The sequence below is a fragment of the Cinclus cinclus genome, chromosome 7 (genome assembly GCF_963662255.1).
Source record: "Cinclus cinclus chromosome 7, bCinCin1.1, whole genome shotgun sequence".
NCBI classification, from domain to species: domain Eukaryota; kingdom Metazoa; phylum Chordata; class Aves; order Passeriformes; family Cinclidae; genus Cinclus; species Cinclus cinclus.
In genome coordinates, this window is record NC_085052.1 from 36,522,730 (window position 1) to 36,594,818 (window position 72,089).

Here is a 72,089-nt window from a genome sequence, read left to right on the forward strand (position 1 = left end):
TCTTGGCCTTCATGGTGTCATAATGGTTCCTTGCTTCTATAGGTCCCTATGCTGTCACAGTTCATCCGTGGTCCTTTTGCGCCCCCTGGTGTCTATAGGGATTCTTAGATTAATAGCCTCCATTCTGTCACAATGGTTCCGTAGTTTCCTTAACCCCTGTGGTGTCACAATGCATTCCATGCCCTTTTAGGCCACTTGATGTCACAATGAATCATTTGATTCTTGGCCTTCATGGTGTCATAATGGTTCCTTGCTTCTATTGGGCCCCATGCTGTCACAGTTCATCCCTGGTCCTTTTGCTCCCCCTGGTGTCAAAAGGGATTCTTAGATTGTTAGCCTGCATTGGGTCACAATGGTTCCTTAGTTTCCTTAACCCCTGAGGCGTCACAATGCATCCCATGCCCTTTTAGGCCACTTGATGTCACAATGAATCATTTGATTCTGGGCCACATGGTGTCATAATGTTTCCATGTTTTTCTTGGGTCCCATGCTGTAACAATCCATCCCTGGAACTTTTACAACCCCTGGTATCACAAGGGATCATTAGATTGTTAGCCTGCTTTGGGTCACAATGGTTCCTTGCTTCTCTTAACCTCTGTGGTGTCACAATGCATCCCATGCCCTTTTAGGCCACTTCATGTCACAATGCATCATTTGATTCTTGGCCTTCATGGTGTCATAATATTTCCTTGTTTCTATTGGGCCCCATGGTGTCACTATTCGTTCCTGGCCATTTTAGGCCCATTGGTGTCACAAGGGATCATTAGATTGTTAGCCTGCATTGGGTCACAATGGTTCCTTTCTTCTCTTAACCTCTGTGCTGTCACAATGCATCCCATGCCCTTTTAGGCTACTTGATGTCACAATGAATCATTTGATTCTTGGCCTTCATGGTGTCATAATGGTTCCTTGCTTACATAGGTCCCTATGCTGTCACAGTTCATCCGTGGACCTTTTGCGCCCCCTGGTGTCAATAGGGATTCTTAGATTAATAGCCTCCATTCTCTCACAATGGTTCCTTAGTTTCCTTAACCCGTGAGGCGTCACAATGCATCCCATGCCCTTTTAGGCCACTTGATGTCACAATGAATCATTTGATTCTTTGCCTCCATGGTGTCATAATGGTTCCTTGCTTCTATTAGGCCCCATGCTGTCACAGTTCATCCCTGGCCCTATTGCGCCCCCTGGTGTCAAAAGGGATTCTTAGATTGTTAGCCTGCATTGGGTCACAATGGTTCCTTGCTTCTCTTGACCTCGGTGGTGTCACAATGCATCCCATGGCCTTTTAGGCCACTTCATGTCACAATGAATCATTTGATTCTTGGCCTTCATGGTGTCATAATATTTCCTTGTTTCTATTGGGCCCCATGCTGTCACTATTCGTTCCTGGCCATTTTAGGCCCATTAGGTGTCACAAGGGATCATTAGATTGTTAGCCTGCATTGGGTCACAATGGTTCCTTTCTTCTCTTAACCTCTGTGCTGTCACAATGCATCCCATGCCCTTTTAGGCCACTTGATGTCACAATGAATCATTTGATTCTTGCCCTCCATGGTGTCATAATAGATCCTTGATTCTATTGGTCCCCGTGCTGTAACAATCCATCCCGGGCCCTTTTAGGCCCCCTGGTGACACAAGGGATCATTAGATTGTTAGCCTCCTTTGGGTCACAATGGTTCCTTGCTTCTCTTAACCCCTGTGGTGTCACAATGCATCCCATTCACTTTTAGGCCATTTGATGTCACAATGAATCATTTGATTCTTGGCCTCCATGGTGTCATAATGGTTCCTTGCTTCTATTGGGCCCCATGCTGTCACAGTTCATCCCTGGTCCTTTTGCGCCCCCTGGTGTCAAAAGGGATTCTTAGATTGTTAGCCTGCATTGGGTCACAATGGTTCCTTGCTTCTCTTAACCTCTGTGGTGTCACAATGCATCCTATGCCCTTTTAGGCCACTTGGTGTTACAATGAATCATTTGATTCTTGTTCTCTATGGTGTCACAATGTTTCCATGTTTTTCTTGGGCCCCATGCTGTAACAATCCATCCCTGGCCCTTTTACAACCCCTGGTATCACAAGGGATCATTAGATTGTTACCTTCCCTTGGGGCACAATGCTTCCTTGCTTCTCTTAACCTCTGTGGTGTCACAATGCATCCCATGCCCTTTTAGGCCACTTCATGTCACAATGCATCATTTGATTCTTGGCCTTCATGGTGTCATAATATTTCCTTGTTTCTATTGGGCCCCATGGTGTCACTATTCGTTCCTGGCCATTTTAGGCCCATTGGTGTCACAAGGGATCCTTAGATTGTTAGCCTCCTTTGGGTCACAATGGTTCCTTGCTTCTCTTAACCCCTGTGGTGTCACAATGCATCCCATGCCCTTTTAGGCCATTTGATGTCACAATGAATCATTTGATTCTTGGCCTCCATGGTGTCATAATGGTTCCTTCCGTCTATTGGGCCCCATGCTGTCACAGTTCATCCCTGGTCCTTTTGCGCCCCCTGGTGTCAAAAGGGATTCTTAGATTGTTAGCCTGCATTGGGTCACAATGGTTCCTTGCTTCTCTTAACCTCTGTGGTGTCACAATGCATCCTAAGCCCTTTTAGGCTACTTGGTGTTACAATGAATCATTTGATTCTTGGTCTCTATGGTGTCATAATGTTTCCATGTTTTTCTTGGACCCCATGCTGTAACAATCCATCCCTGGTCCTTTTACAACCCCTGGTGTCACAATGGATCATTAGATTGTTAGCTTCCCTTGGGTCACAATGGTTCCTTGCTTCTCTTAACCTCTGTGCTGTCACAATGCATTCCATGCCCTTTTAGGCCACTTGGGGTTACAATGAATCATTTGAATCTTGGCCTTCATGGTGTCATAATGGTTCCTTGCTTCTACAGGTCCCTATGCTGTCACAGTTCATCCGTGGTCCTTTTGCGCCCCCTGGTGTCAAAAGGGATTCTTAGATTGTTAGCCTGCATTGGGTCACAATGGTTCCTTTCTTCTCTTAACCTCTGTGTTGTCACAATGCTTCCCATGCCATTTTAGGCCACTTGGTGTTACAATGAATCATTTGATTCTTGGTCTCTATGGTGTAATAATGTTTCCATGTTTTTCTTGGGCCCCATGCTGTAACAATCCATCCCTGGAACTTTTACAACCCCTGGTGTCACAATGGATCATTAGATTGTTAGCTTCCCTTGGGGCACAATGGTTCCTTGCTTCTCTTAACCTCTGTGGTGTCACAATGCATCCCATGCCCTTTTAGGCCACTTGGTGTTACAATGAATCATTTGATCCTTGGCCTCCATGGTGTCATAATAGTTCCTCGCTTCTATTGGGCCCCATGCTTTCACAAATCATCCCTGGCCCTTTTACAACCCCTGGTGTCACAAGGGATCATTAGATTGTTAGCCTGCATTGGGTCACAATGGTTCCTTGCTTCTCTTAACCTCTGTGGTGTCACAATGCATCCCATGCCCTTTTAGGCCACTTCATGTCACAATGCATCATTTGATTCTTGGCCTTCATGGTGTCATAATATTTCCTTGTTTCTATTGGGCCCCATGGTGTCACTATTCGTTCCTGGCCATTTTAGGCCCATTGGTGTCACAAGGGATCATTAGAATGTTAGCCTGCATTGGGTCACAATGGTTCCTTGCTTCTCTTAACCTCTGTGCTGTCACAATGCATCCCATGCCCTTTTAGGCTACTTGATGTCACAATGAATCATTTGATTCTTGGCCTTCATGGTGTCATAATGGTTCCTTGCTTACATAGGTCCCTATGCTGTCACAGTTCATCCGTGGTCCTTTTGCGCCCCCTGGTGTCAATAGGGATTCGTAGATTAATAGCCTCCATTCTGTCACAATGGTTCCTTCGTTTCCTTAACCCCTGTGGTGTCACAATGCATCCCATGCCCTTTTAGGCCACTTGGTGTTACAATGAATCATTTGATTCTTGGTCTCTATGGTGTCATAATGTTTCCATGTTTTTCTTGGGCCCCATGCTGTAACAATCCATCCCTGGCCCTTTTACAACCCCTGGTGTCACAATGGATCATTAGATTGTTACCTTCCCTTGGGGCACAATGGTTCCTTGCTTCTCTTAACCTCTGTGGTGTCACAATGCATTCCATGCCCTTTTAGGCCACTTTGTGTCACAATGAATCATTTGATTCTTGGCCTCCATGGTGTCATAATGGTTCCTTGCTTCTATTGGGCCCCATGCTGTCACAGTTCATCCCTAGGTCCTTTTGCGCCCCCTGGTGTCAAAAGGGATTCTTAGATTGTTAGCCTGCATTGGGTCACAATGGTTCCTTGCTTCTCTTTACCTCTGTGGTGTCACAATGCATCCTATGCCCTTTTAGGCCACTTGGTGTTACAATGAATCATTTGATTCTTGTTCTCTATGGTGTCACAATGTTTCCATGTTTTTCTTGGGCCCCATGCTGTAACAATCCATCCCTGGCCCTTTTACAACCCCTGGTATCACAAGGGATCATTAGATTGTTACCTTCTCTTGGGGCACAATGCTTCCTTGCTTCTCTTAACCTCTGTGGTGTCACAATGCATCCCATGCCCTTTTAGGCCACTTCATGTCACAATGCATCATTTGATTCTTGGCCTTCATGGTGTCATAATATTTCCTTGTTTCTATTGGGCCCCATGGTGTCACTATTCGTTCCTGGCCATTTTAGGCCCATTGGTGTCACAAGGGATCCTTAGATTGTTAGCCTCCTTTGGGTCACAATGGTTCCTTGCTTCTCTTAACCTCTGAGGTGTCACAATGCATCCCATGCCCTTTTAGGCCATTTGATGTCACAATGAATCATTTGATTCTTGGCCTCCATGGTGTCATAATGGTTCCTTGCTTCTATTGGGCCCCATGCTGTCACAGTTCATCCCTAGGTCCTTTTGCGCCCGCTGTTGTCAAAATGGATTCTTAGATTGTGAGCCTGCATTGGGTCACAATGGTTCCTTGCTTCTCTTAACCTCTGTGGTGTCACAATGCATCCTATGCCCTTTTAGGCCACTTGGTGTTACAATGAATCATTTGATTCTTGGTCTCTATGGTGTCATAATGTTTCCATGTTTTTCTTGGGCCCCATGCTGTAACAATCCATCCCTGGACCTTTTACAACCCCTGGTGTCACTAGGGATCATTAGATTGTTAGCTTCCCTTGGGGCACAATGGTTCCTTGCTTCTCTTAACCTCTGTGGTGTCACAATGCATCCCATGCCCTTTTAGGCCACTTCATGTCACAATGAATCATTTGATTCTTGGCCCCCATGGTGTCATAATAGTTCCTCGCTTCTATTGGGCCCCATGCTTTCACAAATCATCCCTGGCCCTTTTACAACCCCTGGTGTCACAAGGGATCATTAGATTGTTAGCCTGCATTGGGTCACAATGGTTCCTTGCTTCTCTTAACCTCTGTGGTGTCACAATGCATCCCATGCCCTTTTAGGCCACTTGATGTCACAATGAATCATTTGATTCTGGGCCACATGGTGTCATAATGTTTCCATGCTTTTCTTGGGCCCCATGCTGTAACAATCCATCCCTGGACCTTTTACAACCCCTGGTGACACAAGGGATCATTAGATTGTTAGCCTGCATTGGGTCACAATGGTTCCTTGCTTCTCTTAACCTCTGTGGTGTCACAATGCATCCCATGCCCTTTTAGGCCACTTGATGTCACAATGAATCATTTGATTCTTGGCCTTCATGATGTCATAATATTTCCTTGTTTCTATTGGGCCCCATGGTGTCACTATTCGTTCCTGGCCATTTTAGGCCCATTGGTGTCACAAGGGATCATCAGATTGTTAGACTACATTGGGTCACATTGGTTCCTTTCTTCTCTTAACCTCTGTGGTGTCACAATGCATCCCATGCCCTTTTAGGTCACTTGATGTCACAATGAATCATTTGATTCTTGGCCTCCATGGTGTCATAATAGATCCTTGATTCTATTGTTCCCCGTGCTGTAACAATCCATCCCTGGCCCTTTTAGGCCCCCTGGTGACACAAGGGATCATTAGAATGTTAGCCTCCTTTGGGTCACAATGGTTCCTTGCTTCTCTTAACCCCTGTGGTGTCACAATGCATCCCATTCAATTTTAGGCCATTTGATGTCACAATGAATCATTTGATTCTTGGCCTCCATGGTGTCATAATGGTTCCTTCCGTCTATTGGGCCCCATGCTGTCACAGTTCATCCCTGGTCCTTTTGCGCCCCCTGGTGTCAAAAGGGATTCTTAGATTGTTAGCCTGCATTGGGTCACAATGGTTCCTTGCTTCTCTTAACCTCTGTGGTGTCACAATGCATCCTATGCCCTTTTAGGCTACTTGGTGTTACAATGAATCATTTGATTCTTGGTCTCTATGGTGTCATAATGTTTCCATGTTTTTCTTGGGCCCCATGCTGTGACAATCCATCCCTGGTCCTTTTACAACCCCTGGTGTCACAATGGATCATTAGATTGTTAGCCTGCATTGGGTAACAATGGTTCCTTGCTTCTCTTAACCTCTGTGCTGTCACAATGCATTCCATGCCCTTTTAGGCCACTTGGGGTTACAATGAATCATTTGAATCTTGGCCTTCATGGTGTCATAATGGTTCCTTGCTTCTACAGGTCCCTATGCTGTCACAGTTCATCCGTGGTCCTTTTGCGCCCCCTGGTGTCAAAAGGGATTCTTAGATTGTTAGCCTGCATTGGGTCACAATGGTTCCTTTCTTCTCTTAACCTCTGTGTTGTCACAATGCTTCCCATGCCATTTTAGGCCACTTGGTGTTACAATGAATCATTTGATTCTTGGTCTCTATGGTGTAATAATGTTTCCATGTTTTTCTTGGGCCCCATGCTGTAACAATCCATCCCTGGACCTTTTACAACCCCTGGTGTCACAATGGATCATTAGATTGTTAGCTTCCCTTGGGGCACAATGGTTCCTTGCTTCTCTTAACCTCTGTGGTGTCACAATGCATCCCATGCCCTTTTAGGCCACTTGGTGTTACAATGAATCATTTGATTCTTGGCCTCCATGGTGTCATAATAGTTCCTCGCTTCTATTGGGCCCCATGCTTTCACAAATCATCCCTGGCCCTTTTACAACCCCTGGTGTCACAAGGGATCATTAGATTGTTAGCCTGCATTGGGTCACAATGGTTCCTTGCTTCTCTTAACCTCTGTGGTGTCACAATGCATCCCATGCCCTTTTAGGCCACTTCATGTCACAATGCATCATTTGATTCTTGGCCTTCATGGTGTCATAATATTTCCTTGTTTCTCTTGGGCCCCTTTGTGTCACTATTCGTTCCTGGCCATTTTAGGCCCATTGGTGTCACAAGGGATCATTAGAATGTTAGCCTGCATTGGGTCACAATGGTTCCTTTCTTCTCTTAACCTCTGTGCTGTCACAATGCATCCCATGCCCTTTTAGGCTACTTGATGTCACAATGAATCATTTGATTCTTGGCCTTCATGGTGTCATAATGGTTCCTTGCTTACATAGATCCCTATGCTGTCACAGTTCATCCGTGGTCCTTTTACGCCCCCTGGTGTCAATAGGGATTCGTAGATTAATGGCCTCCATTCTGTCACAATGGTTCCTTCGTTTCCTTAACCCCTGTGGTGTCACAATGCATCCCATGCCCTTTTAGGCCACTTGATGTCACAATGAATCATTTGATTCTTGGCCTTCATGGTGTCCTAATAGTTCCTCGCTTCTATTGGGCCCCATGCTTTCACAATTCATCCCTGGCCCTTTTACAAACCCTGGTGTCACAAGGGATCATTAGATTGTTTGCCTGCATTGGGTCACAATGGTTCCTTGCTTCTCTTAACCTCTGTGGTGTCACAATGCATCCCATGCCCTTTTAGGCCTCTTGGTGTTACAATGAATCATTTGATTCTTGGTCTCTATGGTGTCATAATGTTTCCATGTTTTTCTTGGGCCCCATGCTGTAACAATCCATCCCTGGCCCTTTTACAACCCCTGGTGTCGCAATGGATCATTAGATTGGTAGCTTCCCTTGGGGCACAATGGTTCCTTGCTTCTCTTAACCTCTGTGGTGTCACAATGCATTCCATGCCCTTTTAGGCCACTTTGTGTTACAATGAATCATTTGATTCTTGGCCTTCATGGTGTCATAATGGTTCCTTGCTTCTATAGGTCCCTATGCTGTCACAGTTCATCCGGGGTCCTTTTGCGCCCCCTGGTGTCAATAGGGATTCTTAGATTAATAGCCTCCATTCTTTCACAATGGTTCCTTAGTTTCCTTAACCCCTGTGGTGTCACAATGCATCCCATGCCCTTTTAGGCCACTTGATGTCACAATGAATCATTTGATTCTTGGCCTCCATGGTGTCATAATGGTTCCTTGTTTCTATTAGCCCCCATGCTTTCACAATTCATCCCTGGTCCTTTTGCGCCCCCTGGTGTCAAAAGGGATTCTTAGATTGTTAGCCTGCATTCGGTCACAATGGTTCCTTAGTTTCCTTAACCCCTGAGGCGTCACAATGCTTTCCAAGCCCTTTTAGGCCACTTGATGTCACAATGAATCATTTGATTCTGGGCCACATGGTGTCATAATGTTTCCATGTTTTTATTGGGCCCCATGCTGTAACAATCCATCCCTGGACCTTTTACAACCCCTGGTGACACAAGGGATCATTAGATTGTTAGCCTGCATTGGGTCACAATGGTTCCTTGCTTCTCTTAACCTCGGTGGTGTCACAATGCATCCCATGGCCTTTTAGGCCACTTCATGTCACAATGAATCATTTGATTCTTGGCCTTCATGGTGTCATAATATTTCCTTGTTTCTATTGGGCCCCATGCTGTCACTATTCGTTCCTGGCCATTTTAGGCCCATTAGGTGTCACAAGGGATCATTAGATTGTTAGCCTGCATTGGGTCACAATGGTTCCTTTCTTCTCTTAACCTCTGTGCTGTCACAATGCATCCCATGCCCTTTTAGGCTACTTGATGTCACAATGAATCATTTGATTCTTGGCCTCCATGGTGTCATAATAGATCCTTGATTCTATTGGTCCCCGTGCTGTAACAATCCATCCCGGGCCCTTTTAGGCCCCCTGGTGACACAAGGGATTCTTAGATTGTTAGCCTCCTTTGGGTCACAATGGTTCCTTGCTTCTCTTAACCCCTGTGGTGTCACAATGCATCCCATTCACTTTTAGGCCATTTGATGTCACAATGAATCATTTGATTCTTGGCCTCCATGGTGTCATAATGGTTCCTTGCTTCTATTGGGCCCCATGCTGTCACAGTTCATCCCTGGTCCTTTTGCGCCCCCTGGTGTCAAAAGGGATTCTTAGATTGTTAGCCTGCATTGGGTCACAATGGTTCCTTGCTTCTCTTAACCTCTGTGGTGTCACAATGCATCCTATGCCCTTTTAGGCCACTTGGTGTTACAATGAATCATTTGATTCTTGTTCTCTATGGTGTCACAATGTTTCCATGTTTTTCTTGGGCCCCATGCTGTAACAATCCATCCCTGGCCCTTTTACAACCCCTGGTGTCACAATGGATCATTAGATTGTTACCTTCCCTTGGGGCACAATGCTTCCTTGCTTCTCTTAACCTCTGTGGTGTCACAATGCATCCCATGCCCTTTTAGGCCACTTCATGTCACAATGCATCATTTGATTCTTGGCCTTCATGGTGTCATAATATTTCCTTGTTTCTATTGGGCCCCATGGTGTCACTATTCGTTCCTGGCCATTTTACGCCCATTGGTGTCACAAGGGATCATTAGATTGTTAGCCTCCTTTGGGTCACAATGGTTCCTTGCTTCTCTTAACCCCTGTGGTGTCACAATGCATCCCATGCCCTTTTAGGCCATTTGATGTCACAATGAATCATTTGATTCTTGGCCTCCATGGTGTCATAATGGTTCCTTGCTTCTATTGGGCCGCATGCTGTCACAGTTCATCCCTAGGTCCTTTTGCGCCCGCTGTTGTCAAAATGGATTCTTAGATTGTGAGCCTGCATTGGGTCACAATGGTTCCTTGCTTCTCTTAACCTCTGTGGTGTCACAATGCATCCTATGCCCTTTTAGGCCACTTCATGACACAATGAATCATTTGATTCTTGGTCTCTATGGTGTCATAATGTTTCCATGTTTTTCTTGGGCCCCATGCTGTAACAATCCATCCCTGGACCTTTTACAACCCCTGGTGTCACTAGGGATCATTAGATTGTTAGCTTCCCTTGGGGCACAATGGTTCCTTGCTTCTCTTAACCTCTGTGGTGTCACAATGCATCCCATGCCCTTTTAGGCCACTTCATGTCACAATGAATCATTTGATTCTTGGCCCCCATGGTGTCATAATAGTTCCTCGCTTCTATTGGGCCCCATGCTTTCACAAATCATCCCTGGCCCTTTTACAACCCCTGGTGTCACAAGGGATCATTAGATTGTTAGCCTGCATTGGGTCACAATGGTTCCTTGCTTCTCTTAACCTCTGTGGTGTCACAATGCATCCCATGCCCTTTTAGGCCACTTGATGTCACAATGAATCATTTGATTCTGGGCCACATTGTGTCATAATATTTCCATGCTTTTCTTGGGCCCCATGCTGTAACAATCCATCCCTGGACCTTTTACAACCCCTGGTGACACAAGGGATCATTAGATTGTTAGCCTGCATTGGGTCACAATGGTTCCTTGGTTCTCTTAACCTCTGTGGTGTCACAATGCATCCCATGCCCTTTTAGGCCACTTGATGTCACAATGAATCATTTGATTCTTGGCCTTCATGATGTCATAATATTTCCTTGTTTCTATTGGGCCCCATGGTGTCACTATTCGTTCCTGGCCATTTTAGGCCCATTGGTGTCACAAGGGATCATTAGATTGTTAGACTACATTGGGTCACATTGGTTCCTTTCTTCTCTTAACCTCTGTGGTGTCACAATGCATCCCATGCCCTTTTAGGCCACTTGATGTCACAATGAATCATTTGATTCTTGCCCTCCATGGTGTCATAATAGATCCTTGATTCTATTGGTCCCCGTGCTGTAACAATCCATCCCGGGCCCTTTTAGGCCCCCTGGTGACACAAGGGATCATTAGAATGTTAGCCTCCTTTGGGTCACAATGGTTCCTTGCTTCTCTTAACCCCTGTGGTGTCACAATGCATCCCATTCAATTTTAGGCCGTTTGATGTCACAATGAATCATTTGATTCTTGGCCTCCATGGTGTCATAATGGTTCCTTGCTTCTATTGGGCCCCATGCTGTCACAGTTCATCCCTGGTCCTTTTGCGCCCCCTGGTGTCAAAAGGGATTCTTAGATTGTTAGCCTGCATTGGGTCACAATGGTTCCTTGCTTCTCTTAACCTCTGTGGTGTCACAATGCATCCTATGCCCTTTTAGTCTACTTGGTGTTACAATGAATCATTTGATTCTTGGTCTCTATGGTGTCATAATGTTTCCATGTTTTTCTTGGGCCCCATGCTGTAACAATCCATCCCTGGACCTTTTACAACCCCTGGTGTCACAATGGATCATTAGATTGTTAGCCTGCATTGGGTCACAATGGTTCCTTGCTTCTCTTAACCTCTGTGGTGTCACAATGCATCCCATGCCCTTTTAGGCCACTTGGTGTTACTATGAATCATTTGATTCTTGGCCTCCATGGTGTCATAATAGTTCCTCGCTTCTATTGGGCCCCATGCTTTCACAAATCATCCCTGGCCCTTTTACAACCCCTGGTGTCACAAGGGATCATTAGATTGTTAGCCTGCATTGGGTCACAATGGTTCCTTGCTTCTCTTAACCTCTGTGGTGTCACAATGCATCCCATGCCCTTTTAGGCCACTTCATGTCACAATGCATCATTTGATTCTTGGCCTTCATGGTGTCATAATATTTCCTTGTTTCTATTGGGCCCCATGGTGTCACTATTCGTTCCTGGCCATTTTAGGCCCATTGGTGTCACAAGGGATCATTAGAATGTTAGCCTGCATTGGGTCACAATGGTTCCTTTCTTCTCTTAACCTCTGTGCTGTCACAATGCATCCCATGCCCTTTTAGGCTACTTGATGTCACAATGAATCATTTGATTCTTGGCCTTCATGGTGTCATAATGGTTCCTTGCTTACATAGGTCCCTATGCTGTCACAGTTCATCCGTGGTCCTTTTGCGCCCCCTGGTGTCAATAGGGATTCGTAGATTAATAGCCTCCATTCTGTCACAATGGTTCCTTCGTTTCCTTAACCCCTGTGGTGTCACAATGCATCCCATGCCCTTTTAGGCCACATGATGTCACAATGAATCATTTGATTCTTGGCCTTCATGGTGTCCTAATAGTTCCTCGCTTCTATTGGGCCCCATGCTTTCACAATTCATCCCTGGCCCTTTTACAAACCCTGGTGTCACAAGGGATCATTAGATTGTTTGCCTGCATTGGGTCACAATGGTTCCTTGCTTCTCTTAACCTCTGTGGTGTCACAATGCATCCCATGCCCTTTTAGGCCACTTGGTGTTACAATGAATCATTTGATTCTTGGTCTCTATGGTGTCATAATGTTTCCATGTTTTTCTTGGGCCCCATGCTGTAACAATCCATCCCTGGCCCTTTTACAACCCCTGGTGTCACAATGGATCATTAGATTGTTAGCTTCCCTTGGGGCACAATGGTTCCTTGCTTCTCTTAACCTCTGTGGTGTCACAATGCATTCCATGCCCTTTTAGGCCACTTTGTGTTACAATGAATCATTTGATTCTTGGCCTTCATGGTGTCATAATGGTTCCTTGCTTCTATAGGTCCCTATGCTGTCACAGTTCATCCGGGGTCCTTTTGCGCCCCCTGGTGTCAATAGGGATTCTTAGATTAATAGCCTGCATTCTTTCACAATGGTTCCTTAGTTTCCTTAACCCCTGTGGTGTCACAATGCATCCCATGCCCTTTTAGGCCACTTGATGTCACAATGAATCATTTGATTCTTGGCCTCCATGGTGTCATAATGGTTCCTTGCTTCTATTAGCCCCCATGCTTTCACAATTCATCCCTGGTCCTTTTGCGCCCCCTGGTGTCAAAAGGGATTCTTAGATTGTTAGCCTGCATTGGGTCACAATGGTTCCTTAGTTTCCTTAACCCCTGAGGCGTCACAATGCTTTCCAAGCCCTTTTAGGCCACTTGATGTCACAATGAATCATTTGATTCTGGGCCACATGGTGTCATAATGTTTCCATGTTTTTATTGGGCCCCATGCTGTAACAATCCATCCCTGGACCTTTTACAACCCCTGGTGACACAAGGGATCATTAGATTGTTAGCCTGCATTGGGTCACAATGGTTCCTTGCTTCTCTTAACCTCTGTGGTGTCACAATGCATCCCATGGCCTTTTAGGCCACTTCATGTCACAATGAATCATTTGATTCTTGGCCTTCATGGTGTCATAATATTTCCTTGTTTCTATTGGGCCCCATGCTGTCACTATTCGTTCCTGGCCATTTTAGGCCCATTAGGTGTCACAAGGGATCATTAGATTGTTAGCCTGCATTGGGTCACAATGGTTCCTTTCTTCTCTTAACCTCTGTGCTGTCACAATGCATCCCATGCCCTTTTAGGCTACTTGATGTCACAATGAATCATTTGATTCTTGGCCTCCATGGTGTCATAATAGATCCTTGATTCTATTGGTCCCCGTGCTGTAACAATCCATCCCGGGCCCTTTTAGGCCCCCTGGTGACACAAGGGATCATTAGATTGTTAGCCTCCTTTGGGTCACAATGGTTCCTTGCTTCTCTTAACCCCTGTGGTGTCACAATGCATCCCATTCACTTTTAGGCCATTTGATGTCACAATGAATCATTTGATTCTTGGCCTCCATGGTGTCATAATGGTTCCTTGCTTCTATTGGGCCCCATGCTGTCACAGTTCATCCCTGGTCCTTTTGCGCCCCCTGGTGTCAAAAGGGATTCTTAGATTGTTAGCCTGCATTGGGTCACAATGGTTCCTTGCTTCTCTTAACCTCTGTGGTGTCACAATGCATCCTATGCCCTTTTAGGCCACTTGGTGTTACAATGAATCATTTGATTCTTGTTCTCTATGGTGTCACAATGTTTCCATGTTTTTCTTGGGCCCCATGCTGTAACAATCCATCCCTGGCCCTTTTACAACCCCTGGTGTCACAATGGATCATTAGATTGTTACCTTCCCTTGGGGCACAATGCTTCCTTGCTTCTCTTAACCTCTGTGGTGTCACAATGCATCCCATGCCCTTTTAGGCCACTTCATGTCACAATGCATCATTTGATTCTTGGCCTTCATGGTGTCATAATATTTCCTTGTTTCTATTGGGCCCCATGGGGTCACTATTCGTTCCTGGCCATTTTAGGCCCATTGGTGTCACAAGGGATCATTAGATTGTTAGCCTCCTTTGGGTCACAATGGTTCCTTGCTTCTCTTAACCCCTGTGCTGTCACAATGCATCCCATGCCCTTTTAGGCCATTTGATGTCACAATGAATCATTTGATTCTTGGCCTCCATGGTGTCATAATGGTTCCTTGCTTCTATTGGGCCGCATGCTGTCACAGTTCATCCCTAGGTCCTTTTGCGCCCGCTGTTGTCAAAATGGATTCTTAGATTGTGAGCCTGCATTGGGTCACAATGGTTCCTTGCTTCTCTTAACCTCTGTGGTGTCACAATGCATCCTATGCCCTTTTAGGCCACTTGGTGTTACAATGAATCATTTGATTCTTGGTCTCTATGGTGTCATAATGTTTCCATGTTTTTCTTGGGCCCCATGCTGTAACAATCCATCCCTGGACCTTTTACAACCCCTGTTGTCACTAGGGATCATTAGATTGTTAGCTTCCCTTGGGGCACAATGGTTCCTTGCTTCTCTTAACCTCTGTGGTGTCACAATGCATCCCATGCCCTTTTAGGCCACTTCATGTCACAATGAATCATTTGATTCTTGGCCCCCATGGTGTCATAATAGTTCCTCGCTTCTATTGGGCCCCATGCTTTCACAAATCATCCCTGGCCCTTTTACAACCCCTGGTGTCACAAGGGATCATTAGATTGTTAGCCTGCATTGGGTCACAATGGTTCCTTTCTTCTCTTAACCTCTGTGCTGTCACAATGCATCCCATGCCCTTTTAGGCTACTTGATGTCACAATGAATCATTTGATTCTGGGCCACATGGTGTCATAATATTTCCATGCTTTTCTTGGGCCCCATGCTGTAACAATCCATCCCTGGACCTTTTACAACCCCTGGTGACACAAGGGATCATTAGATTGTTAGCCTGCATTGGGTCACAATGGTTCCTTGGTTCTCTTAACCTCTGTGGTGTCACAATGCATCCCATGCCCTTTTAGGCCACTTGATGTCACAATGAATCATTTGATTCTTGGCCTTCATGATGTCATAATATTTCCTTGTTTCTATTGGGCCCCATGGTGTCACTATTCGTTCCTGGCCATTTTAGGCCCATTGGTGTCACAAGGGATCATTAGATTGTTAGACTACATTGGGTCACATTGGTTCCTTTCTTCTCTTAACCTCTGTGGTGTCACAATGCATCCCATGCCCTTTTAGGCCACTTGATGTCACAATGAATCATTTGATTCTTGCCCTCCATGGTGTCATAATAGATCCTTGATTCTATTGGTCCCCGTGCTGTAACAATCCATCCCTGGCCCTTTTAGGCCCCCTGGTGACACAAGGGATCATTAGAATGTTAGCCTCCTTTGGGTCACAATGGTTCCTTGCTTCTCTTAACCCCTGTGCTGTCACAATGCATCCCATTCAATTTTAGGCCATTTGATGTCACAATGAATCATTTGATTCCTGGCCTCCATGGTGTCATAATGATTCCTTGCTTCTATTGGGCCCCATGCTGTCACAGTTCATCCCTGGTCCTTTTGCGCCCCCTGGTGTCAAAAGGGATTCTTAGATTGTTAGCCTGCATTGGGTCACAATGGTTCCTTTCTTCTCTTAACCTCTGTGTTGTCACAATGCTTCCCATGCCATTTTAGGCCACTTGGTGTTACAATGAATCATTTGATTCTTGGTCTCTATGGTGTAATAATGTTTCCATGTTTTTCTTGGGCCCCATGCTGTAACAATCCATCCCTGGACCTTTTACAACCCCTGGTGTCACAATGGATCATTAGATTGTTAGCTTCCCTTGGGGCACAATGGTTCCTTGCTTCTCTTAACCTCTGTGGTGTCACAATGCATCCCATGCCCTTTTAGGCCACTTGGTGTTACAATGAATCATTTGATTCTTGGCCTCCATGGTGTCATAATAGTTCCTCGCTTCTATTGGGCCCCATGCTTTCACAAATCATCCCTGGCCCTTTTACAACCCCTGGTGTCACAAGGGATCATTAGATTGTTAGCCTGCATTGGGTCACAATGGTTCCTTGCTTCTCTTAACCTCTGTGGTGTCACAATGCATCCCATGCCCTTTTAGGCCACTTCATGTCACAATGCATCATTTGATTCTTGGCCTTCATGGTGTCATAATATTTCCTTGTTTCTATTGGGCCCCATGGTGTCACTATTCGTTCCTGGCCATTTTAGGCCCATTGGTGTCACAAGGGATCATTAGAATGTTAGCCTGCATTGGGTCACAATGGTTCCTTTCTTCTCTTAACCTCTGTGCTGTCACAATGCATCCCATGCCCTTTTAGGCTACTTGATGTCACAATGAATCATTTGATTCTTGGCCTTCATGGTGTCATAATGGTTCCTTGCTTACATAGGTCCCTATGCTGTCACAGTTCATCCGTGGTCCTTTTGCGCCCCCTGGTGTCAATAGGGATTCGTAGATTAATAGCCTCCATTCTGTCACAATGGTTCCTTCGTTTCCTTAACCCCTGTGGTGTCACAATGCATCCCATGCCCTTTTAGGCTACTTGATGTCACAATGAATCATTTGATTCTTGGCCTTCATGGTGTCATAATGGTTCCTCGCTTCTATTGGGCCCCATGCTTTCACAATTCATCCCTGGCCCTTTTACAAACCCTGGTGTCACAAGGGATCATTAGATTGTTTGCCTGCATTGGGTCACAATGGTTCCTTGCTTCTCTTAACCTCTGTGGTGTCACAATGCATCCCATGCCCTTTTAGGCCACTTGGTGTTACAATGAATCATTTGATTCTTGGTCTCTATGGTGTCATAATGTTTCCATGTTTTTCTTGGGCCCCATGCTGTAACAATCCATCCCTGGCCCTTTTACAACCCCTGGTGTCACAATGGATCATTAGATTGTTAGCTTCCCTTGGGGCACAATGGTTCCTTGCTTCTCTTAACCTCTGTGGTGTCACAATGCATTCCATGCCCTTTTAGGCCACTTTGTGTTACAATGAATCATTTGATTCTTGGCCTTCATGGTGTCATAATGGTTCCTTGCTTCTATAGGTCCCTATGCTGTCACAGTTCATCCGGGGTCCTTTTGCGCCCCCTGGTGTCAATAGGGATTCTTAGATTAATAGCCTGCATTCTTTCACAATGGTTCCTTAGTTTCCTTAACCCCTGTGGTGTCACAATGCATCCCATGCCCTTTTAGGCCACTTGATGTCACAATGAATCATTTGATTCTTGGCCTCCATGGTGTCATAATGGTTCCTTGCTTCTATTAGCCCCCATGCTTTCACAGTTCATCCCTGGTCCTTTTGCGCCCCCTGGTGTCAAAAGGGATTCTTAGATTGTTAGCCTGCATTGGGTCACAATGGTTCCTTAGTTTCCTTAACCCCTGAGGCGTCACAATGCATCCCATGCCCTTTTAGGCCACTTGGTGTTACAATGAATCATTTGATTCTTGGCCTCCATGGTGTCATAAGAGTTCCTCGCTTCTATTGTGCCCCATGCTTTCACAATTCATCCTTGGCCCTTTTACAACCCCTGGTGTCACTAGGGATCATTAGATTGTTAGCCTCCATTCTGTCACAATGGTTCCTTAGTTTCCTTAACCCCTGTGGTGTCACAATGCATCCCATGCCCTTTTAGGCCACTTGATGTCACAATGAATCATTTGATTCTTGGCCTCCATGGTGTCATAATAGTTCCTCGCTTCTATTGGGCCCCATGCTTTCACAATTCATCCCTGGCCCTTTTACAACCCCTGGTGTCACAAGGGATCATTAGATTGTTAGCCTGCATTGGGTCACAATGGTTCCCTTCTTCTCTTTTCCTCTGTGGTATCACAATGCACTCCAAGCTCTTTTAGGCCACTTGATGTCACAATGAATCATTTGATCCTTGGCCTCCATGGTGTCATAATAGTTCCTCGCTTCTATTGGGCCCCATGCTGTAACAATTCATCCCTGGCCCTTTTACAACCCCTGGTGTCACAATGGATCATTAGATTGTTAGCTTCCCTTGGGGCACAATGGTTCCTTGCTTCTCTTAACCTCTGTGGTGTCACAATGCATTCCATGCCCTTTTAGGCCACTTGATGTCACAATGAATCATTTGATCCTTGGCCTCCATGGTGTCATAATAGTTCCTCGCTTCTATTGGGCCCCATGCTTTCACAAATCATCCCTGGCCCTTTTACAACCCCAGGTGTCACAAGGGATCATTAGATTGTTAGCCTGCATTGGGTCTCAATGGATCCTTGCTTCTCTTAACCTCTGTGCTGTCACAATGCATCCCATGCCCTTTTAGGCCACTTGATGTCACAATGAATCATTTCATTCTGGGCCACATGGTGTCATAATGTTTCCATGTTTTTCTTGGGCCCCATGCTGTAACAATCCATCCCTGGAACTTTTACAACCCCTGGTGACAATAGGGATCATTAGATTGTTAGCCTGCATTGGGTCACAATGGTTCCTTGGTTCTCTTAACCTCTGTGGTGTCACAATGCATCCCATGCCCTTTTAGGCCACTTCATGTCACAATGAATCATTTGATTCTTGGCCTTCATGGTGTCATAATATTTCCTTGTTTCTATTGGGCCCCATGGGGTCACTATTCGTTCCTGGCCATTTTAGGCCCATTGGTGTCACAAGGGATCATTAGATTGTTAGACTGCATTGGGTCACATTAGTTCCTTTCTTCTCTTAACCTCTGTGGTGTCACAATGCATAGCATGCCCTTTTAGGCTACTTGATGTCACAATGAATCATTTGATTCTTGGCCTCCATGGTGTCATAATAGATCCTTGATTCTATTGGTCCCCGTGCTGTAACAATCCATCCCTGGTCCTTTTACGCCCCCTGGTGACACAAGGGATCATTAGATTGTTAGCCTCCTTTGGGTCACAATGGATCCTTGCTTCTCTTAACCTCTGTGGTGTCACAATGCATCCTATGCCCTTTTAGGCCACTTGGTGTTACAATGAATCATTTGATTCTTGGTCTCTATGGTGTAATAATGTTTCCATGTTTTTCTTGGGCCCCATGCTGTAACAATCCATCCCTGGCCCTTTTACAACCCCTGGTGTCACTAGGGATCATTAGATTGTTAGCCTCCATTCTGTCACAATGGTTCCTTAATTTCCTTAACCCCTGTGGTGTCACAATGCATCCCATGCCCTTTTAGGCCACTTGATGTCACAATGAATCATTTGATTCTTGGCCTCCATGGTGTCATAATAGTTCCTCACTTCTATTGGGCCCCATGGTGTCACTATTCGTTCCTGGCCATTTTAGGCCCATTGGTGTCACAAGGGATCATTAGAGTGTTAGCCTGCATTGGGTCACAATGTTTCCTTTCTTCTCTTAACCTCTGTGCTGTAACGATGCATCACCTTCCCTTTTAGGCCACTTGATGTCACAATGAATCATTTGATTCTTGGCCTTCATGGTGTCATAATGGTTCCTTGCTTCTATAGGTCCCTATGCTGTCACAGTTCATCCGTGGTCCTTTTGCGCCCCCTGGTGTCAATAGGGATTCTTAGATTAATAGCGTCCATTCTGTCACAATGGTTCCTTCGTTTCCTTAACCCCTGTGGTGTCACAATGCATCCCATGCCCTTTTAGGCCACTTGGTGTCACAATGAATCATTTGATTCTTGGCCTCCATGGTGTCATAATGGTTCCTTGCTTCTATTAGGCCCCATGCTGTCACAGTTCATCCCTGGTCCTTTTGCGCCCCCTGGTGTCAAAAGGCATTCTTAGATTGTTAGCCTGCATTGGGTCACAATGCTTCCTTAGTTTCCTTAACCCCTGAGGCGTCACAATGCATCCCATGCCCTTTTAGGACACTTGGTGTTACAATGAATCATTTGATTCTTGGCCTCCATGGTGTTATAATAGTTCCTCGCTTCTATTGGGTCCCATGCTTTCACAATTCATCCCAGGGCCTTTTACAACCCCTGGTGTCACAAGGGATCATTAGATTGTTAGCCTCCATTCTGTCACAATGGTTCCTTAGTTTCCTTAACCCCTGTGGTGTCACAATGCATCCCAGGCCCTTTTAGGCCACTTGATGTCACAATGAATCATTTGATTCTTGGCCTCCATGGTGTCATAATAGTTCCTCGCTTCTATTGGGCCCCATGCTTTCACAATTCATCCCTGGCCCTTTTACAACCCCTGGTGTCACTAGGGATCATTAGATTGTTAGCCTGCATTGGGTCACAATGGTTCCCTAGTTTCCTTAACCTCTGTGGTGTCACAATGCATCCCATGCCCTTTTAGGCCACTTGATGTCACAATGAATCATTTGATTCTGGGCCACATGGTGTCATAATGTTTCCATGTTTTATTGGGCCCCATGCTGTAACAATCCATCCCTGGACCTTTTACAACCCCTGGTGTCACTAGGGATCATTAGATTTTTAGCTTCCCTTGGGTCACAATGGTTCCTTGCTTCTCTTAACCTCTGTGGTGTCACAATGCACTCCAAGCTCTTTTAGGCCACTTGATGTCACAATGAATCATTTGATTCTTGGCCTCCATGGTGTCATAATAGTTCCTCGCTTCTATTGGGCCCCATGCTTTCACAATTCATCCCTGGCCCTTTTACAACCCCTGGTGTCACTAGGGATCATTAGATTGTTAGCCTGCATTGGGTCACAATGGTTCCTTGCTTCTCTTAACCTCTGTGGTGTCACAATGCATCCCATGCCCTTTTAGGCCACTTGATGTCACAATGAATCATTTGATTCTTGGCCTCCATGGTGTCATAATTGTTCCTTGCTTCTATTAGGCCCCATGCTGTCACAGTTCATCCGTGGTCCTTTTACGCCCCCTGGTGTCAAAAGGGATTCTTAGATTGTTAGCCTGCATTGGGTCACAATGGTTCCTTAGTTTCCTTAACCCCTGAGGCGTCACAATGCATCCCATGCCCTTTTAGGCCACTTGATGTCACAATGAATCATTTGATCCTTGGCCTCCATGGTGTCATAATAGTTCCTCGCTTCTATTGGGCCCCATGCTTTCACAATTCATCCCTGGCCCTTTTACAACCCCTGGTGTCACTAGGGATCATTAGATTGTTAGCCTGCATTGGGTCACAATGGTTCCTTGCTTCTCTTAACCTCTGTGGTGTCACAATGCATCCCATGCCCTTTTAGGCCACTTGATGTCACAATGAATCATTTGATTATGGGCCACATGGTGTCATAATGTTTCCATGTTTTTATTGGGCCCCATGCTGTAACAATCCATCCCTGGACCTGTTACAACCCCTGGTGACACAAGGGATCATTAGATAGTTAGCCTGCATTGGGTCACAATGGTTCCTTGCTTCTCTTAACCTCTGTGGTGTCACAATGCATCCCATGCCCTTTTAGGCCACTTCATGTCACAATGAATCATTTGATTCTTGGCCTTCATGGTGTCATAATATTTCCTTGTTTCTATTGGGCCCCATGGGGTCACTATTCGTTCCTGGCCATTTTAGGCCCATTGGTGTCACAAGGGATCATTAGATTGTTAGCCTGCATTGGGTCACAATGGTTCCTTTCTTCTCCTAACCTCTGTGGTATCACAATGCATCCCATGCCCTTTTAGGCTACTTGATGTCACAATGAATCATTTGATTCTTGGCCTCCATGGTGTCATAATAGATCCTTGATTCTATTGGTCCCCGTGCTGTAACAATCCATCCCTGGCCCTTTTACGCCCCTTGGTGTCACAAGGGATTCTTAGATTATTAGCCTGCATTGGGTCACAATGGTTCCTTGCTTCTCTTAACACCTGTGGTGTCACAATGCATCCCATTCACTTTTAGGCCATTTGATGTCACAATGAATCATTTGATTCTTGGCCTCCATGGTGTCATAATAGATCCTTGATTCTATTGGGCCCCATGCTTTCACAATTCATCCCTGGCCCTTTTACAACCCCTGGTGACACAAGGGATCATTAGATTGTTAGCCTGCACTGGGTCACAATGGTTCCTTTCTTTTCTTAACCTCTGTGCTGTCACAATGCATCCCATGCCCTTTTAGGCCACTTGGTGTTACAATGAATCATTTGATCCTTGGCCTCCATGGTGTCATAATAGTTCCTCGCTTCTATTGGGCCCCATGCTTTCACATTTCATCCCTGGCCCTTTTACAACCCCTGGTGTCACAAGGGATCATTAGATTGTTAGCCTGCATTGGGTCACAATGGTTCCTTGCTTCTCTTAACCTCTGTGGTGTCACAATGCATCCCATGCCCTTTTAGGCCACTTCATGTCACAATGAATCATTTGATTCTTCGTCTCCATGGTGTCATAATAGTTCCATGTTTTTCTTGGGCCCCATGCTGTAACAATCCATCCCTGGCCCTTTTACAACCCCTGGTGTCACAAGGGATCATTAGATTGTTAGCCTGCATTGGGTCACAATGGTTCCTTGCTTCTCTTAACCTCTGTGGTGTCACAATGCATCCCATGCCCTTTTAGGCCACTTGATGTCACAATGAATCATTTGATTCTTGGCCTCCATGGTGTCATAATAGATCCTTGATTCTATTGGTCCTGGTGCTGTAACAATCCATCCCTGGCCCTTTTACAACCCCTGGTGTCACAAGGGATCATTAGATTGTTAGCCTGCATTGGGTCACAATGGTTCCTTGCTTCTCTTAACCCCTGAGGCGTCACAATGCATCCCATGCCCTTTTAGGCCACTTGGTGTTACAATGACCCATTTGATTCTTGGTCTCTATGGTGTCATAATATTTCCATGTTTTTCTTGGGCCCCATGCTGTAACAATCCATCCCTGGCCCTTTTACAACCCCTGGTGCCACAAGGGATCATTAGATTGTTAGCCTGCATTGGGTCACAATGGTTCCTTTCTTCTCTTAACCTCTGTGCTGTCACAATGCATCCCATGCCCTTTTAGGCCACTTGATGTCACAATGAATCATTTGATCCTTGGCCTCCATGGTGTCATAATAGTTCCTCGCTTCTATTGGGCCCCATGCTTTCACAATTCATCCTTGGCCCTTTTACAACCCCTGGTGTCACTAGGGATCATTAGATTGTTAGCCTCCATTCTGTCACAATGGTTCCTTAGTTTCCTTAACCCCTGTGGTGTCACAATGCATCCCATGCCCTTTTAGGCCACTTGATGTCACAATGAATCATTTGATTCTTGGCCTCCATGTTGTCATAATAGTTCCTCGCTTCTATTGGGCCCCATGCTTTCACAATTCATCCCTGGCCCTTTTACAACCCCTGGTGTCACAAGGGATCATTAGATTGTTAGCCTGCATTGGGTCACAATGGTTCCCTTCTTCTCTTTTCCTCTGTGGTATCACAATGCATCCCATGCCCTTTTAGGCCACTTCATGTCACAATGAATCATTTGATTCTTGGCCTTCATGGTGTCATAATATTTCCTTGTTTCTATTGGGCCCCATGGTGTCACTATTCGTTCCTGGCCATTTTAGGCCCATTGGTGTCACAAGGGATCATTAGATTGTTAGCCTGCATTGGGTCACAATGGTTCCGTGCTTCTCTTAACACCTGTGGTGTCACAATGCATCCCATGCCCTTTTAGGCTACTTGATGTCACAATGAATCATTTGATTCTTGGCCTCCATGGTGTCATAATAGATCCTTGATTCTATTGGTCCCCGTGCTGTAACAATCCATCCCTGGCCCTTTTACGCCCCTTGGTGTCACAAGGGATTCTTAGATTATTAGCCTGCATTGGGTCACAATGGTTCCTTGCTTCTCTTAACACCTGTGGTGTCACAATGCATCCCATTCACTTTTAGGCCATTTGATGTCACAATGAATCATTTGATTCTTGGCCTCCATGGTGTCATAATAGATCCTTGATTCTATTGGGCCCCATGCTTTCACAATTCATCCCTGGCCCTTTTACAACCCCTGGTGACACAAGGGATCATTAGATTGTTAGCCTGCACTGGGTCACAATGGTTCCTTTCTTTTCTTAACCTCTGTGCTGTCACAATGCATCCCATGCCCTTTTAGGCCACTTGGTGTTACAATGAATCATTTGATCCTTGGCCTCCATGGTGTCATAATAGTTCCTCGCTTCTATTGGGCCCCATGCTTTCACATTTCATCCCTGGCCCTTTTACAACCCCTGGTGTCACAAGGGATCATTAGATTGTTAGCCTGCATTGGGTCACAATGGTTCCTTGCTTCTCTTAACCTCTGTGGTGTCACAATGCATCCCATGCCCTTTTAGGCCACTTCATGTCACAATGAATCATTTGATTCTTCGTCTCCATGGTGTCATAATAGTTCCATGTTTTTCTTGGGCCCCATGCTGTAACAATCCATCCCTGGCCCTTTTACAACCCCTGGTGTCACAAGGGATCATTAGATTGTTAGCCTGCATTGGGTCACAATGGTTCCTTGCTTCTCTTAACCTCTGTGGTGTCACAATGCATCCCATGCCCTTTTAGGCCACTTGATGTCACAATGAATCATTTGATTCTTGGCCTCCATGGTGTCATAATAGATCCTTGATTCTATTGGTCCTGGTGCTGTAACAATCCATCCCTGGCCCTTTTACAACCCCTGGTGTCACAAGGGATCATTAGATTGTTAGCCTGCATTGGGTCACAATGGTTCCTTGCTTCTCTTAACCCCTGAGGCGTCACAATGCATCCCATGCCCTTTTAGGCCACTTGGTGTTACAATGACCCATTTGATTCTTGGTCTCTATGGTGTCATAATATTTCCATGTTTTTCTTGGGCCCCATGCTGTAACGATCCATCCCTGGCCCTTTTACAACCCCTGGTGTCACAAGGGATCATTAGATTGTTAGCCTGCATTGGGTCACAATGGTTCCCTTCTTCTCTTTTCCTCTGTGGTGTCACAATGCATCCCATGCCCTTTTAGGCCACTTCATGTCACAATGAATCATTTGATTCTGGGCCACATGGTGTCATAATGTTTCCATGTTTTATTGGGCCCCATGCTGTAACAATCCATCCCTGGACCTTTTACAACCCCTGGTGTCACTAGGGATCATTAGATTTTTAGCTTCCCTTGGGTCACAATGGTTCCTTGCTTCTCTTAACCTCTGTGGTGTCACAATGCACTCCAAGCTCTTTTAGGCCACTTGATGTCACAATGAATCATTTGATTCTTGGCCTCCATGGTGTCATAATAGTTCCTCGCTTCTATTGGGCCCCATGCTTTCACAATTCATCCCTGGCCCTTTTACAACCCCTGGTGTCACTAGGGATCATTAGATTGTTAGCCTGCATTGGGTCACAATGGTTCCTTGCTTCTCTTAACCTCTGTGGTGTCACAATGCATCCCATGCCCTTTTAGGCCACTTGATGTCACAATGAATCATTTGATTCTTGGCCTCCATGGTGTCATAATTGTTCCTTGCTTCTATTAGGCCCCATGATGTCACAGTTCATCCGTGGTCCTTTTACGCCCCCTGGTGTCAAAAGGGATTCTTAGATTGTTAGCCTGCATTGGGTCACAATGGTTCCTTAGTTTCCTTAACCCCTGTGGTGTCCCAATGCATCCCATGCCCTTTTAGGCCACTTGATGTCACAATGAATCATTTGATCCTTGGCCTCCATGGTGTCATAATAGTTCCTCGCTTCTATTGGGCCCCATGCTTTCACAATTCATCCCTGGCCCTTTTACAACCCCTGGTGTCACTAGGGATCATTAGATTGTTAGCCTGCATTGGGTCACAATGGTTCCTTGCTTCTCTTAACCTCTGTGGTGTCACAATGCATCCCATGCCCTTTTAGGCCACTTGATGTCACAATGAATCATTTGATTATGGGCCACATGGTGTCATAATGTTTCCATGTTTTTATTGGGCCCCATGCTGTAACAATCCATCCCTGGACCTGTTACAACCCCTGGTGACACAAGGGATCATTAGATAGTTAGCCTGCATTGGGTCACAATGGTTCCTTGCTTCTCTTAACCTCTGTGGTGTCACAATGCATCCCATGCCCTTTTAGGCCACTTCATGTCACAATGAATCATTTGATTCTTGGCCTCCATGGTGTCATAATATTTCCTTGTTTCTATTGGGCCCCATGGGGTCACTATTCGTTCCTGGCCATTTTAGGCCCATTGGTGTCACAAGGGATCATTAGATTGTTAGCCTGCATTGGGTCACAATGGTTCCTTTCTTCTCCTAACCTCTGTGGTGTCACAATGCATCCCATGCCCTTTTAGGCTACTTGATGTCACAATGAATCATTTGATTCTTGGCCTCCATGGTGTCATAATAGATCCTTGATTCTATTGGTCCCCGTGCTGTAACAATCCATCCCTGGCCCTTTTACGCCCCTTGGTGTCACAAGGGATTCTTAGATTATTAGCCTGCATTGGGTCACAATGGTTCCTTGCTTCTCTTAACACCTGTGGTGTCACAATGCATCCCATTCACTTTTAGGCCATTTGATGTCACAATGAATCATTTGATTCTTGGCCTCCCTGGTGTCATAATAGATCCTTGATTCTATTGGGCCCCATGCTTTCACAATTCATCCCTGGCCCTTTTACAACCCCTGGTGACACAAGGGATCATTAGATTGTTAGCCTGCACTGGGTCACAATGGTTCCTTTCTTTTCTTAACCTCTGTGCTGTCACAATGCATCCCATGCCCTTTTAGGCCACTTGGTGTTACAATGAATCATTTGATCCTTGGCCTCCATGGTGTCATAATAGTTCCTCGCTTCTATTGGGCCCCATGCTTTCACATTTCATCCCTGGCCCTTTTACAACCCCTGGTGTCACAAGGGATCATTAGATTGTTAGCCTGCATTGGGTCACAATGGTTCCTTGCTTCTCTTAACCTCTGTGGTGTCACAATGCATCCCATGCCCTTTTAGGCCACTTCATGTCACAATGAATCATTTGATTCTTCGTCTCCATGGTGTCATAATAGTTCCATGTTTTTCTTGGGCCCCATGCTGTAACAATCCATCCCTGGCCCTTTTACAACCCCTGGTGTCACAAGGGATCATTAGATTGTTAGCCTGCATTGGGTCACAATGGTTCCTTGCTTCTCTTAACCTCTGTGGTGTCACAATGCATCCCATGCCCTTTTAGGCCACTTGATGTCACAATGAATCATTTGATTCTTGGCCTCCATGGTGTCATAATAGATCCTTGATTCTATTGGTCCTGGTGCTGTAACAATCCATCCCTGGCCCTTTTACAACCCCTGGTGTCACAAGGGATCATTAGATTGTTAGCCTGCATTGGGTCACAATGGTTCCTTGCTTCTCTTAACCCCTGAGGCGTCACAATGCATCCCATGCCCTTTTAGGCCACTTGGTGTTACAATGACCCATTTGATTCTTGGTCTCTATGGTGTCATAATATTTCCATGTTTTTCTTGGGCCCCATGCTGTAACAATCCATCCCTGGCCCTTTTACAACCCCTGGTGCCACAAGGGATCATTAGATTGTTAGCCTGCATTGGGTCACAATGGTTCCTTTCTTCTCTTAACCTCTGTGCTGTCACAATGCATCCCATGCCCTTTTAGGCCACTTGATGTCACAATGAATCATTTGATCCTTGGCCTCCATGGTGTCATAATAGTTCCTCGCTTCTATTGGGCCCCATGCTTTCACAATTCATCCTTGGCCCTTTTACAACCCCTGGTGTCACTAGGGATCATTAGATTGTTAGCCTCCATTCTGTCACAATGGTTCCTTAGTTTCCTTAACCCCTGTGGTGTCACAATGCATCCCATGCCCTTTTAGGCCACTTGATGTCACAATGAATCATTTGATTCTTGGCCTCCATGTTGTCATAATAGTTCCTCGCTTCTATTGGGCCCCATGCTTTCACAATTCATCCCTGGCCCTTTTACAACCCCTGGTGTCACAAGGGATCATTAGATTGTTAGCCTGCATTGGGTCACAATGGTTCCCTTCTTCTCTTTTCCTCTGTGGTATCACAATGCATCCCATGCCCTTTTAGGCCACTTCATGTCACAATGAATCATTTGATTCTTGGCCTTCATGGTGTCATAATATTTCCTTGTTTCTATTGGGCCCCATGGTGTCACTATTCGTTCCTGGCCATTTTAGGCCCATTGGTGTCACAAGGGATCATTAGATTGTTAGCCTGCATTGGGTCACAATGGTTCCGTGCTTCTCTTAACACCTGTGGTGTCACAATGCATCCCATGCCCTTTTAGGCTACTTGATGTCACAATGAATCATTTGATTCTTGGCCTCCATGGTGTCATAATAGATCCTTGATTCTATTGGTCCCCGTGCTGTAACAATCCATCCCTGGCCCTTTTACGCCCCTTGGTGTCACAAGGGATTCTTAGATTATTAGCCTGCATTGGGTCACAATGGTTCCTTGCTTCTCTTAACACCTGTGGTGTCACAATGCATCCCATTCACTTTTAGGCCATTTGATGTCACAATGAATCATTTGATTCTTGGCCTCCATGGTGTCATAATAGATCCTTGATTCTATTGGGCCCCATGCTTTCACAATTCATCCCTGGCCCTTTTACAACCCCTGGTGACACAAGGGATCATTAGATTGTTAGCCTGCACTGGGTCACAATGGTTCCTTTCTTTTCTTAACCTCTGTGCTGTCACAATGCATCCCATGCCCTTTTAGGCCACTTGGTGTTACAATGAATCATTTGATCCTTGGCCTCCATGGTGTCATAATAGTTCCTCGCTTCTATTGGGCCCCATGCTTTCACATTTCATCCCTGGCCCTTTTACAACCCCTGGTGTCACAAGGGATCATTAGATTGTTAGCCTGCATTGGGTCACAATGGTTCCTTGCTTCTCTTAACCTCTGTGGTGTCACAATGCATCCCATGCCCTTTTAGGCCACTTCATGTCACAATGAATCATTTGATTCTTCGTCTCCATGGTGTCATAATAGTTCCATGTTTTTCTTGGGCCCCATGCTGTAACAATCCATCCCTGGCCCTTTTACAACCCCTGGTGTCACAAGGGATCATTAGATTGTTAGCCTGCATTGGGTCACAATGGTTCCTTGCTTCTCTTAACCTCTGTGGTGTCACAATGCATCCCATGCCCTTTTAGGCCACTTGATGTCACAATGAATCATTTGATTCTTGGCCTCCATGGTGTCATAATAGATCCTTGATTCTATTGGTCCTGGTGCTGTAACAATCCATCCCTGGCCCTTTTACAACCCCTGGTGTCACAAGGGATCATTAGATTGTTAGCCTGCATTGGGTCACAATGGTTCCTTGCTTCTCTTAACCCCTGAGGCGTCACAATGCATCCCATGCCCTTTTAGGCCACTTGGTGTTACAATGACCCATTTGATTCTTGGTCTCTATGGTGTCATAATATTTCCATGTTTTTCTTGGGCCCCATGCTGTAACGATCCATCCCTGGCCCTTTTACAACCCCTGGTGTCACAAGGGATCATTAGATTGTTAGCCTGCATTGGGTCACAATGGTTCCCTTCTTCTCTTTTCCTCTGTGGTGTCACAATGCATCCCATGCCCTTTTAGGCCACTTCATGTCACAATGAATCATTTGATTCTGGGCCACATGGTGTCATAATGTTTCCATGTTTTATTGGGCCCCATGCTGTAACAATCCATCCCTGGACCTTTTACAACCCCTGGTGTCACTAGGGATCATTAGATTTTTAGCTTCCCTTGGGTCACAATGGTTCCTTGCTTCTCTTAACCTCTGTGGTGTCACAATGCACTCCAAGCTCTTTTAGGCCACTTGATGTCACAATGAATCATTTGATTCTTGGCCTCCATGGTGTCATAATAGTTCCTCGCTTCTATTGGGCCCCATGCTTTCACAATTCATCCCTGGCCCTTTTACAACCCCTGGTGTCACTAGGGATCATTAGATTGTTAGCCTGCATTGGGTCACAATGGTTCCTTGCTTCTCTTAACCTCTGTGGTGTCACAATGCATCCCATGCCCTTTTAGGCCACTTGATGTCACAATGAATCATTTGATTCTTGGCCTCCATGGTGTCATAATTGTTCCTTGCTTCTATTAGGCCCCATGATGTCACAGTTCATCCGTGGTCCTTTTACGCCCCCTGGTGTCAAAAGGGATTCTTAGATTGTTAGCCTGCATTGGGTCACAATGGTTCCTTAGTTTCCTTAACCCCTGTGGTGTCCCAATGCATCCCATGCCCTTTTAGGCCACTTGATGTCACAATGAATCATTTGATCCTTGGCCTCCATGGTGTCATAATAGTTCCTCGCTTCTATTGGGCCCCATGCTTTCACAATTCATCCCTGGCCCTTTTACAACCCCTGGTGTCACTAGGGATCATTAGATTGTTAGCCTGCATTGGGTCACAATGGTTCCTTGCTTCTCTTAACCTCTGTGGTGTCACAATGCATCCCATGCCCTTTTAGGCCACTTGATGTCACAATGAATCATTTGATTATGGGCCACATGGTGTCATAATGTTTCCATGTTTTTATTGGGCCCCATGCTGTAACAATCCATCCCTGGACCTGTTACAACCCCTGGTGACACAAGGGATCATTAGATAGTTAGCCTGCATTGGGTCACAATGGTTCCTTGCTTCTCTTAACCTCTGTGGTGTCACAATGCATCCCATGCCCTTTTAGGCCACTTCATGTCACAATGAATCATTTGATTCTTGGCCTCCATGGTGTCATAATATTTCCTTGTTTCTATTGGGCCCCATGGGGTCACTATTCGTTCCTGGCCATTTTAGGCCCATTGGTGTCACAAGGGATCATTAGATTGTTAGCCTGCATTGGGTCACAATGGTTCCTTTCTTCTCCTAACCTCTGTGGTGTCACAATGCATCCCATGCCCTTTTAGGCTACTTGATGTCACAATGAATCATTTGATTCTTGGCCTCCATGGTGTCATAATAGATCCTTGATTCTATTGGTCCCCGTGCTGTAACAATCCATCCCTGGCCCTTTTACGCCCCTTGGTGTCACAAGGGATTCTTAGATTATTAGCCTGCATTGGGTCACAATGGTTCCTTGCTTCTCTTAACACCTGTGGTGTCACAATGCATCCCATTCACTTTTAGGCCATTTGATGTCACAATGAATCATTTGATTCTTGGCCTCCCTGGTGTCATAATAGATCCTTGATTCTATTGGGCCCCATGCTTTCACAATTCATCCCTGGCCCTTTTACAACCCCTGGTGACACAAGGGATCATTAGATTGTTAGCCTGCACTGGGTCACAATGGTTCCTTTCTTTTCTTAACCTCTGTGCTGTCACAATGCATCCCATGCCCTTTTAGGCCACTTGGTGTTACAATGAATCATTTGATCCTTGGCCTCCATGGTGTCATAATAGTTCCTCGCTTCTATTGGGCCCCATGCTTTCACATTTCATCCCTGGCCCTTTTACAACCCCTGGTGTCACAAGGGATCATTAGATTGTTAGCCTGCATTGGGTCACAATGGTTCCTTGCTTCTCTTAACCTCTGTGGTGTCACAATGCATCCCATGCCCTTTTAGGCCACTTCATGTCACAATGAATCATTTGATTCTTCGTCTCCATGGTGTCATAATAGTTCCATGTTTTTCTTGGGCCCCATGCTGTAACAATCCATCCCTGGCCCTTTTACAACCCCTGGTGTCACAAGGGATCATTAGATTGTTAGCCTGCATTGGGTCACAATGGTTCCTTGCTTCTCTTAACCTCTGTGGTGTCACAATGCATCCCATGCCCTTTTAGGCCACTTGATGTCACAATGAATCATTTGATTCTTGGCCTCCATGGTGTCATAATAGATCCTTGATTCTATTGGTCCTGGTGCTGTAACAATCCATCCCTGGCCCTTTTACAACCCCTGGTGTCACAAGGGATCATTAGATTGTTAGCCTGCATTGGGTCACAATGGTTCCCTTCTTCTCTTTTCCTCTGTGGTATCACAATGCATCCCATGCCCTTTTAGGCCACTTCATGTCACAATGAATCATTTGATTCTTGGCCTTCATGGTGTCATAATATTTCCTTGTTTCTATTGGGCCCCATGGGGTCACTATTCGTTCCTGGCCATTTTAGGCCCATTGGTGTCACAAGGGATCATTAGATTGTTAGCCTGCATTGGGTCACAATGGTTCCTTTCTTCTCCTAACCTCTGTGGTGTCACAATGCATCCCATGCCCTTTTAGGCTACTTGATGTCACAATGAATCATTTGATTCTTGGCCTCCATGGTGTCATAATAGATCCTTGATTCTATTGGTCCCCGTGCTGTAACAATCCATCCCTGGCCCTTTTACGCCCCTTGGTGTCACAAGGGATTCTTAGATTATTAGCCTGCATTGGGTCACAATGGTTCCTTGCTTCTCTTAACACCTGTGGTGTCACAATGCATCCCATTCACTTTTAGGCCATTTGATGTCACAATGAATCATTTGATTCTTGGCCTCCATGGTGTCATAATAGATCCTTGATTCTATTGGGCCCCATGCTTTCACAATTCATCCCTGGCCCTTTTACAACCCCTGGTGACACAAGGGATCATTAGATTGTTAGCCTGCACTGGGTCACAATGGTTCCTTTCTTTTCTTAACCTCTGTGCTGTCACAATGCATCCCATGCCCTTTTAGGCCACTTGGTGTTACAATGAATCATTTGATCCTTGGCCTCCATGGTGTCATAATAGTTCCTCGCTTCTATTGGGCCCCATGCTTTCACATTTCATCCCTGGCCCTTTTACAACCCCTGGTGTCACAAGGGATCATTAGATTGTTAGCCTGCATTGGGTCACAATGGTTCCTTGCTTCTCTTAACCTCTGTGGTGTCACAATGCATCCCATGCCCTTTTAGGCCACTTCATGTCACAATGAATCATTTGATTCTTCGTCTCCATGGTGTCATAATAGTTCCATGTTTTTATTGGGCCCCATGCTGTAACAATCCATCCCTGGACCTTTTACAACCCCTGGTGTCACAAGGGATCATTAGATTGTTAGCCTGCATTGGGTCACAATGGTTCCTTGCTTCTCTTAACCTCTGTGGTGTCACAATGCATCCCATGCCCTTTTAGGCCACTTGATGTCACAATGAATCATTTGATTCTTGGCCTCCATGGTGTCATAATAGATCCTTGATTCTATTGGTCCTGGTGCTTTCACAATTCATCCCTGGCCCTTTTACAACCCCTGGTGTCACAAGGGATCATTAGATTGTTAGCCTGCATTGGGTCACAATGGTTACTTTCTTCTCCTAACCTCTGTGGTGTCACAATGCATCCCATGCCCTTTTAGGCTACTTGATGTCACAATGAATCATTTGATTCTTGGCCTCCATGGTATGTCATAATAGATCCTTGATTCTATTGGTCCCCGTGCTGTAACAATCCATCCCTGGCCCTTTTACGCCCCTTGGTGTCACAAGGGATTCTTAGATTATTAGCCTGCATTGGGTCACAATGGTTCCTTGCTTCTCTTAACACCTGAGGTGTCACAATGCATCCCATTCACTTTTAGGCCATTTGATGTCACAATGAATCATTTGATTCTTGGCCTCCATGGTGTCATAATAGATCCTTGATTCTATTGGGCCCCATGCTTTCACAATTCATCCCTGGCCCTTTTACAACCCCTGGTGACACAAGGGATCATTAGATTGTTAGCCTGCACTGGGTCACAATGGTTCCTTTCTTTTCTTAACCTCTGTGCTGTCACAATGCATCCCATGCCCTTTTAGGCCACTTGGTGTTACAATGAATCATTTGATCCTTGGCCTCCATGGTGTCATAATAGTTCCTCGCTTCTATTGGGCCCCATGCTTTCACATTTCATCCCTGGCCCTTTTACAACCCCTGGTGTCACAAGGGATCATTAGATTGTTAGCCTGCATTGGGTCACAATGGTTCCTTGCTTCTCTTAACCTCTGTGGTGTCACAATGCATCCCATGCCCTTTTAGGCCACTTCATGTCACAATGAATCATTTGATTCTTCGTCTCCATGGTGTCATAATAGTTCCATGTTTTTCTTGGGCCCCATGCTGTAACAATCCATCCCTGGCCCTTTTACAACCCCTGGTGTCACAAGGGATCATTAGATTGTTAGCCTGCATTGGGTCACAATGTTTCCGTGCTTCTCTTAACACCTGTGGTGTCACAATGCATCCCATGCCCTTTTAGGCCACTTGATGTCACAATGAATCATTTGATTCTTGGCCTCCATGGTGTCATAATAGATCCTTGATTCTATTGGTCCTGGTGCTGTAACAATCCATCCCTGGCCCTTTTACAACCCCTGGTGTCACAAGGGATCATTAGATTGTTAGCCTGCATTGGGTCACAATGGTTCCTTGCTTCTCTTAACCCCTGAGGCGTCACAATGCATCCCATGCCCTTTTAGGCCACTTGGTGTTACAATGACCCATTTGATTCTTGGTCTCTATGGTGTCATAATATTTCCATGTTTTTCTTGGGCCCCATGCTGTAACAATCCATCCCTGGCCCTTTTACAACCCCTGGTGCCACAAGGGATCATTAGATTGTTAGCCTGCATTGGGTCACAATGGTTCCTTGCTTCTCTTAACCTCTGTGGTGTCACAATGCATCCCATGCCCTTTTAGGCCACTTGATGTCACAATGAATCATTTGATCCTTGGCCTCCATGGTGTCATAATAGTTCCTCGCTTCTATTGGGCCCCATGCTTTCACATTTCATCCCTGGCCCTTTTACAACCCCTGGTGTCACAAGGGATCATTAGATTGTTAGCCTGCATTGGGTCACAATGGTTCCCTTCTTCTCTTTTCCTCTGTGGTGTCACAATGCATCCCATGCCCTTTTAGGCCACTTGATGTCACAATGAATCATTTGATTCTGGGCCACATGGTGTCGTAATGTTTCCATGTTTTTATTGGGCCCCATGCTGTAACAATCCATCCCTGGACCTTTTACAACCCCCGGTGACACAAGGGATCATTAGATTGTTAGCCTGCATTGGGTCACAATGGTTCCTTGGTTCTCTTAACCTCTGTGGTGTCACAATGCATTCCATGCCCTTTTAGGCCACTTCATGTCACAATGAATCATTTGATTCTTGGCCTTCATGGTGTCATAATATTTCCTTGTTTCTCTTGGGCCCCTTTGTGTCACTATTCGTTCCTGGCCATTTTAGGCCCATTGGTGTCACAAGGGATCATTAGATTGTTAGCCTGCATTGGGTCACAATGGTTCCTTGCTTCTCTTAACCTCTGTGCTGTCACGATGCATCCCATGCCCTTTTAGGCTACTTGATGTCACTATGAATCATTTGATTCTTGGCCTCCATGGTGTCATAATAGATCCTTGATTCTATTGGTCCCCGTGCTGTAACAATCCATCCCTGGCCCTTTTACGCCCCTTGGTGTCACAAGGGATTCTTAGATTATTAGCCTGCATTGGGTCACAATGGTTCCTTGCTTCTCTTAACACCTGTGGTGTCACAATGCATCCCATTCACTTTTAGGCCATTTGATGTCACAATGAATCATTTGATTCTTGGCCTCCATGGTGTCATAATAGATCCTTGATTCTATTGGTCCCCATGCTGAAACAATCCATCCCTGGTCCTTTTACAACCCCTGGTGCCACAAGGGATCATTAGATTTTTAGCCTGCACTGGGTCACAATGGTTCCTTTCTTCTCTTAACCTCTGTGCTGTCACAATGCATCCCATGCCCTTTTAGGCCACTTGATGCCACAATGAATCATTTGATTCTTGGCCTCCATGGTGTCATAATAGTTCCTCGCTTCTATTGGGCCCCATGCTTTCACAATTCATCCCTGGCCCTTTTACAACCCCTGGTGTCACAAGGGATCATTAGATTGTTAGCCTGCATTGGGTCACAATGGTTCCTTGCTTCTCTTAACCTCTGTGGTGTCACAATGCATCCCATGCGCTTTTAGGCCACTTCATGTCACAATGAATCATTTGATTCTTGCCCTCCATGGTGTCATAATAGATCCTTGATTCTATTGGTCCCCGTGCTGTAACAATCCATCCCTGGCACTTTTAGGCCCCCTGGTGACACAAGGGATCATTAGATTGTTAGCCTACTTTGGGTCACAATGGTTCCTTGCTTCTCTTAACCCCTGTGGTGTCACAATGCATCCCATTCACTTTTCGGCCATTTGATGTCACAATGAATCATTTGATTCTTGGCCTCCATGGTGTCATAATGGTTCCTTGCTTCTATAGGTCCCTATGCTGTCACAGTTCATCCGTGGTCCTTTTGCGCCCCCTGGTGTCAAAAGGGATTCTTAGATTGTTAGCCTGCATTGGGTCACAATGGTTCCTTTCTTCTCTTAACCTCTGTGGTGTCACAATGCTTCCCATGCCATTTTAGGCCACTTGGTGTTACAATGAATCATTTGATTCTTGGTCTCTATGGTGTAATAATGTTTCCATGTTTTTCTTGGTCCCCGTGCTGTAACAATCCATCCCTGGCCCTTTTACAACCCCTGGTGTCACAATGGACCATTAGATTGTTAGCTTCCCTTGGGGCACAATGGTTCCTTGCTTCTCTTAACCTCTGTGGTGTCACAATGCATCCCATGCCCTTTTAGGCCACTTGGTGTTACAATGAATCATTTGATTCTTGGCCTTCATGGTGTCATAATGGTTCCTTGCTTCTATAGGTCCCTGTACTGTCACAGTTCATCCGTGGTCCTTTTGGGCCCCCTGGTGTCAATAGGGATTCTTAGATTAATAGCCTCCATTCTGTCACAATGCTTCCTTAGTTTCCTTAACCCCTGAGGCGTCACAATGCATCCCATGCCCTTTTAGGCCACTTGATGTCACAATGAATCATTTGATTCTTGGCCTCCATGGTGTCATAATAGTTCCTCGCTTCTATTGGGCCCCATGCTGTCACAATTAATCCCTGGCCCTTTTAAAACCCCTGGTGTCACTAGGGATCATTAGATTGTTAGCCTCCATTCTTTCACAATGTTTCCTTAGTTTCCTTAACCCCTGTGGTGTTACAATGCATCCCATGCCCTTTTAGGCCACTTGATGTCACAATGAATCATTTGATTCTTGGCCTCCATGGTGTCATAATGGTTCCTTGCTTCTATAGGTCCCTATGCTGTCACAGTTCATCCGTGGTCCTTTTTCGCCCCCGGGTGTCAAAAGGGATTCTTAGATTGTTAGCCTGCATTGGGTCACAATGGTTCCCTTCTTCTCTTTTCCTCTGTGGTGTCACAATGCAGTCCAAGCTCTTTTAGGCCACTTGATGTCACAATGAATCATTTGATTCTTGGCCTGCATGGTGTCATAATTGTTCCTTGCTTCTATTAGGCCCCATGCTGTCACAGTTCATCCCTGGTCCTTTTGCGCCCCCTGGTGTCAAAAGGGATTCTTAGATTGTTAGCCTGCATTGGGTCACAATGCTTCCTTAGTTTCCTTAACCTCTGTGGTGTCACAATGCATCCCATGCCCTTTTAGGCCACTTGATGTCACAATGAATCATTTGATTCTTGGCCTCCATGGTGTCATAATAGATCCTCGCTTCTATTGGGCCCCATGCTTTCACAATTCATCCCTGGCCCTTTTACAACCCCTGGTGTCACTAGGGATCATTAGATTGTTAGCCTGCATTGGGTCACAATGGTTCCCTAGTTTCCTTAACCTCTGTGGTGTCACAATGCATCCCATGCCCTTTTAGGCCACTTCATGTCACAATGAATCATTTGATTCTGGGCCACATGGTGTCATAATGTTTCCATGTTTTATTGGGCCCCATGCTTTAACAATCCATCCCTGGACCTTTTACAACCCCTGGTGTCACAAGGGATCATTAGATTGTTAGCTTCCCTTGGGTCACAATGGTTCCTTGCTTCTCTTAACCTCTGTGGTGTCACAATGCATCCCATGCCCTTTTAGGCCACTTCATGTCACAATGAATCATTTGATTCTTGGCCTTCATGGTGTCATAATATTTCCTTGTTTCTATTGGGCCCCATGGTGTCACTATTCGTTCCTGGCCATTTTAGGCCCATTGGTGTCACAAGGGATCATTAGATTGCTAGCCTGCATTGGGTCACAATGGTTCCTTTCTTCTATTAACCTCTGTGCTGTCACAATGCATCCCATGCCCTTTTAGGCTACTTGATGTCACAATGAATCATATGATTCTTGGCCTTCATGGTGTCATAATGGTTCCTTGCTTCCATAGGTCCCTATGCTGTCACAGTTCATCCGTGGTCCTTTTGCGCCCCCTGGTGTCAATAGGAATTCTTAGATTAATAGCCTCCATTCTGTCACAATGGTTCCTTCGTTTCCTTAACCCCTGTGGTGTCACAATGCATCCCATGCCCTTTTAGGCCACTTGATGTCACAATGAATCATTTGATTCTTGGCCCCCATGGTGTCATAATAGTTCCTCGCTTCTTTTGGGACCCATGCTGTAACAATCCATCCCTGGCCCTTTTACAACCCCTGGTGTCACTAGGGATCATTAGATTGTTAGCTTCCCTTGGGGCACAATGGTTCCTTGCTTCTCTTAACCCCTGTGGTGTCACAATGCATCCTATGCCCTTTTAGGCCACTTGATGTCACAATGAACCATTTGATTCTTGGCCTCCATGGTGTCATAATAGTTCCTCGCTTCTATTGGGCCCCATGCTTTCACAATTCATCCCTGGCCCTTTTACAACCCCTGGTGTCACAAGGGATCATTAGATTGTTAGCCTGCATTGGGTCACAATGGTTCCTTGCTTCTCTTAACCTCTGTGGTGTCACAATGCATCCCATGCCCTTTTAGGCCACTTGATGTCACAATGAATCATTTGATTCTGGGCCACATGGTGTCATAATGTTTCCATGTTTTTATTGGGCCCCATGCTGTAACAATCCATCCCTGGACCTTTTACAACCCCTGGTGTCACAAGGTATCATTAGATTGTTAGCCTGCATTGGGTCACAATGGTTCCTTGCTTCTCTTAACCTCTGTGGTGTCACAATGCATCCCATGCCCTTTTAGGCCACTTCATGTCACAATGAATCATTTGATTCTTCGTCTCCATGGTGTCATAATAGTTCCATGTTTTTCTTGGGCCCCATGCTGTAACAATCCATCCCTGGACCTTTTACAACCCCTGGTGTCACAAGGGATCATTAGATTGTTAGCCTGCATTGGGTCACAATGGTTCCTTGCTTCTCTTAACCTCTGTGGTGTCACAATGCATCCCATGCCCTTTTAGGCCACTTGATGTCACAATGAATCATTTGATTCTTGGCCTCCATGGTGTCATAATAGATCCTTGATTCTATTGGTCCTGGTGCTTTCACAATTCATCCCTGGCCCTTTTACAACCCCTGGTGTCACAAGGGATCATTAGATTGTTAGCCTGCATTGGGTCACAATGGTTACTTTCTTCTCCTAACCTCTGTGGTGTCACAATGCATCCCATGCCCTTTTAGGCTACTTGATGTCACAATGAATCATTTGATTCTTGGCCTCCATGGTATGTCATAATAGATCCTTGATTCTATTGGTCCCCGTGCTGTAACAATCCATCCCTGGCCCTTTTACGCCCCTTGGTGTCACAAGGGATTCTTAGATTATTAGCCTGCATTGGGTCACAATGGTTCCTTGCTTCTCTTAACACCTGAGGTGTCACAATGCATCCCATTCACTTTTAGGCCATTTGATGTCACAATGAATCATTTGATTCTTGGCCTCCATGGTGTCATAATAGATCCTTGATTCTATTGGGCCCCATGCTTTCACAATTCATCCCTGGCCCTTTTACAACCCCTGGTGACACAAGGGATCATTAGATTGTTAGCCTGCACTGGGTCACAATGGTTCCTTTCTTTTCTTAACCTCTGTGCTGTCACAATGCATCCCATGCCCTTTTAGGCCACTTGGTGTTACAATGAATCATTTGATCCTTGGCCTCCATGGTGTCATAATAGTTCCTCGCTTCTATTGGGCCCCATGCTTTCACATTTCATCCCTGGCCCTTTTACAACCCTTGGTGTCACAAGGGATCATTAGATTGTTAGCCTGCATTGGGTCACAATGGTTCCTTGCTTCTCTTAACCTCTGTGGTGTCACAATGCATCCCATGCCCTTTTAGGCCACTTCATGTCACAATGAATCATTTGATTCTTCGTCTCCATGGTGTCATAATAGTTCCATGTTTTTCTTGGGCCCCATGCTGTAACAATCCATCCCTGGCCCTTTTACAACCCCTGGTGTCACAAGGGATCATTAGATTGTTAGCCTGCATTGGGTCACAATGTTTCCGTGCTTCTCTTAACACCTGTGGTGTCACAATGCATCCCATGCCCTTTTAGGCCACTTGATGTCACAATGAATCATTTGATTCTTGGCCTCCATGGTGTCATAATAGATCCTTGATTCTATTGGTCCTGGTGCTGTAACAATCCATCCCTGGCCCTTTTACAACCCCTGGTGTCACAAGGGATCATTAGATTGTTAGCCTGCATTGGGTCACAATGGTTCCTTGCTTCTCTTAACCCCTGAGGCGTCACAATGCATCCCATGCCCTTTTAGGCCACTTGGTGTTACAATGACCCATTTGATTCTTGGTCTCTATGGTGTCATAATATTTCCATGTTTTTCTTGGGCCCCATGCTGTAACAATCCATCCCTGGCCCTTTTACAACCCCTGGTGCCACAAGGGATCATTAGATTGTTAGCCTGCATTGGGTCACAATGGTTCCTTGCTTCTCTTAACCTCTGTGGTGTCACAATGCATCCCATGCCCTTTTAGGCCACTTGATGTCACAATGAATCATTTGATCCTTGGCCTCCATGGTGTCATAATAGTTCCTCGCTTCTATTGGGCCCCATGCTTTCACATTTCATCCCTGGCCCTTTTACAACCCCTGGTGTCACAAGGGATCATTAGATTGTTAGCCTGCATTGGGTCACAATGGTTCCCTTCTTCTCTTTTCCTCTGTGGTGTCACAATGCATCCCATGCCCTTTTAGGCCACTTGATGTCACAATGAATCATTTGATTCTGGGCCACATGGTGTCGTAATGTTTCCATGTTTTTATTGGGCCCCATGCTGTAACAATCCATCCCTGGACCTTTTACAACCCCCGGTGACACAAGGGATCATTAGATTGTTAGCCTGCATTGGGTCACAATGGTTCCTTGGTTCTCTTAACCTCTGTGGTGTCACAATGCATTCCATGCCCTTTTAGGCCACTTCATGTCACAATGAATCATTTGATTCTTGGCCTTCATGGTGTCATAATATTTCCTTGTTTCTCTTGGGCCCCTTTGTGTCACTATTCGTTCCTGGCCATTTTAGGCCCATTGGTGTCACAAGGGATCATTAGATTGTTAGCCTGCATTGGGTCACAATGGTTCCTTGCTTCTCTTAACCTCTGTGCTGTCACGATGCATCCCATGCCCTTTTAGGCTACTTGATGTCACTATGAATCATTTGATTCTTGGCCTCCATGGTGTCATAATAGATCCTTGATTCTATTGGTCCCCGTGCTGTAACAATCCATCCCTGGCCCTTTTACGCCCCTTGGTGTCATAAGGGATTCTTAGATTATTAGCCTGCATTGGGTCACAATGGTTCCTTGCTTCTCTTAACACCTGTGGTGTCACAATGCATCCCATTCACTTTTAGGCCATTTGATGTCACAATGAATCATTTGATTCTTGGCCTCCATGGTGTCATAATAGATCCTTGATTCTATTGGTCCCCATGCTGAAACAATCCATCCCTGGTCCTTTTACAACCCCTGGTGCCACAAGGGATCATTAGATTTTTAGCCTGCACTGGGTCACAATGGTTCCTTTCTTCTCTTAACCTCTGTGCTGTCACAATGCATCCCATGCCCTTTTAGGCCACTTGATGTCACAATGAATCATTTGATTCTTGGCCTCCATGGTGTCATAATAGTTCCTCGCTTCTATTGGGCCCCATGCTTTCACAATTCATCCCTGGCCCTTTTACAACCCCTGGTGTCACAAGGGATCATTAGATTGTTAGCCTGCATTGGGTCACAATGGTTCCTTGCTTCTCTTAACCTCTGTGGTGTCACAATGCATCCCATGCGCTTTTAGGCCACTTCATGTCACAATGAATCATTTGATTCTTGCCCTCCATGGTGTCATAATAGATCCTTGATTCTATTGGTCCCCGTGCTGTAACAATCCATCCCTGGCACTTTTAGGCCCCCTGGTGACACAAGGGATCATTAGATTGTTAGCCTACTTTGGGTCACAATGGTTCCTTGCTTCTCTTAACCCCTGTGGTGTCACAATGCATCCCATTCACTTTTCGGCCATTTGATGTCACAATGAATCATTTGATTCTTGGCCTCCATGGTGTCATAATGGTTCCTTGCTTCTATAGGTCCCTATGCTGTCACAGTTCATCCGTGGTCCTTTTGCGCCCCCTGGTGTCAAAAGGGATTCTTAGATTGTTAGCCTGCATTGGGTCACAATGGTTCCTTTCTTCTCTTAACCTCTGTGGTGTCACAATGCTTCCCATGCCATTTTAGGCCACTTGGTGTTACAATGAATCATTTGATTCTTGGTCTCTATGGTGTAATAATGTTTCCATGTTTTTCTTGGTCCCCGTGCTGTAACAATCCATCCCTGGCCCTTTTACAACCCCTGGTGTCACAATGGACCATTAGATTGTTAGCTTCCCTTGGGGCACAATGGTTCCTTGCTTCTCTTAACCTCTGTGGTGTCACAATGCATCCCATGCCCTTTTAGGCCACTTGGTGTTACAATGAATCATTTGATTCTTGGCCTTCATGGTGTCATAATGGTTCCTTGCTTCTATAGGTCCCTGTACTGTCACAGTTCATCCGTGGTCCTTTTGGGCCCCCTGGTGTCAATAGGGATTCTTAGATTAATAGCCTCCATTCTGTCACAATGCTTCCTTAGTTTCCTTAACCCCTGAGGCGTCACAATGCATCCCATGCCCTTTTAGGCCACTTGATGTCACAATGAATCATTTGATTCTTGGCCTCCATGGTGTCATAATAGTTCCTCGCTTCTATTGGGCCCCATGCTGTCACAATTAATCCCTGGCCCTTTTACAACCCCTGGTGTCACTAGGGATCATTAGATTGTTAGCCTCCATTCTTTCACAATGTTTCCTTAGTTTCCTTAACCCCTGTGGTGTTACAATGCATCCCATGCCCTTTTAGGCCACTTGATGTCACAATGAATCATTTGATTCTTGGCCTCCATGGTGTCATAATGGTTCCTTGCTTCTATAGGTCCCTATGCTGTCACAGTTCATCCGTGGTCCTTTTTCGCCCCCGGGTGTCAAAAGGGATTCTTAGATTGTTAGCCTGCATTGGGTCACAATGGTTCCCTTCTTCTCTTTTCCTCTGTGGTGTCACAATGCAGTCCAAGCTCTTTTAGGCCACTTGATGTCACAATGAATCATTTGATTCTTGGCCTGCATGGTGTCATAATTGTTCCTTGCTTCTATTAGGCCCCATGCTGTCACAGTTCATCCCTGGTCCTTTTGCGCCCCCTGGTGTCAAAAGGGATTCTTAGATTGTTAGCCTGCATTGGGTCACAATGCTTCCTTAGTTTCCTTAACCTCTGTGGTGTCACAATGCATCCCATGCCCTTTTAGGCCACTTGATGTCACAATGAATCATTTGATTCTTGGCCTCCATGGTGTCATAATAGTTCCTCGCTTCTATTGGGCCCCATGCTTTCACAATTCATCCCTGGCCCTTTTACAACCCCTGGTGTCACTAGGGATCATTAGATTGTTAGCCTGCATTGGGTCACAATGGTTCCCTAGTTTCCTTAACCTCTGTGGTGTCACAATGCATCCCATGCCCTTTTAGGCCACTTCATGTCACAATGAATCATTTGATTCTGGGCCACATGGTGTCATAATGTTTCCATGTTTTATTGGGCCCCATGCTTTAACAATCCATCCCTGGACCTTTTACAACCCCTGGTGTCACAAGGGATCATTAGATTGTTAGCTTCCCTTGGGTCACAATGGTTCCTTGCTTCTCTTAACCTCTGTGGTGTCACAATGCATCCCATGCCCTTTTAGGCCACTTCATGTCACAATGAATCATTTGATTCTTGGCCTTCATGGTGTCATAATATTTCCTTGTTTCTATTGGGCCCCATGGTGTCACTATTCGTTCCTGGCCATTTTAGGCCCATTGGTGTCACAAGGGATCATTAGATTGCTAGCCTGCATTGGGTCACAATGGTTCCTTTCTTCTATTAACCTCTGTGCTGTCACAATGCATCCCATGCCCTTTTAGGCTACTTGATGTCACAATGAATCATATGATTCTTGGCCTTCATGGTGTCATAATGGTTCCTTGCTTCCATAGGTCCCTATGCTGTCACAGTTCATCCGTGGTCCTTTTGCGCCCCCTGGTGTCAATAGGAATTCTTAGATTAATAGCCTCCATTCTGTCACAATGGTTCCTTCGTTTCCTTAACCCCTGTGGTGTCACAATGCATCCCATGCCCTTTTAGGCCACTTGATGTCACAATGAATCATTTGATTCTTGGCCCCCATGGTGTCATAATAGTTCCTCGCTTCTTTTGGGACCCATGCTGTAACAATCCATCCCTGGCCCTTTTACAACCCCTGGTGTCACTAGGGATCATTAGATTGTTAGCTTCCCTTGGGGCACAATGGTTCCTTGCTTCTCTTAACCCCTGTGGTGTCACAATGCATCCTATGCCCTTTTAGGCCACTTGATGTCACAATGAACCATTTGATTCTTGGCCTCCATGGTGTCATAATAGTTCCTCGCTTCTATTGGGCCCCATGCTTTCACAATTCATCCCTGGCCCTTTTACAACCCCTGGTGTCACAAGGGATCATTAGATTGTTAGCCTGCATTGGGTCACAATGGTTCCTTGCTTCTCTTAACCTCTGTGGTGTCACAATGCATCCCATGCCCTTTTAGGCCACTTGATGTCACAATGAATCATTTGATTCTGGGCCACATGGTGTCATAATGTTTCCATGTTTTTATTGGGCCCCATGCTGTAACAATCCATCCCTGGCCCTTTTACAACCCCTGGTGTCACAATGGACCATTAGATTGTTAGCTTCCCTTGGGGCACAATGGTTCCTTGCTTCTCTTAACCTCTGTGGTGTCACAATGCATCCCATGCCCTTTTAGGCCACTTGGTGTTACAATGAATCATTTGATTCTTGGCCTTCATGGTGTCATAATGGTTCCTTGCTTCTATAGGTCCCTGTACTGTCACAGTTCATCCGTGGTCCTTTTGGGCCCCCTGGTGTCAATAGGGATTCTTAGATTAATAGCCTCCATTCTGTCACAATGCTTCCTTAGTTTCCTTAACCCCTGAGGCGTCACAATGCATCCCATGCCCTTTTAGGCCACTTGATGTCACAATGAATCATTTGATTCTTGGCCTCCATGGTGTCATAATAGTTCCTCGCTTCTATTGGGCCCCATGCTGTCACAATTAATACCTGGCCCTTTTACAACCCCTGGTGTCACTAGGGATCATTAGATTGTTAGCCTCCATTCTGTCACAATGTTTCCTTAGTTTCCTTAACCCCTGTGGTGTTACAATGCATCCCATGCCCTTTTAGGCCACTTGATGTCACAATGAATCATTTGATTCTTGGCCTCCATGGTGTCATAATGGTTCCTTGCTTCTATAGGTCCCTATGCTGTCACAGTTCATCCGTGGTCCTTTTTCGCCCCCGGGTGTCAAAAGGGATTCTTAGATTGTTAGCCTGCATTGGGTCACAATGGTTCCCTTCTTCTCTTTTCCTCTGTGGTGTCACAATGCAGTCCAAGCTCTTTTAGGCCACTTGATGTCACAATGAATCATTTGATTCTTGGCCTGCATGGTGTCATAATTGTTCCTTGCTTCTATTAGGCCCCATGCTGTCACAGTTCATCCCTGGTCCTTTTGCGCCCCCTGGTGTCAAAAGGGATTCTTAGATTGTTAGCCTGCATTGGGTCACAATGGTTCCCAAGTTTCCTTAACCTCTGTGGTGTCACAATGCATCCCATGCCCTTTTAGGCCACTTGATGTCACAATGAATCATTTGATTCTGGGCCACATGGTGTCATAATGTTTCCATGTTTTATTGGGCCCCATGCTGTAACAATCCATCCCTGGACCTTTTACAACCCCTGGTGTCACAAGGGATCATTAGATTGTTAGCTTCCCTTGGGTCACAATGGTTCCTTGCTTCTCTTAACCTCTGTGGTGTCACAATGCATCCCATGCCCTTTTAGGCCACTTCATGTCACAATGAATCATTTGATTCTTGGCCTTCATGGTGTCATAATATTTCCTTGTTTCTATTGGGCCCCATGGTGTCACTATTCGTTCCTGGCCATTTTAGGCCCATTGGTGTCACAAGGGATCATTAGATTGCTAGCCTGCATTGGGTCACAATGGTTCCTTTCTTCTATTAACCTCTGTGCTGTCACAATGCATCCCATGCCCTTTTAGGCTACTTGATGTCACAATGAATCATATGATTCTTGGCCTTCATGGTGTCATAATGGTTCCTTGCTTCCATAGGTCCCTATGCTGTCACAGTTCATCCGTGGTCCTTTTGCGCCCCCTGGTGTCAATAGGAATTCTTAGATTAATAGCCTCCATTCTGTCACAATGGTTCCTTCGTTTCCTTAACCCCTGTGGTGTCACAATGCATCCCATGCCCTTTTAGGCCACTTGATGTCACAATGAATCATTTGATTCTTGGCCCCCATGGTGTCATAATAGTTCCTCGCTTCTTTTGGGACCCATGCTGTAACAATCCATCCCTGGCCCTTTTACAACCCCTGGTGTCACTAGGGATCATTAGATTGTTAGCTTCCCTTGGGGCACAATGGTTCCTTGCTTCTCTTAACCCCTGTGGTGTCACAATGCATCCTATGCCCTTTTAGGCCACTTGATGTCACAATGAACCATTTGATTCTTGGCCTCCATGGTGTCATAATAGTTCCTCGCTTCTATTGGGCCCCATGCTTTCACAATTCATCCCTGGCCCTTTTACAACCCCTGGTGTCACAAGGGATCATTAGATTGTTAGCCTGCATTGGGTCACAATGGTTCCTTGCTTCTCTTAACCTCTGTGGTGTCACAATGCATCCCATGCCCTTTTAGGCCACTTGATGTCACAATGAATCATTTGATTCTGGGCCACATCGTGTCATAATGTTTCCATGTTTTCATTGGGCCCCATGCTGTAACAATCCATCCCTGGACCTTTTACAACCCCTGGTGACAAAAGGGATCATTAGATTGTTAGCCTGCATTGGGTCACAATGGTTCCTTGCTTCTCTTAACCTCTGTGGTGTCACAATGCATCCTATGCCCTTTTAGGCCACTTGGTGTTACAATGAATCATTTGATTCTTGGTCTCTATGGTGTCATAATGTTTCCATGTTTTTCTTGGGCCCCATGCTTTCACAATTCATCCCTGGCCCTTTTACAACCCCTGGTGTCACAAGGTATCATTAGATTGTTAGCCTGCATTGGGTCACAATGCTTCCTTAGTTTCCTTAACCTCTGTGCTGTCACAATGCATCCCATGCCCTTTTAGGCCACTTGATGTCACAATGAATCATTTGATTCTTGGCCTCCATGGTGTCATAATAGTTCCTCGCTTCTATTGGGCCCCATGCTTTCACAATTCATCCCTGGCCCTTTTACAACCCCTGGTGTCACTAGGGATCATTAGATTGTTAGCCTGCATTGGGTCACAATGGTTCCCTAGTTTCCTTAACCTCTGTGGTGTCACAATGCATCCCATGCCCTTTTAGGCCACTTCATGTCACAATGAATCATTTGATTCTGGGCCACATGGTGTCATAATGTTTCCATGTTTTATTGGGCCCCATGCTGTAACAATCCATCCCTGGACCTTTTACAACCCCTGGTGTCACAAGGGATCATTAGATTGTTAGCTTCCCTTGGGTCACAATGGTTCCTTGCTTCTCTTAACCTCTGTGGTGTCACAATGCATCCCATGCCCTTTTAGGCCACTTCATGTCACAATGAATCATTTGATTCTTGGCCTTCATGGTGTCATAATATTTCCTTGTTTCTATTGGGCCCCATGGTGTCACTATTCGTTCCTGGCCATTTTAGGCCCATTGGTGTCACAAGGGATCATTAGATTGCTAGCCTGCATTGGGTCACAATGGTTCCTTTCTTCTATTAACCTCTGTGCTGTCACAATGCATCCCATGCCCTTTTAGGCTACTTGATGTCACAATGAATCATATGATTCTTGGCCTTCATGGTGTCATAATGGTTCCTTGCTTCCATAGGTCCCTATGCTGTCACAGTTCATCCGTGGTCCTTTTGCGCCCCCTGGTGTCAATAGGAATTCTTAGATTAATAGCCTCCATTCTGTCACAATGGTTCCTTCGTTTCCTTAACCCCTGTGGTGTCACAATGCATCCCATGCCCTTTTAGGCCACTTGATGTCACAATGAATCATTTGATTCTTGGCCCCCATGGTGTCATAATAGTTCCTCGCTTCTTTTGGGACCCATGCTGTAACAATCCATCCCTGGCCCTTTTACAACCCCTGGTGTCACTAGGGATCATTAGATTGTTAGCTTCCCTTGGGGCACAATGGTTCCTTGCTTCTCTTAACCCCTGTGGTGTCACAATGCATCCTATGCCCTTTTAGGCCACTTGATGTCACAATGAACCATTTGATTCTTGGCCTCCATGGTGTCATAATAGTTCCTCGCTTCTATTGGGCCCCATGCTGTAAACAATCCATCCCTGGCCCTTTTACAACCCCTGGTGTCACTAGGGATCATTAGATTGTTAGCCTGCATTGGGTCACAATGGTTCCTTGCTTCTCTTAACCTCTGTGGTGTCACAATGCATCCCATGCCCTTTTAGGCCACTTGATGTCACAATGAATCATTTGATTCTGGGCCACATGGTGTCATAATGTTTCCATGTTTTTATTGGGCCCCATGCTGTAACAATCCATCCCTGGACCTTTTACAACCCCTGGTGACAAAAGGGATCATTAGATTGTTAGCCTGCATTGGGTCACAATGGTTCCTTGCTTCTCTTAACCTCTGTGGTGTCACAATGCATCCTATGCCCTTTTAGGCCACTTGGTGTTACAATGAATCATTTGATTCTTGGCCTTCATGGTATCATAATGGTTCCTTGCTTCTATAGGTCCCTATGCTGTCACAGTTTATCCGTGGTCCTTTTTCGCCCCCTGGTGTCAACAGGGATTCTTAGATTAATAGCCTCCATTCTGTCACAATGCTTCCTTTGTTTCCTTAACCCCTGAGGCGTCACAATGCATCCCATGCCCTTTTAGGCCACTTCATGTCACAATGAATCATTTGATTCTTGGCCTCCATGGTGTCATAATAGTTCCTCGCTTCTTTTGGGCCCCATGCTGTAACAATTCATCCCTGGCCCTTTTACGCCCCCTGGTGTCAAATGGGATCCTAGGATTATTAGCCTCCATTGGGTCACAATGGTTCCTTGCTTCTCTTAACCACTGTGGTGTCACGATGCATTCCAAGCCCTTTTAGGCCACTTGGTCTTACAATGAACCATTTGATTCTTGGCCTCCACGGTGGCATAATAGATCCTTGCTTCTATTGGTCCCCGTGCTGTAACAATCCATCCCTGGCCCTTTTTATACCCCCTGGTGCCACAAGGGATCATTAGATTGTTAGCCTGCATTGGGTCACAATGGATCCTTGCTTCTCTTAACCCCTGTGCTGTCACAATGCATCCCATGCCCTTTTAGGCCACTTGATGTCACAATGAATCATTTGATTCTTGGCCTCCACGGTGGCATAATTGTACCAGGTTTTACTTGGGCCCCATGCTTTCACAATTCATCCCTGCCCCTTTTAGGCCCATTGGTGTCACAAGGTATCATTAGATTGTTAGCCTGCATTGGGTCACAATGGTTCCTTGCTTCTCTTAACCTCTGTGGTGTCACAATGCATCCCATGCCCTTTTAGGCCACTTGATGTCACAATGAATCATTTGATTCTTGGCCTCCATGGTGGCATAATGGTTCCTTGTTTCTATTGGGCCCCAGGCTGTCACAATTCATCCCTGGCCCTTTTACGCCCCCTGGTGTCAAATGGGATCCTGAGATTATTAGCCTCCATTGGGTCACAATGGATCCTTGCTTCTCTTAACCCCTGTGCTGTCACAATGCATCCCATGCCCTTTTAGGCCACTTGATGTCACAATGAATCATTTGATTCTTGGCCTCCATGGTGGCATAATAGATCCTTGCTTCTATTGGTCCCCGTGCTGTAACAATCCATCCCTGGCCCTTTTTATACCCCCTGGTGCCACAAGGGATCATTAGATTGTTAGCCTGCATTGGGTCACAATGGTTCCTTGCTTCTCTTAACCTCTGTGGTGTCACAATGCATTCCAAGCCCTTTTAGGCCACTTGGTCTTACAATGAACCATTTGATTCTTGGCCTCCATGGTGTCATAATGGTTCCTTGCTTCTATAGGACCCCATGCTGTCAGAGTTCATCCGTGGTCCTTTTGCGCCCCCTGGTGTCCAATGGGATTCTTAGATTGTTAGCCTGCATTGGGTCACAATGGATCCTTGCTTCTCTTAACCCCTGTGCTGTCACAATGCATCCCATGCCCTTTTAGGCCACTTGATGTCACAATGAATCATTTGATTCTTGGCCTCCATGGTGGCCTAATTGTACCAGGTTTTACTTGGGCCCCATGCTTTCACAATTCATCCCTGCCCCTTTTAGGCCCATTGGTGTCACAAGGTATCATTAGATTGTTAGCCTGCATTGGGTCACAATGGTTCCTTGCTTCTCTTAACCTCTGTGGTGTCACAATGCATCCCATGCCCTTTTAGGCCACTTGATGTCACAATGAATTATTTGATTCTTGGCCTCCATGGTGTCATAATGGTTCCTTGTTTCTATTGGGCCCCATGCTGTCACAATTCATCCCTGGCCCTTTTACGCCCCCTGGTGTCAAATGGGATCCTGGGATTATTAGCCTCCATTGGGTCACAATGGATCCTTGCTTCTCTTAACCCCTGTGCTGTCACAATGCATCCCATGCCCTTTTAGGCCACTTGATGTCACAATGAATCATTTGATTCTTGGCCTCCATGGTGGCATAATTGTACCAGGTTTTACTTGGGCCCCATGCTTTCACAATTCATCCCTGCGCCTTTTAGGCCCATTGGTGTCACAAGGGATCATTAGATTGTTAGCCTGCATTGGGTCACAATGGTTCTTTGATTCTCTTAACCTCTGTGCTGTCACAATGCATCCCATGCCCTTTTAGGCCACTTGATGTCACAATGAATCATTTGATTCTTGGCCTCCATGGTGGCATAATAGATCCTTGCTTCTATTGGTCCCCGTGCTGTAACAATCCATCCCTGGCCCTTTTTATGCCCCCTGGTGCCACAAGGGATCATTAGATTGTTAGCCTGCATTGGGTCACAATGGTTCCTTGCTTCTCTTAACCTCTGTGGTGTCACAATGCATTCCAAGCCCTTTTAGGCCACTTGGTCTTACAATGAACCATTTGATTCTTGGCCTCCATGGTGTCATAATGGTTCCTTGCTTCTATAGGACCCCATGCTGTCAGAGTTCATCCGTGGTCCTTTTGCGCCCCCTGGTGTCCAATGGGATTCTTAGATTGTTAGCCTGCATTGGGTCACAATGGATCCTTGCTTCTCTTAACCCCTGTGCTGTCACAATGCATCCCATGCCCTTTTAGGCCACTTGATGTCACAATGAATCATTTGATTCTTGGCCTCCATGGTGGCCTAATTGTACCAGGTTTTACTTGGGCCCCATGCTTTCACAATTCATCCCTGCACCTTTTAGGCCCATTGGTGTCACAAGGTATCATTAGATTGTTAGCCTGCATTGGGTCACAATGGTTCCTTGCTTCTCTTAACCTCTGTGGTGTCACAATGCATCCCATGCCCTTTTAGGCCACTTGATGTCACAATGAATCATTTGATTCTTGGCCTGCATGGTGGCATAATTGTACCAGGTTTTACTTGGGCCCCATGCTTTCACAATTCATCCCTGCCCCTTTTAGGCCCATTGGTGTCACAAGGGATCATTAGATTGTTAGCCTGCATTGGGTCACAATGGTTCCTTGCTTCTCTTAACCTCTGTGGTGTCACAATGCATCCCATGCCCTTTTAGGCCACTTGATGTCACAATGAATCATTTGATTCTTGGCCTCCATGGTGTCATAATGGTTCCTTGTTTCTATTGGGCCCCATGCTGTCACAATTCGTCCCTGGCCCTTTTACGCCCCCTGGTGTCAAATGGGATCCTGGGATTATTAGCCTCCATTGGGTCACAATGGATCCTTGCTTCTCTTAACCCCTGTGCTGTCACAATGCATCCCATGCCCTTTTAGGCCACTTGATGTCACAATGAATCATTTGATTCTTGGCCTCCATGGTGGCCTAATTGTACCAGGTTTTACTTGGGCCCCATGCTTTCACAATTCATCCCTGCCCCTTTTAGGCCCATTGGTGTCACAAGGGATCATTAGATTGTTAGCCTGCATTGGGTCACAATGGTTCCTTGCTTCTCTTAACCTCTGTGGTGTCACAATGCATTCCAAGCCCTTTTAGGCCACTTGATGTCACAATGAATCATTTGATTCTTGGCCTCCATGGTGGCATAATAGATCCTTGCTTCTATTGGTCCCCGTGCTGTAACAATCCATCCCTGGCCCTTTTTATGCCCCCTGGTGCCACAAGGGATTCTTAGATTGTTAGCCTGCATTGGGTCACAATGGTTCCTTGCTTCTCTTAACCTCTGTGGTGTCACAATGCATTCCAAGCCCTTTTAGGCCACTTGGTCTTACAATGAACCATTTGATTCTTGGCCTCCATGGTGTCATAATGGTTCCTTGCTTCTATAGGACCCCATGCTGTCAGAGTTCATCCGTGGTCCTTTTGCGCCCCCTGGTGTCCAATGGGATTCTTAGATTGTTAGCCTGCATTGGGTCACAATGGATCCTTGCTTCTCTTAACCCCTGTGCTGTCACAATGCATCCCATGCCCTTTTAGGCCACTTGATGTCACAATGAATCATTTGATTCTTGGCCTCCATGGTGGCCTAATTGTACCAGGTTTTACTTGGGCCCCATGCTGTAACAAATCATCCCTGCACCTTTTAGGCCCATTGGTGTCACAAGGTATCATTAGATTGTTAGCCTGCATTGGGTCACAATGGTTCCTTGCTTCTCTTAACCTCTGTGGTGTCACAATGCATCCCATGCCCTTTTAGGCCACTTGATGTCACAATGAATCATTTGATTCTTGGCCTCCATGGTGGCATAATTGTACCAGGTTTTACTTGGGCCCCATGCTTTCACAATTCATCCCTGCCCCTTTTAGGCCCATTGGTGTCACAAGGCATCATTAGATTGTTAGCCTGCATTGGGTCACAATGGTTCCTTGCTTCTCTTAACCTCTGTGGTGTCACAATGCATCTCATGCCCTTTTAGGCCACTTGATGTCACAATGAATCATTTGATTCTTGGCCTCCATGGTGTCATAATGGTTCCTTGTTTCTATTGGGCCCCATGCTGTCACAATTCGTCCCTGGCACTTTTACGCCCCCTGGTGTCAAATGGGATCCTGGGATTATTAGCCTTTATTGGGTCACAATGGATCCTTGCTTCTCTTAACCCCTGTGCTGTCACAATGCATCCCATGCCCTTTTAGGCCCCTTGATGTCACAATGAATCATTTGATTCTTGGCCTCCATGGTGGCCTAATTGTACCAGGTTTTACTTGGGCCCCATGCTTTCACAATTCATCCCTGCCCCTTTTAGGCCCATTGGTGTCACAAGGGATCATTAGATTGTTAGCCTGCATCGGGTCACAATGGTTCCTTGCTTCTCTTAACCTCTGTGGTGTCACAATGCATCCCATGCCCTTTTAGGCCACTTGATGTCACAATGAATCATTTGATTCTTGGCCTCCATGGTGTCATAATGGTTCCTTGTTTCTATTGGGCCCCATGCTGTCACAATTCATCCCTGGCCCTTTTACGCCCCCTGGTGTCAAATGGGATCCAGGGATTATTAGCCTCCATTGGGTAACAATGGATCCTTGCTTCTCTTAACCCCTGTGCTGTCACAATGCATCCCATGCCCTTTTAGGCCACTTGATGTCACAATGAATCATTTGATTCTTGGCCTCCATGGTGGTGTAATTGTACCAGGTTTTAATTGGGCCCCATGCTTTCACAATACATCCCTGCCCCTTTTAGGCCCATTGATGTCAAAAGGGATCATTAGATTGTTAGCCTCCATTGGGTCACAATGGATCCTTACTTCTCTTAACCTCTGTGGTTTCACAATGCATCCCATGCCCTTTTAGGCCACTTGATGTCACAATGAATCATTTGATTCTTGGCCTCCATGGTGGCATAATAGATCCTTGCTTCTATTGGTCCCCGTGCTGTAACAATCCATCCCTGGCCCTTTTTATGCCCCCTGATGCCACAAGGGATCATTAGATTGTTAGCCTGCATTGGGTCACAATGGTTCCTTGCTTCTCTTAACCTCTGTGGTGTCACAATGCATTCCAAGCCCTTTTAGGCCACTTGGTCTTACAATGAACCATTTGATTCTTGGCCTCCATGGTGTCATAATGGTTCCTTGCTTCTATAGGACCCCATGCTGTCAGAGTTCATCCGTGGTCATTTTACGCCCCCTGGTGTCCAAAGGGATTCTTAGATTGTTAGCCTGCATTGGGTCACAATGGTTCCTTGCTTCTCTTAACCCCTGTGCTGTCACAATGCATCCCATGCCCTTTTAGGCCACTTGATGTCACAATGAATCATTTGATTCTTGGCCTCCATGGTGGCCTAATTGTACCAGGTTTTACTTGGGCCCCATGCTGTAACAAATCATCCCTGCACCTTTTAGGCCCATTGGTGTCACAAGGGATCATTAGATTGTTAGCCTCCATTGGGTCACAATGGATCCTTGCTTCTCTTAACCACTGTGCTGTCACAATGCATCCCATGCCCTTTTAGGCCACTTGATGTCGCAATGAATCATTTGATTCTTGGCCCTAATGGTGGTGTAATTGTACCAGGTTTTTATTGGGCCCCATGCTGTCACAATTCATCCCTGGCCCTTTTATGCCCATTGGTGTCAAAAGGGATCATTAGATTGTTAGCCTCCATTGGGTCACAATGGATCCTTACTTCTCTTAACCCCTGTGCTGTCACAATGCATCCCATGCCCTTTTAGGCCACATGACGTCACAATGAATTATTTGATTCTTGGCCTCCATTGTGGCATAATAGATCCTTGCTTCTATTGGTCCCCGTGCTGTAACAATCCATCCCTGGCCCTTTTTATACCCCCTGGTGCCACAAGGGATCATTAGATTGTTAGCCTGCATTGGGTCACAATGGTTCCTTGCTTCTCTTAACCTCTGTGGTGTCACAATGCATCCCATGCCCTTTTAGGCCACTTGATGTCACAATGAATCATTTGATTCTTGGCCTCCATGGTGTCATAATGGTTCCTTGTTTCTATTGGGCCCCATGTTGTCACAATTCATCCCTGGCCCTTTTACGCCCCCTGGTGTCAAATGGGATCCTCGGAATATTAGCCTCCATTGGGTCACAATGGTTCCTTGCTTCTCTTAACCACTGTGCTGTCACAATGCATCCCATGCCCTTTTAGGCCACTTGGTCTTACAATGAACCATTTGATTCTTGGCCTTCATGGTGTCATATTGGTTCCCTGCTTCTATAGGTCCCCATGCTGTCAGAGTCCATCCGTGGTCCTTTTGCGCCCCCTGGTGTCAAAAGGGATTCTTAGATTGTTAGCCTGCATTGGGTCACAATGGTTCCTTGCTTCTCTTAACCCCTGTGCTGTCACAATGCATCCCATGCCCTTTTAGGCCACTTGATGTCACAATGAATCATTTGATTCTTGGCCTCCATGGTGGCCTAATTGTACCAGGTTTTACTTGGGCCCCATGCTTTCACAATTCATCCCTGCCCCTTTTAGGCCCATTGGTGTCACAAGGGATCATTAGATTGTTAGCCTGCATTGGGTCACAATGGTTCCTTGCTTCTCTTAACCTCTGTGGTGTCACAATGCATCCCATGCCCTTTTAGGCCACTTGATGTCACAATGAATCATTTGATTCTTGGCCTCCATTGTGGCATAATAGATCCTTGCTTCTATTGGTCCCCGTGCTGTAACAATCCATCCCTGGCCCTTTTTATACCCCCTGGTGCCACAAGGGATCATTAGATTGTTAGCCTGCATTGGGTCACAATGGTTCCTTGCTTCTCTTAACCTCTGTGGTGTCACAATGCATTCCAAGCCCTTTTAGGCCACTTGGTCTTACAATGAACCATTTGATTCTTGGCCTCCATGGTGTCATAATGGTCCCTTGCTTCTATAGGACCCCATGCTGTCAGAGTTCATCCGTGGTCCTTTTGCGCCCCCTGGTGTCCAATGGGATTCTTACATTGTTAGCCTGCATTGGGTCACAATGGATCCTTGCTTCTCTTAACCCCTGTGCTGTCACAATGCATCCCATGCCCTTTTAGGCCACTTGATGTCACAATGAATCATTTGATTCTTGGCCTCCATGGTGGCCTAATTGTACCAGGTTTTACTTGGGCCCCATGCTTTCACAATTCATCCCTGCACCTTTTAGGCCCATTGGTGTCACAAGGTATCATTAGATTGTTAGCCTGCATTGGGTCACAATGGTTCCTTGCTTCTCTTAACCTCTGTGGTGTCACAATGCATCCCATGCCCTTTTAGGCCACTTGATGTCACAATGAATCATTTGATTCTTGGCCTCCATGGTGGCATAATTGTACCAGGTTTTACTTGGGCCCCATGCTTTCACAATTCATCCCTGCCCCTTTTAGGCCCATTGGTGTCACAAGGTATCATTAGATTGTTAGCCTCCATTGGGTCACAATGGTTCCTTGCTTCTCTTAACCTCTGTGGTGTCACAATGCATCCCATGCCCTTTTAGGCCACTTGATGTCACAATGAATCATTTGATTCTTGGCCTCCATGGTGTCATAATGGTTCCTTGTTTCTATTGGGCCCCATGCTGTCACAATTCATCCCTGGCCCTTTTACGCCCCCTGGTGTCAAATGGGATCCTGGGATTATTAGCCTCCATTGGGTCACAATGGATCCTTGCTTCTCTTAACCCCTGTGCTGTCACAATGCATCCCATGCCCTTTTAGGCCACTTGATGTCACAATGAATCATTTGATTCTTGGCCTCCATGGTGGCCTAATTGTACCAGGTTTTACTTGGGCCCCATGCTGTCACAATTCATCCCTGGCCCTTTTATGGCCATTGGTGTCAAAAGGGATCATTATATTGTTAGCCTCCATTGGGTCACAATGGATCCTTACTTCTCTTAACCCCTGTGCTGTCACAATGCATCCCATGCCCTTTTAGGCCACATGACGTCACAATGAATTATTTGATTCTTGGCCTCCATGGCGGCATAATAGATCCTTGCTTCTATTGGTCCCCGTGCCGTAACAATCCATCCCTGGCCCTTTTTATACCCCCTGGTGCCACAAGGGATCATTAGATTGTTAGCCTGCATTGGGTCACAATGGTTCCTTGCTTCTCTTAACCTCTGTGGTGTCACAATGCATCCCATGCCCTTTTAGGCCACTTGATGTCACAATGAATCATTTGATTCTTGGCCTCCATGGTGTCATAATGGTTCCTTGTTTCTATTGGGCCCCATGTTGTCACAATTCATCCCTGGCCCTTTTACGCCCCCTGGTGTCAAATGGGATCCTCGGAATATTAGCCTCCATTGGGTCACAATGGTTCCTTGCTTCTCTTAACCACTGTGCTGTCACAATGCATCCCATGCCCTTTTAGGCCACTTGGTCTTACAATGAACCATTTGATTCTTGGCCTTCATGGTGTCATAATGGTTCCTTGCTTCTATAGGTCCCCATGCTGTCAGAGTCCATCCGTGGTCCTTTTGCGCCCCCTGGTGTCAAAAGGGATTCTTAGATTGTTAGCCTGCATTGGGTCACAATGGTTCCTTGCTTCTCTTAACCCCTGTGCTGTCACAATGCATCCCATGCCCTTTTAGGCCACTTGATGTCACAATGAATCATTTGATTCTTGGCCTCCATGGTGGCATAATTGTACCAGGTTTTACTTGGGCCCCATGCTTTCACAATTCATCCCTGCCCCTTTTAGGCCCATTGGTGTCACAAGGGATCATTAGATTGTTAGCCTGCATTGGGTCACAATGGTTCCTTGCTTCTCTTAACCTCTGTGGTGTCACAATGCATCCCATGCCCTTTTAGGCCACTTGATGTCACAATGAATCATTTGATTCTTGGCCTCCATTGTGGCATAATAGATCCTTGCTTCTATTGGTCCCCGTGCTGTAACAATCCATCCCTGGCCCTTTTTATGCCCCCTGGTGCCACAAGGGATCATTAGATTGTTAGCCTGCATTGGGTCACAATGGTTCCTTGCTTCTCTTAACCTCTGTGGTGTCACAATGCATTCCAAGCCCTTTTAGGCCACTTGGTCTTACAATGAACCATTTGATTCTTGGCCTCCATGGTGTCATAATGGTTCCTTGCTTCTATAGGACCCCATGCTGTCAGAGTTCATTCGTGGTCCTTTTGCGCCCCCTGGTGTCCAATGGGATTCTTACATTGTCAGCCTGCATTGGGTCACAATGGATCCTTGCTTCTCTTAACCCCTGTGCTGTCACAATGCATCCCATGCCCTTTTAGGCCACTTGATGTCACAATGAATCATTTGATTCTTGGCCTCCATGGTGGCCTAATTGTACCAGGTTTTACTTGGGCCCCATGCTGTAACAAATCATCCCTGCACCTTTTAGGCCCATTGGTGTCACAAGGGATCATTAGATTGTTAGCCTGCATTGGGTCACAATGGTTCCTTGCTTCTCTTAACCTCTGTGGTGTCACAATGCATCCCATGCCCTTTTAGGCCACTTGATGTCACAATGAATCATTTGATTCTTGGCCTCCATGGTGGCATAATTGTACCAGGTTTTACTTGGGCCCCATGCTTTCACAATTCATCCCTGCCCCTTTTAGGCCCATTGGTGTCACAAGGTATCATTAGATTGTTAGCCTGCATTGGGTCACAATGGTTCCTTGCTTCTCTTAACCTCTGTGGTGTCACAATGCATCCCATGCCCTTTTAGGCCACTTGATGTCACAATGAATCATTTGATTCTTGGCCTCCATGGTGTGATAATGGTTCCTTGTTTCTATTGGGCGCCATGCTGTCACAATTCATCCCTGGCCCTTTTACGCCCCCTGGTGTCAAATGGGATCCTGGGATTATTAGCCTCCATTGGGTCACAATGGATCCTTGCTTCTCTTAACCCCTGTGCTGTCACAATGCATCCCATGCCCTTTTAGGCCACTTGATGTCACAATGAATCATTTGATTCTTGGCCTCCATGGTGGCCTAATTGTACCAGGTTTTACTTGGGCCCCATGCTGTCACAATTCATCCCTGGCCCTTTTATGCCCATTGGTGTCAAAAGGGATCATTAGATTGTTAGCCTCCATTGGGTCACAATGGATCCTTACTTCTCTTAACCCCTGTGCTGTCACAATGCATCCCATGCCCTTTTAGGCCACATGACGTCACAATGAATTATTTGATTCTTGGCCTCCATGGCGGCATAATAGATCCTTGCTTCTATTGGTCCCCGTGCTGTAACAATCCATCCCTGGCCCTTTTTATACCCCCTGGTGCCACAAGGGATCATTAGATTGTTAGCCTGCATTGGGTCACAATGGTTCCTTGCTTCTCTTAACCTCTGTGGTGTCACAATGCATCCCATGCCCTTTTAGGCCACTTGATGTCACAATGAATCATTTGATTCTTGGCCTCCATGGTGTCATAATGGTTCCTTGTTTCTATTGGGCCCCATGCTGTCACAATTCATCCCTGGCCCTTTTACGCCCCCTGGTGTCAAATGGGATCCTGGGATTATTAGCCTCCATTGGGTCACAATGGATCCTTGCTTCTCTTAACCCCTGTGCTGTCACAATGCATCCCATGCCCTTTTAGGCCACTTGATGTCACAATGAATCATTTGATTCTTGGCCTCCATGGTGGCCTAATTGTACCAGGTTTTACTTGGGCCCCATGCTGTCACAATTCATCCTTGGCCCTTTTATGCCCATTGGTGTCAAAAGGGATCATTAGATTGTTAGCCTCCATTGGGTCACAATGGATCCTTGCTTCTCTTAACCCCTGTGCTGTCACAATGCATCCCATGCCCTTTTAGGCCACAAGACGTCACAATGAATTATTTGATTCTTGGCCTCCATGGCGGCATAATAGATCCTTGCTTCTATTGGTCCCCGTGCTGTAACAATCCATCCCTGGCCCTTTTTATACCCCCTGGTGCCACAAGGGATCATTAGATTGTTAGCCTGCATTGGGTCACAATGGTTCCTTGCTTCTCTTAACCTCTGTGGTGTCACAATGCATCCCATGCCCTTTTAGGCCACTTGATGTCACAATGAATCATTTGATTCTTGGCCTCCATGGTGTCATAATGGTTCCTTGTTTCTATTGGGCCCCATGCTGTCACAATTCGTCCCTGGCACTTTTACGCCCCCTGGTGTCAAATGGGATCCTGGAATTATTAGCCTTTATTGGGTCACAATGGATCCTTGCTTCTCTTAACCCCTGTGCTGTCACAATGCATCCCATGCCCTTTTAGGCCACTTGATGTCACAATGAATCATTTGATTCTTGGCCTCCATGGTGTCATAATGGTTCCTTGTTTCTATTGGGCCCCATGTTGTCACAATTCATCCCTGCCCCTTTTAGGCCCATTGGTGTCACAAGGGATCATTAGATTGTTAGCCTGCATCGGGTCACAATGGTTCCTTGCTTCTCTTAACCTCTGTGGTGTCACAATGCATCCCATGCCCTTTTAGGCCACTTGATGTCACAATGAATCATTTGATTCTTGGCCTCCATGGTGTCATAATGGTTCCTTGTTTCTATTGGGCCCCATGCTGTCACAATTCAACCCTGGCCCTTTTACGCCCCCTGGTGTCAAATGGGATCCAGGGATTATTAGCCTCCATTGGGTAACAATGGATCCTTGCTTCTCTTAACCCCTGTGCTGTCACAATGCATCCCATGCCCTTTTAGGCCACTTGATGTCACAATGAATCATTTGATTCTTGGCCTCCATGGTGGTGTAATTGTACCAGGTTTTAATTGGGCCCCATGCTTTCACAATACATCCCTGCCCCTTTTAGGCCCATTGATGTCAAAAGGGATCATTAGATTGTTAGCCTCCATTGGGTCACAATGGATCCTTACTTCTCTTAACCCCTGTGCTGTCACAATGCATCCCATGCCCTTTTAGGCCACTTGATGTCACAATGAATTATTTGATTCTTGGCCTCCATGGTGGCATAATAGATCCTTGCTTCTATTGGTCCCCGTGCTGTAACAATCCATCCCTGGCCCTTTTTATACCCCTGGTGCCACAAGGGATCATTAGATTGTTAGCCTGCATTGGGTCACAATGGTTCCTTGCTTCTCTTAACCTCTGTGGTGTCACAATGCATCCCATGCCCTTTTAGGCCACTTGATGTCACAATGAATCATTTGATTCTTGGCCTCCATGGTGGCATAATAGATCCTTGCTTCTATTGGTCCCCGTGCTGTCACAATCCATCCCTGGCCCTTTTTATGCCCCCTGATGCCACAAGGGATCATTAGATTGTTAGCCTGCATTGGGTCACAATGGTTCCTTGCTTCTCTTAACCTCTGTGGTGTCACAATGCATTCCAAGCCCTTTTAGGCCACTTGGTCTTACAATGAACCATTTGATTCTTGGCCTCCATGGTGTCATAATGGTTCCTTGCTTCTATAGGACCCCATGCTGTCAGAGTTCATCCGTGGTCATTTTACGCCCCCTGGTGTCCAATGGGATTCTTAGATTGTTAGCCTGCATTGGGTCACAATGGTTCCTTGCTTCTCTTAACCCCTGTGCTGTCACAATGCATCCCATGCCCTTTTAGGCCACTTGATGTCACAATGAATCATTTGATTCTTGGCCTCCATGGTGGCCTAATTGTACCAGGTTTTACTTGGGCCCCATGCTGTAACAAATCATCCCTGCACCTTTTAGGCCCATTGGTGTCACAAGGGATCATTAGATTGTTAGCCTGCATTGGGTCACAATGGTTCCTTGCTTCTCTTAACCTCTGTGGTGTCACAATGCATCCCATGCCCTTTTAGGCCACTTGATGTCACAATGAATCATTTGATTCTTGGCCTCCATGGTGTCATAATGGTTCCTTGTTTCTATTGGGCCCCATGCTGTCACAATCCATCCCTGGCCCTTTTACGCCCCCTGGTGTCAAATGGGATCCTGGGATTATTAGCCTGCATTGGGTCACAATGGTTCCTTGCTTCTCTTAACCTCTGTGGTGTCACAATGCATTCCAAGCCCTTTTAGGCCACTTGGTCTTACAATGAACCATTTGATTCTTGGCCTTCATGGTGTCATAATGGTTCCTTGCTTCTATAGGTCCCCATGCTGTCAGAGTTCATTCGTGGTCCTTTTGCGCCCCCTGGTGGCAAAAGGGATTGTTAGATTGTTAGCCTGCATTGGGTCACAATGGATCCTTGCTTCTCTTAACCCCTGTGGTGTCACAATGCATCCCATGCCCTTTTAGGCCACTTGATGTCACAATGAATCATTTGATTCTTGGCCTCCATGGTGGCCTAATTGTACCAGGTTTTAATTGGGCCCCATGCTTTCACAATTCATCCCTGCAACTTTTAGGCCCATTGGTGTCACAAGGTATCATTAGATTGTTAGCCTGCATTGGGTCACAATGGTTCCTTGCTTCTCTTAACCTCTGTGGTGTCACAATGCATCCCATGCCCTTTTAGGCCACTTGATGTCACAATGAATCATTTGATTCTTGGCCTCCATGGTGTCATAATGGTTCCTTGTTTCTATTGGGCCCCATGCTGTCACAATTCAACCCTGGCCCTTTTACGCCCCCTGGTGTCAAATGGGATCCAGGGATTATTAGCCTCCATTGGGTAACAATGGATCCTTGCTTCTCTTAACCCCTGTGCTGTCACAATGCATCCCATGCCCTTTTAGGCCACTTGATGTCACAATGAATCATTTGATTCTTGGCCTCCATGGTGGTGTAATTGTACCAGGTTTTAATTGGGCCCCATGCTTTCACAATACATCCCTGCCCCTTTTAGGCCCATTGATGTCAAAAGGGATCATTAGATTGTTAGCCTCCATTGGGTCACAATGGATCCTTACTTCTCTTAACCCCTGTGCTGTCACAATGCATCCCATGCCCTTTTAGGCCACTTGATGTCACAATGAATTATTTGATTCTTGGCCTCCATGGTGGCATAATAGATCCTTGCTTCTATTGGTCCCCGTGCTGTAACAATCCATCCCTGGCCCTTTTTATACCCCTGGTGCCACAAGGGATCATTAGATTGTTAGCCTGCATTGGGTCACAATGGTTCCTTGCTTCTCTTAACCTCTGTGGTGTCACAATGCATCCCATGCCCTTTTAGGCCACTTGATGTCACAATGAATCATTTGATTCTTGGCCTCCATGGTGGCATAATAGATCCTTGCTTCTATTGGTCCCCGTGCTGTCACAATCCATCCCTGGCCCTTTTTATGCCCCCTGATGCCACAAGGGATCATTAGATTGTTAGCCTGCATTGGGTCACAATGGTTCCTTGCTTCTCTTAACCTCTGTGGTGTCACAATGCATTCCAAGCCCTTTTAGGCCACTTGGTCTTACAATGAACCATTTGATTCTTGGCCTCCATGGTGTCATAATGGTTCCTTGCTTCTATAGGACCCCATGCTGTCAGAGTTCATCCGTGGTCATTTTACGCCCCCTGGTGTCCAATGGGATTCTTAGATTGTTAGCCTGCATTGGGTCACAATGGTTCCTTGCTTCTCTTAACCCCTGTGCTGTCACAATGCATCCCATGCCCTTTTAGGCCACTTGATGTCACAATGAATCATTTGATTCTTGGCCTCCATGGTGGCCTAATTGTACCAGGTTTTACTTGGGCCCCATGCTGTAACAAATCATCCCTGCACCTTTTAGGCCCATTGGTGTCACAAGGGATCATTAGATTGTTAGCCTGCATTGGGTCACAATGGTTCCTTGCTTCTCTTAACCTCTGTGGTGTCACAATGCATCCCATGCCCTTTTAGGCCACTTGATGTCACAATGAATCATTTGATTCTTGGCCTCCATGGTGTCATAATGGTTCCTTGTTTCTATTGGGCCCCATGCTGTCACAATCCATCCCTGGCCCTTTTACGCCCCCTGGTGTCAAATGGGATCCTGGGATTATTAGCCTGCATTGGGTCACAATGGTTCCTTGCTTCTCTTAACCTCTGTGGTGTCACAATGCATTCCAAGCCCTTTTAGGCCACTTGGTCTTACAATGAACCATTTGATTCTTGGCCTTCATGGTGTCATAATGGTTCCTTGCTTCTATAGGTCCCCATGCTGTCAGAGTTCATTCGTGGTCCTTTTGCGCCCCCTGGTGGCAAAAGGGATTGTTAGATTGTTAGCCTGCATTGGGTCACAATGGATCCTTGCTTCTCTTAACCCCTGTGGTGTCACAATGCATCCCATGCCCTTTTAGGCCACTTGATGTCACAATGAATCATTTGATTCTTGGCCTCCATGGTGGCCTAATTGTACCAGGTTTTAATTGGGCCCCATGCTTTCACAATTCATCCCTGCAACTTTTAGGCCCATTGGTGTCACAAGGTATCATTAGATTGTTAGCCTGCATTGGGTCACAATGGTTCCTTGCTTCTCTTAACCTCTGTGGTGTCACAATGCATCCCATGCCCTTTTAGGCCACTTGATGTCACAATGAATCATTTGATTCTTGGCCTCCATGGTGTCATAATGGTTCCTTGTTTCTATTGGGCCCCATGCTGTCACAATCCATCCCTGGCCCTTTTACGCCCCCTGGTGTCAAATGGGATCCTGGGATTATTAGCCAGCATTGGGTCACAATGGTTCCTTGCTTCTCTTAACCTCTGTGGTGTCACAATGCATTCCAAGCCCTTTTAGGCCACTTGGTCTTACAATGAACCATTTGATTCTTGGCCTTCATGGTGCCATAATGGTTCCTTGCTTCTATAGGTCCCCATGCTGTCAGAGTTCATTCGTGGTCCTTTTGCGCCCCCTGGTGGCAAAAGGGATTCTTAGATTGTTAGCCTGCATTGGGTCACAATGGTTCCTTGCTTCTCTTAACCCCTGTGCTGTCACAATGCATCCCATGCCCTTTTAGGCCACTTGATGTCACAATGAATCATTTAATTCTTGGCCTCCATGGTGGCGTAATTGTACCAGGTTTTAATTGGGCCCCATGCTTTCACAATATATCCCTGCCCCTTTTAGGCCCATTGGTGTCAAAAGGGATCATTAGATTGTTAGCCTGCATTGGGTCACAATGGATCCTTGCTTCTCTTAACCCCTGTGCTGTCACAATGCATCCCATGCCCTTTTAGGCCACATGACGTCACAATGAATTATTTGATTCTTGGCCTCCATGGCGGCATAATAGATCCTTGCTTCTATTGGTCCCCGTGCTGTAACAATCCATCCCTGGCCCTTTTTATACCCCCTGGTGCCACAAGGGATCATTAGATTGTTAGCCTGCATTGGGTCACAATGGTTCCTTGCTTCTCTTAACCTCTGTGGTGTCACAATGCATCCCATGCCCGTTTAGGCCACTTGATGTCACAATGAATCATTTGATTCTTGGCCACCATGGTGTCATAATGGTTCCTTGTTTCTATTGGGCCCCATGTTGTCACAATTCATCCCTGGCCCTTTTACGCCCCCTGGTGTCAAATGGGATCCTCGGAGTATTAGCCTCCATTGGGTCACAATGGTTCCTTGCTTCTCTTAACCACTGTGCTGTCACAATGCATCCCATGCCCTTTTAGGCCACTTGGTCTTACAATGAACCATTTGATTCTTGGCCTTCATGGTGTCATATTGGTTCCTTGCTTCTATAGGTCCCCATGCTGTCAGAGTCCATCCGTAGTCCTTTTGCGCCCCCTGGTGTCAAAAGGGATTCTTAGATTGTTAGCCTGCATTGGGTCACAATGGTTCCTTGCTTCTCTTAACCCCTGTGCTGTCACAATGCATCCCATGCCCTTTTAGGCCACTTGATGTCACAATGAATCATTTGATTCTTGGCCTCCATGGTGGCATAATTGTACCAGGTTTTACTTGGGCCCCATGCTGTCACAATTCATCCCTGGCCCTTTTATGCCCATTGGTGTCAAAAGGGATCATTAGATTGTTAGCCTCCATTGGGTCACAATGGATCCTTACTTCTCTTAACCCCTGTGCTGTCACAATGCATCCCATGCCCTTTTAGGCCACATGACGTCACAATGAATCATTTGATTCTTGGCCTCCATGGCGGCATAATAGATCCTTGCTTCTATTGGTCCCCGTGCTGTAACAATCCATCCCTGGCCCTTTTTATACCCCCTGGTGCCACAAGGGATCATTAGATTGTTAGCCTGCATTGGGTCACAATGGTTCCTTGCTTCTCTTAACCTCTGTGGTGTCACAATGCATCCCATGCCCTTTTAGGCCACTTGATGTCACAATGAATCATTTGATTCTTGGCCTCCATGGTGTCATAATGGTTCCTTGTTTCTATTGGGCCCCATGCTGTCACAATTCATCCCTGGCCCTTTTACGCCCCCTGGTGTCAAATGGGATCCTGGGATTATTAGCCTCCATTGGGTCACAATGGATCCTTGCTTCTCTTAACCCCTGTGCTGTCACAATGCATCCCATGGCCTTTTAGGCCACTTGATGTCACAATGAATCATTTGATTCTTGGCCTCCATGGTGGCCTAATTGTACCAGGTTTTACTTGGGCCCCATGCTGTCACAATTCATCCTTGGCCCTTTTATGCCCATTGGTGTCAAAAGGGATCATTAGATTGTTAGCCTCCATTGGGTCACAATGGATCCTTGCTTCTCTTAACCCCTGTGCTGTCACAATGCATCCCATGCCCTTTTAGGCCACTTGATGTCACAATGAATCATTTGATTCTTGGCCTCCATGGCGGCATAATAGATCCTTGCTTCTATTGGTCCCCGTGCTGTAACAATCCATCCCTGGCCCTTTTTATACCCCCTGGTGCCACAAGGGATCATTAGATTGTTAGCCTGCATTGGGTCACAATGGTTCCTTGCTTCTCTTAACCTCTGTGGTGTCACAATGCATCCCATGCCCTTTTAGGCCACTTGATGTCACAATGAATCATTTGATTCTTGGCCTCCATGGTGTCATAATGGTTCCTTGTTTCTATTGGGCCCCATGTTGTCACAATTCATCCCTGGCCCTTTTACGCCCCCTGGTGTCAAATGGGATCCTCGGAATATTAGCCTCCATTGGGTCACAATGGTTCCTTGCTTCTCTTAACCACTGTGCTGTCACAATGCATCCCATGCCCTTTTAGGCCACTTGGTCTTACAATGAACCATTTGATTCTTGGCCTTCATGGTGTCATAATGGTTCCTTGCTTCTATAGGTCCCCATGCTGTCAGAGTCCATCCGTGGTCCTTTTGCGCCCCCTGGTGTCAAAAGGGATTCTTAGATTGTTAGCCTGCATTGGGTCACAATGGTTCCTTGCTTCTCTTAACCCCTGTGCTGTCACAATGCATCCCATGCCCTTTTAGGCCACTTGATGTCACAATGAATCATTTGATTCTTGGCCTCCATGGTGGCATAATTGTACCAGGTTTTACTTGGGCCCCATGCTTTCACAATTCATCCCTGCCCCTTTTAGGCCCATTGGTGTCACAAGGGATCATTAGATTGTTAGCCTGCATTGGGTCACAATGGTTCCTTGCTTCTCTTAACCTCTGTGGTGTCACAATGCATCCCATGCCCTTTTAGGCCACTTGATGTCACAATGAATCATTTGATTCTTGGCCTCCATGGTGTCATAATGGTTCCTTGTTTCTATTGGGCCCCATGCTTTCACAATTCATCCCTGGCCCTTTTACGCCCCCTGGTGTCAAATGGGATCCTGGGATTATTAGCCTCCATTGGGTCACAATGGATCCTTGCTTCTCTTAACCTCTGTGGTGTCACAATGCATTCCAAGCCCTTTTAGGCCACTTGGTCTTACAATGAACCATTTGATTCTTGGCCTCCATGGTGTCATAATGGTTCCTTGCTTCTATAGGACCCCATGCTGTCAGAGTTCATCCGTGGTCCTTTTGCGCCCCCTGGTGTCCAATGGGATTCTTAGATTGTTAGCCTGCATTGGGTCACAATGGATCCTTGCTTCTCTTAACCCCTGTGCTGTCACAATGCATCCCATGCCCTTTTAGGCCACTTGATGTCACAATGAATCATTTGATTCTTGGCCTCCATGGTGGCCTAATTGTACCAGGTTTTACTTGGGCCCCATGCTTTCACAATTCATCCCTGCACCTTTTAGGCCCATTGGTGTCACAAGGTATCATTAGATTGTTAGCCTGCATTGGGTCACAATGGTTCCTTGCTTCTCTTAACCTCTGTGGTGTCACAATGCATCCCATGCCCTTTTAGGCCACTTGATGTCACTATGAATCATTTGATTCTTGGCCTCCATGGTGGCATAATTGTACCAGGTTTTACTTGGGCCCCGTGCTTTCACAATTCATCCCTGCCCCTTTTAGGCCCATTGGTGTCACAAGGTATCATTAGATTGTTAGCCTGCATTGGGTCACAATGGTTCCTTGCTTCTCTTAACCTCTGTGGTGTCACAATGCATCCCATGCCCTTTTAGGCCACTTGATGTCACAATGAATCATTTGATTCTTGGCCTCCATGGTGTCATAATGGTTCCTTGTTTCTATTGGGCCCCATGCTTTCACAATTCATCCCTGGCCCTTTTACGCCCCCTGGTGTCAAATGGGATCCTGGGATTATTAGCCTCCATTGGGTCACAATGGATCCTTGCTTCTCTTAACCCCTGTGCTGTCACAATGCATCCCATGCCCTTTTAGGCCACTTGATGTCACAATGAATCATTTGATTCTTGGCCTCCATGGTGGCCTAATTGTACCAGGTTTTACTTGGGCCCCATGCTGTCACAATTCATCCCTGGCCCTTTTATGCCCATTGGTGTCAAAAGGGATCATTAGATTGTTAGCCTCCATTGGGTCACAATGGATCCTTACTTCTCTTAACCCCTGTGCTGTCACAATGCATCCCATGCCCTTTTAGGCCACATGACGTCACAATGAATTATTTGATTCTTGGCCTCCATGGCGGCATAATAGATCCTTGCTTCTATTGGTCCCCGTGCTGTAACAATCCATCCCTGGCCCTTTTTATACCCCCTGGTGCCACAAGGGATCATTAGATTGTTAGCCTGCATTGGGTCACAATGGTTCCTTGCTTCTCTTAACCTCTGTGGTGTCACAATGCATCCCATGCCCTTTTAGGCCACTTGATGTCACAATGAATCATTTGATTCTTGGCCTCCATGGTGTCATAATGGTTCCTTGTTTCTATTGGGCCCCATGCTGTCACAATCCATCCCTGGCCCTTTTACGCCCCCTGGTGTCAAATGGGATCCTGGGATTATTAGCCAGCATTGGGTCACAATGGTTCCTTGCTTCTCTTAACCTCTGTGGTGTCACAATGCATTCCAAGCCCTTTTAGGCCACTTGGTCTTACAATGAACCATTTGATTCTTGGCCTTCATGGTGTCATAATGGTTCCTTGCTTCTATAGGTCCCCATGCTGTCAGAGTTCATTCGTGGTCCTTTTGCGCCCCCTGGTGGCAAAAGGGATTCTTAGATTGTTAGCCTGCATTGGGTCACAATGGTTCCTTGCTTCTCTTAACCCCTGTGCTGTCACAATGCATCCCATGCCCTTTTAGGCCACTTGATGTCACAATGAATCATTTAATTCTTGGCCTCCATGGTGGCGTAATTGTACCAGGTTTTAATTGGGCCCCATGCTTTCACAATATATCCCTGCCCCTTTTAGGCCCATTGGTGTCAAAAGGGATCATTAGATTGTTAGCCTGCATTGGGTCACAATGGATCCTTGCTTCTCTTAACCCCTGTGCTGTCACAATGCATCCCATGCCCTTTTAGGCCACTTGATGTCACAATGAATCATTTGATTCTTGGCCTCCATGGTGGCCTAATTGTACCAGGTTTTACTTGGGCCCCATGCTGTAACAAATCATCCCTGCACCTTTTAGGCCCATTGGTGTCACAAGGGATCATTAGATTGTTAGCCTGCATTGGGTCACAATGGTTCCTTGCTTCTCTTAACCTCTGTGGTGTCACAATGCATCCCATGCCCTTTTAGGCCACTTGATGTCACAATGAATCATTTGATTCTTGGCCTCCATGGTGTCATAATGGTTCCTTGTTTCTATTGGGCCCCATGCTGTCACAATCCATCCCTGGCCCTTTTACGCCCCCTGGTGTCAAATGGGATCCTGGGATTATTAGCCAGCATTGGGTCACAATGGTTCCTTGCTTCTCTTAACCTCTGTGGTGTCACAATGCATTCCAAGCCCTTTTAGGCCACTTGGTCTTACAATGAACCATTTGATTCTTGGCCTTCATGGTGCCATAATGGTTCCTTGCTTCTATAGGTCCCCATGCTGTCAGAGTTCATTCGTGGTCCTTTTGCGCCCCCTGGTGGCAAAAGGGATTCTTAGATTGTTAGCCTGCATTGGGTCACAATGGTTCCTTGCTTCTCTTAACCCCTGTGCTGTCACAATGCATCCCATGCCCTTTTAGGCCACTTGATGTCACAATGAATCATTTAATTCTTGGCCTCCATGGTGGCGTAATTGTACCAGGTTTTAATTGGGCCCCATGCTTTCACAATATATCCCTGCCCCTTTTAGGCCCATTGGTGTCAAAAGGGATCATTAGATTGTTAGCCTGCATTGGGTCACAATGGATCCTTGCTTCTCTTAACCCCTGTGCTGTCACAATGCATCCCATGCCCTTTTAGGCCACATGACGTCACAATGAATTATTTGATTCTTGGCCTCCATGGCGGCATAATAGATCCTTGCTTCTATTGGTCCCCGTGCTGTAACAATCCATCCCTGGCCCTTTTTATACCCCCTGGTGCCACAAGGGATCATTAGATTGTTAGCCTGCATTGGGTCACAATGGTTCCTTGCTTCTCTTAACCTCTGTGGTGTCACAATGCATCCCATGCCCGTTTAGGCCACTTGATGTCACAATGAATCATTTGATTCTTGGCCTCCATGGTGTCATAATGGTTCCTTGTTTCTATTGGGCCCCATGTTGTCACAATTCATCCCTGGCCCTTTTACGCCCCCTGGTGTCAAATGGGATCCTCGGAATATTAGCCTCCATTGGGTCACAATGGTTCCTTGCTTCTCTTAACCACTGTGCTGTCACAATGCATCCCATGCCCTTTTAGGCCACTTGGTCTTACAATGAACCATTTGATTCTTGGCCTTCATGGTGTCATATTGGTTCCTTGCTTCTATAGGTCCCCATGCTGTCAGAGTCCATCCGTAGTCCTTTTGCGCCCCCTGGTGTCAAAAGGGATTCTTAGATTGTTAGCCTGCATTGGGTCACAATGGTTCCTTGCTTCTC